The sequence below is a fragment of the Lepisma saccharinum genome, chromosome 8 (genome assembly GCF_977018435.1).
Source record: "Lepisma saccharinum chromosome 8, izLepSacc3.1, whole genome shotgun sequence".
NCBI lineage: Eukaryota > Metazoa > Arthropoda > Insecta > Zygentoma > Lepismatidae > Lepisma > Lepisma saccharinum.
Genome location: NC_139236.1, coordinates 90955495 through 91027583, shown reverse-complemented (window position 1 = coordinate 91027583; position 72089 = coordinate 90955495). Strand labels below are relative to the sequence as shown.

Sequence of the window (72089 nt, the reverse complement as noted above, 5' to 3'; positions counted from 1 at the left end):
CGCCATGGTTGCCGGCAAAGTGTGGGTGGGCAACACAGTAAACAAATTATATATTGGAATCAAATTTCGCCTGTCCGGCAAATAAAATCCACTAGACATGCACAGCCTAGTTCCAGGAGGTACATTGTATGGAAAGACCGTGGTCCAATATTGCATGGCTAGGGACATTGAATTTTCGCGATGAGCGAAATCGCGAAAAGTGAAAAAAAAAGATGCAATTTTGAACATTTTGCACGTAACTACACCCCGAATGATGAAATATGCACGAGTTTTATTCGCGAAGTGATGCGAAATGTGTGCTTTTCCACGAAATGAACGCTTTTTCGCGAAATAACCGTGGAATATCATCAAATTAAGTAGAAAACACGCAAAAACCGGCAATCGAGGTTGTGCGCGCAAACTGTCGATTTGTAACGAAACGTTTGCCTCAAGTTTCCTACCACTTGCAGCTGAAGAACGTTTTATCTTCGATCACATCAGGAAGACGCTGCAAATTGGGATTTCCCATGCACATAATCTCAGTTCGAAAACTTCGCTCCCTATCAAGCTGCATTCCGTTCTTCCCCCGAATGTGTACTCAATGAACTTTCATGCTTTCTTTGCCCCTGCACTATGGCCTCTAAATATTAAGCCTTGTCTAGCAAGAAAAGTAAACTATCCTTGCCCCACCCAATCCCCGGTACTGGCAATTACAGTTGAAATCTAAGTACTTGTGTATGTGTACAGTATATAAGAATGAAGTAGGTTATCAATTTATAGGTCTCTTGTATGTTGTTTCCTCTCATAATGAAAAAGTGTGTGCCAATTTTTTTTTCCACCGCTGGTATATACCGCTGATCTAACATTTTATTTACCGCTCTCTTCAGTTTTTATTTACCATAAATTTGTCTCCCTATGCATGGCTATACACTCACCTCACGGCAGTTTGTTTCATTATACAGCATATTTGCAGAAGATACAATTCAATTTACAGGCGCATCAATATACGCTGTATAAAACACACCTTATTACTAACTTCGTTGACCTTGTACAAAGCGTCTTCCAAAAGCGAGATCGGAGAACGACAGAAACCCAAGATAATAAGGACGGATGAGAAGACAAACTACGAAATGGAAACTTGAAGAGAGTGAAAGGGGGCGCAGAGAGGAGACGAAAAAGAGAAAGAAAATTCGCGCATGCTCAGTCACGGATTGGTATAAACAGGTGGAAAATGCCATTTTGTCCTCGTGATTTGATTTCAGCGTTGCCATGGCTACAGAAAGCGGGGCTTCTATCAACAATTCTGCATTCGGAGAGTCTACGGCTCCATCCACCAGGGGACCCATTTCAAGCTATTAATTTTCAAAGCGGGCGCACGCCCTCTCAAATTCCTTTTAACTTTTTCCCGTAACCGTACCCCCAGCTCTCAAACCCCCTCCTCCCCTCAACACCCCCCAGAACCTATCTGAACCCACCCCCCTCTCTCTTTCACTTTATCAGAAACTTGTTGAACGTTTTATTTATTTTCTTTGTGATGCCGCCGAGTCAAAGCTGTAGTCATTAAAGATGTGGAACGAGCCCTCCCCTGCCCCTCCCCTCACCCCCACCCCTCGCATTTTTTTACTTCCTTTCTGATAGGCAAAAAAAAAGTTCCTGAAAAAAATTTCTCTGAGGCCAACGTAAGTTTCCCATTCACTTTCCTTTATCAACTGGGAAACGCGATCCTCTTGCCCACTTTGAACCAGTGACGTATGATGCCTTATCAAATTTCACCTCTTCACTTTCACCCTAATGAAAACTTCATAATGAACAAAGAACAAGGATAATAACTTTTACTCCCTGCCGCCAGAACTATAATTTAGCCAAAAGTCAATGTCGCGATACTAACGAGATTCACAGTCTTGGTAAGTTCTATCCAAGATGTATATATACCGACTGGTCCATCAAGGATATTCAACGAATACGATTATATGACGTCACACAGAAGGCTTTGGGTATGGTTTGCATTATTTTGACAATTTTATACAATTGGTTTCCCTCTATCGAATTACCGTTGTATAGTTAATTCGACAAATAAACACGTCATGGTTGTCATTTTGTGAACTCCTCCAACTTACGCTATACGTAAATTCCTCATGGACTCACATGATTTGACGTTTCACGTACAAGTCAAATAACTTGACTTCAATTGGAGTCTGTATTTATTCTGTACTTGAAGGATAATGTTATTGTTCATGAATATAGTAGACGAATGCAAACAAGAGTCGAAATGTTTCAGTGCTTGAATTTAACAATTGACTTACAGCAAGAAAATATTAAAGCAACATTTTTTATGTTTGTGTTATCTTTTGAAGTAAATATTTGTTTAGAAACTGCATCAAAGCATTATTTATGCTCTTAACCTTTCAGAAGCGTGAAATTTATTTATTTTACCTCGTTCTTCTTAACCAGAAATGGATGTATTAGTTACACATTGCAAGGAGAAAGAAAATATCCTTACGGTAGAGACATCTTTAGTGGCGCCGACGAACTACTAGAACCTTACGTTCTTTGAAGGGTCTTGTTGGAAGGTCTTGCTCTTCAAGATAAGCAGAATTGGGTATTCAAGTTCATTGGTATTTAGACTATCAAACCGAGGTCTGCTGATAAGTGCACTATGCTTTGTACTTTTTTTTTACTTTATCTGGAATGCCTGCCGGTCGTTTAAGCACCTGTAACACAAATACAGGGTGAGGATAAAGTCATACCCCGTTTTCAACATTTACTGCACAAAGAGTAGAGACATACGTATAGCGTTTTGAAATGACGCCAAAACTAAAAACGTTTTGTTATGTTAGGCACAGACACGCAATGTTTCCGAAATGTCACAAGTTGCTCACTTATTTATAAACTTTCAACACATGCTCTATTTGTTGCACGCAGAATATCTAAACAATACTCAATTTCTCACCTTGAGTTAGATATCTCCTCAGTCACGATCGCTAACAGTTTGTTAAAATAATCCGCAATCATTTAAGTATTGATTAGTCTGTTTCCGATTCGTGTCCCTGCATCCAATCACCCTTTCTAAGAAGTTGAACTAAGAGCTCTGTGAAATCTTAAAAGCACCCGCAGAGACCTAAGCTTGTTGTCACGACCGATGCCCCTCCGAAACCACTTAACCAATCCTGATGCTTGAAAGATTCCACACTCTCCCCCCTTTTTACATCTCACACGTCAACTCTTATTTCTTGATCACCTGACGCCTCCCCAATGCAATTCTTCCATCAAGAACTCCCCCCCACTCCATATTCGGCAGAGAAAACTTTCCACTCACCTAATTAGACCATCACAAATCGCATTGCAAGGGCTTTCAGGTCAATTACGCCCGCCTGCCGCCATTTTTCAGCCCCATAATGCACTTCGATTGGGTCTTTTTTTGCGACAAGGGAAGACACTTTTGAGGAAAGATGGGGGAAGATTGTGTTTGCAGTGGCAGCAGATCGACATCGAGTGAAGATATGTAGTCGACGTAATTCGCCAAGCAGCTCTTATGAGGCTAATAAGTTGAAGTTGGTTGTTTGGGACAGTTCTGCCACACCGTCTGATTAGATCACAAATATTTCGAAACATTTAGGCTTAAAGTACGTCAGTTAGCATTTACAAACTCAAGAAAGCTTATAAATGTAGGATCTGGTAACATTGTTGCTCAACAAGTCATATTTTCGTCATTTTAGTACGTTCTCAGTTCAGGGTGGGTATGTGAAGGTCAGCCAATCAGTGGCAGTGGACGTTCAATGGTTGACAAGAAGTGCCGTCACCTTGGTATGCAAAATTATGAAGGCAACATGGTAGCCGTAGCACAGCTTTATATTTCTGGTACTTTTAATATGTTAATCGAGTGACTAAGCGCTATGTATACAGCATCTCGCCACCGAAATTCCGGGTTCGAATCCCGGCCTGGGCATGGGTGTTCTTTGTGAGTATCCTTACGTCAATTTAGTCTCATCATCACTCATCCTCATCGTCGCGATTAGCCAAAAGTGGCAGAAAAGCGAAGTAAAATAAACCCAATCAAGCAAGCAACCAGTACACATGGGCGTAGTTTGGTAGGAGCTAGGTGGGCTAAGCTCCCCTAGAAGTAGATAAAAAATGTGCATCTGACCGCAACTCTGATTTCTTGACCAAACGACCACAAAAAGTTGAAAAACTCACTTTCTCTCCCCGTTCCGCGCCTCATTTATTGCGCTGACGATGTTTCACGGGCGCAAAAAGGCAGTGATGAGTGAAAGATGAGCTCTCATCCTCTCATCCTTCTCATCTCTCTCATTTCTCTCATTCTTCTCTCATCTTCTTATCCTCCTCTTATCTTCTTTTTATCCTCCTCTCATTCTCTTATTCTCTTATTCTCTTATTTTTTTATTTTCTTATTCTCTTATTTTTGAAAGATGAGTGTACCTTATCGTAATTTTCCAAGTCTGGGGGCCAAATGTTTATATATCGTGATCTTCGTAAACCTCTCCTCTCATTCTCTTATTCTCTTATTCTCTTATTCTCCTATTTTTGAAGGATGAGTGCATCTTATTGTAATTTTCCAAGTCCGGGACCAAATGTTTATATATCGTGATCTTCGTAAACCTCTTCTCTTATTTTCTCATCTTCTTATTCTCTTATTCTCTTATTTTTTGAAAGATGAGTGCACCTTATCGTAATTTTCCAAGTCCGGGACCAAATGTTTATATATATCGTGATCTTCGTAAACCTCTCTCTCGGGGAGGGAACGATGTACCACACACACACACACACACACACACACACACGCGTGCGTATGCCTCTCATTATTTTCTGTATTGTGACGCAAGCAAACAAATAATAATTGTTGTTTTTTAGGATACCTGGCCCCTATAACCTCGCCAGGGGTGCGTGGTGGCGGCGAAATCATCACGAGTTTAGATTTGTACTGCGAATGTTGTCAAAAATTTAATCAATGTTGTTTATTCTCGATGCTAGAATCTTACATAGATTATTCTCTAAAAACGAAAATCGATAATCCTATGCCAAGCCCCCAAGGCATTCAGGCAATTTCTAATGTTCGCGTGGATAGCGACGCTCGGTAGAATTTTTCCTGTCCCTGTGGAGAAATTGTGTTTCGTCGCTCAATGTAACATTTTCATCACGGACCAAACTATCCACAGTAACCCCTCCCCGAACCCATTCACCTTGCATCCTCTTCCGCCCGAAGAGATTCTATTTTTTTCAGCTTTCCCACGGTCCTGAATAAAGAATCCATCACATCCCCGATAACAATAGAATCAGAAGCGGATGCGGCGGAAGCAAACACAGCAGCATCTTCCGCTTTTTGAGTTTGTGCTGGGGATCGTTTGTTTCACACACCACACCCTGACGGGGCGTGGAATAGAGGCCGAGGGGGGAAATGATCGACAATACATGCATGGGTGGAACTGTCAACGTCCTGTTTATTGTTATTTGTCCCCCACAGGATATTGTGCGTATCACAAAAGTTTTTTGTTGAAAAAAATATAGCATGAATGAATCAGTCGACAAGGGTTTTATTTGCTAGGACATTGACCATAGCCCTCATTGTGTTTTCACCAAAGAGAGTCGCGTGGAGTAGGAAGGAGAGAAGGAGAAAAAGGAGAGGAGTTCCTATATAACCTACCAGTTTTTTTTGTACATCATTATCATAGTGAACGTCAATCGTGGCAGTTCAGTATTTTTTAATTTGTTTATCTGGCAGTATACATATATATCATCGTGGAAGTTTTAGTGAGCTACAAGTTTTTATTTTGAAGTTTTTCTATCTCTCTTGAAAGGTGAACGTCAATCGTGGCAGTTCAGTATTCTTAATTGTTTGTCTGGCAGTATATATATATATATATATATATATCATCGTGGAAGTTTTAGTGAGCTACAAGTTTTTATTTTGAAGTTTCTCTCTATCTCTCTTGAAAGGTAAGTTTTTTTATTTTTTCATGATATATTAATATTTTTTGTTTTACGTCTGACACACACATATTCAGAGGAGTCATAAAAAATTGACACACACTTACATGTCGTATATTTTTAACCTCCTACAACAGTGCACGCACACACACATACATACATACATACTGTTCGCGTCTAATATATATATATGTGGAAGGAAAAAATGTCTAGCATTTTTTTCAATTTTTTTTCCTTCTGTTTCAGTGCGCTTTCCACTACCACCACCACAACCCCCCCCCCAAAAAATTCTCTGTATATAAATATATAAATAACAGAGAGAAAAATGGAACCGCAACCAGGTCCCTCCGGTTTTTGCGGGAAAGTGGCATGTCGCAACTGTGGAAAGTTGATTTCGAAACCTAATATTGCTAGGCATTTGAAAAAATGTCGTCTACCGGATCATGATGTCGTAGCCCCGCCGGCAAAAAAATCTCGCATGAATGATGCGCATGAAGAGGGTGCTTTGAATAAAAGTGCACGCATCATGACGTATAAATCTGGAAGCGATGAAAAGTGTGACTCGAGCATCTTCCTCAACAATGTGAAATCTCTGGTAGTCGATAAATTACGTGATTGCATTGTTAATGTTGCAATTAAAATTCATCTCGCCTTGACCCTGCTGTATGAGAAAGTTGTCTCGTCCGAGTCAAGCACTTTTAGTTTTTACGTAGGGTGTGAAAGCTTACACAATGACAATAACGAGGATCTTGACAAGATAGTGACACGGCTATTTGATCACCTGACACAAAAACAAGAAGAGTTTGAAGGTAGAGGAAGTGGATGGAGTCTTTGCGGTCGCAGCCACATGTTAGAACTTAGAGTCTGCAATTTCAAACCATTACGCAGCGCTCAAAAAAAACAAAAAACAAAAAAAAAAGCAAAATGCAGTGTTGAACATACAAAGTAATGATCAGAAGAGTTTCCTATGGTCTGTCATCGCTGCATTACACCCAGCTAATAATAATGACCCCCAACGTCTGTCCAATTACAGAGGATATGAGGGGAGATACGAGAATATGATGAGAGGAATTTCCTATCCTGTGCCCCTGAATAAGATCAATCAAATTTTAAAAAACTATAGAGAGGAAAAAGGAGAAGATATCGATATTTCTGTTTTTGGGGTTGACGATTCCGCCAATATTCGTGTCTTAAGACCTGCGAGAAGGCAGAATAATGTAATTCGACTCTTGCTTGTAGATGGCCGTTACAGTTTGATACGGAATTTCTCAGGATTAGTAGGAAGACAGATCAGCAAGAATCACGATAAGATCGAAATTTGTGATCGGTGTTTGAGAATTTTTCGCGAGGGTAAGAAGATGAGAGAACAGCACAAGTGTTTTGGCTCTGTGAATGCAGAACCCGAAGATGTCATGCCGGAACCCGGAACCAAGATGAAATTTCAGAAACACCAGGCTCTTCTCCACCATCCCGTCGTCCTTTATGCCGACTTTGAAAGCTTCCAAGTTCCCATGACGTCTTGCGACCCTGATCCCTCTACCTCAAGCACGATCCAAATTTTTCACCACGAGCCTTGCAGTTTCTCCATCTACGGAGAAAAATTAAATGATGTCATCTTGTATTGCGGACCCGATGCGGCAAAACATTTTGTTACGAAGATAGCGGAATGCGCGAGAGAACTTGCACCCAGCCTGAAAGGCTCTTACGTTTCTCCACCTGCTCTCACGACGGAACAACAACGGAGACATGACGCGGCGACAAGATGCGAGGAGTGTAACCAGGCTTTCACCCCCGAAAATTACAAGGTCGTCCACCATGACCACCAGAATGGATTATTTCTGAGCACCATCTGTAATTCGTGCAATCTTAAAATTAAGGAGTCGCATTTCGTTGCCGTGTTTCTGCACTACACGGAGAAGTACGACACGCATCTCTTCGTCAAAGAGCTCTACAACATAACTTCTCGAATCAGCATCATTCCGAGAACGAGTGAGAAGTATATTGCGGTAAGAATTTGGATCCCTCTCCAAGAAGGAGGAAGTGTGGAAGTGCGAATCCTGGACTCTTACAATTTCCTGTCCTCCAGCCTCGCAAGCCTTGCATCTCAACTTGGCGACGAAGATCTTGTGGCCACCAAGCAAATGTGTTTTTCGGGGAGAGATGAGAATTTGAATCTGTTGCGTCGCAAGGGCGTCTACCCCTACGAGTACGTCAACGATTTCGAGAAATTTGACGGGGCGGAACTTCCACCCCGGGAGGTATTTTATTCTCATCTCACGGAGGACGTCTGTTCCGAAGAGGACTACGAACACGCTCGTAGTGTGTGGACGGCATTCAATTGCCAAACTTTTCGCGATTATCACGATCTTTATCTAAAATTGGACGTGACACTTCTGATGGACATTTTCGAATCGTTTCGTAAGAGATGCATCGCGATATACAAGTTGGATCCTGCGTATTTCTTCACCACGCCGGGATTGACTTGGGAATCGATGATGAAATACACCAACGTGGAACTGGACCTCATCGCAGAGAAGGAACAGTATGCTTTCATGGAGAGTGCGATACGCGGTGGCATCGTCCAATGTCCCCGACGCCATGCTCAGGCAAACAATCCTCATACGCCTGGTTACGATGCATCGAAGCCCAACACCTACATCGTCTACTGGGATGTCAACAACCTGTACGGCCACTCCATGTCCCAGTGTCTTCCCATCAGCGACTACGCGTGGATGACCGAAGAGGAACTCTCCTGCGAAGATTTTCTCAACTGGAGCGAAGATAATGAATGGGGCTGTTTCTTGGAAGTGGATTTCGATTATCCCGAAACGCTTCACGAGAAACATCACGGATTGGCCCTGGCCCCCACCAAAAAGAAGCCACCTGGAGGATCGGAGCCAAAACTCATACTAAGCATGGAGAACAAGCGGAATTACGTTCTGCACTACCGACTCCTCCAATTTTACATAAGTCACGGCTTGCAGTTGAAGAAAGTTCATAGAGGATTGAAGTTCCGACAGAGCAGGTGGCTGGAACCCTACATAACCGAGAACACGCGACGCAGAGCGCAATCGACATCGCCTGCAGACAAGGATCTGTACAAACTGTTCAATAACGCCGTCTACGGCAAGACGATGGAGAACGTGCGTAATTACATCGACGCAACGTTGGTCACGGACGAAAAGAAATTTGAAAAGATCGTCGCGTCCCCCTACTTCAAAAACTTCACCATTTTCGACGAGAATCTAGTATTCGTCGAGAGGAACAAGAAGCAAGTGATGCTCAACAAGCCGATTGCCATAGGTGCCACCGTCCTTGAACTATCAAAATTGCACATGTACCAATCGTACTACGATCAGTTTCAACCCTTTTATCGAGATAACATCCAAATATGTTACATTGATACGGATAGCTTCATTTTTCTAATCCAAACACCAAGCCTCGAACATGATCTGACTAAGATGAAGCATCTGTTTGATTTTAGCAACTTACCATCAGACCATCACTTGCATTCAACAGAAAATAAAATGATCATAGGAAAGTTCAAATATGAAGTTGGCGGGGAGTACAGCAGGGAATTTGCGGGGCTTCGTGCCAAAATGTACTGTGTAAAGATTGCAGAAGAAAAAGAGATCAAGAAAGCGAAGGGGGTGGGAAAAATAAGTACCAGCAAATTTAGCATGCAAGACTACAAGGAATGCCTGTTTCAAGGTAAAAGACAACTCAGCACAGATCATCGCATTGCAAGTAAATTGCATGATTTGTACACGACGCGCGTAACCAAGGTCGCATTGGATAACAGAGACAACAAGTTACGTGTTCTCGATTGTAAAATCCACACGAGAGAGTGGGGCCACTACAATAAAAGCGATAAATGTGACGTGTGTTAACCGTAACCCCATAGCAATGAAGTCCGCGGTGTCTTTGTTATTCTTCAAAAAACAGACGGAGGAAAAGAGGGGCCCTCGGGCGATGAAAACTTGCAAGCTGTTATTATGTTATTATGTTGTTAAGCCCCGCTCCAAACCGAGGCTCATTAAATTCAACTCTTATTTTTCATCGCCCGAGGGCCCCTCTTTTCCTCCGTCTGTTTTGAAGAATGGCAAAGACACAACGTGTTAAATAACTAACAAGGACAATGAATCTCTTTGGTTTCCGCAAACAGATTATTATGGAAACCATACCAGATCATGAAGTCTTACCTTCCGTGTTACCTAAACTCAACGGTCTGTTGATCATTCACCTCAACAGCATTTGGACGAAACTGAATGACGATGTGGGCAAGATGTTTTATGTTTTTAATAACAATTTACATTTCTACGAAATTCCGATCGACGGGAAACTTCAAATCACCGTGAATCCGGAAAACGCAGGCGAAATCAAAATTTCTACCGGCAAAAACATTTTTCGAATGAAGCACGACAAGGTACTTTCTAACATTCGTACGATGTGTCTGCAGGAGATTATCTTTACGTGGAACTCCTAGGAGATTACGACAAACTCGTTCCTCTCTTCGTAGAATTACGAATCGTCTATTCTATTATAAATAACCATTAACCAAAAATGCCTAACGACATTTTCGGCAACACCAAGCGTGTAGACCATGCAGAAGAGATTCTCATGCTGGACGTTCGAGTTAAGAAGTTGAGGACCGATTTGATCGCTTTGCAGGAGACCTTAAACAAAAGTTTAGAGTCTGAGATCGCTACGCTCCAAACGCAATGTCTCGATCCCATTCTGAAAATCGATTCCGAACTGAAAACACTGATAAAAAATTATGTTGACGTACCTTCTTACGACAACATTCAAAATATACAGTTGAGCATGGATTCGCTTCAAAATGATTTGGCCAAATTACAGCAATTTCAATCGAAAAATGAAGATTTGGAAAAATTGAAACTCGAAATCGAAGAGCGAACTTCCGCAATAGAAAAGAATTTCTCTGAACTTCAAACCGTCGTGAATGATATTGATGTAGAACGCTTGCAGGTTGTTGTTTCCAAATTACAAGAAGAATTCACCGGCACGTTGGAAGAAATCAAATCCAAGTTGCAGATTTTGGAAGATACAATGACGAACCTACCATCGTCGGACGAACTGCAGGTCATCGGTAAAAGCGTCGCGAACATAAAAATTCAACTGGAGGCTTATCAAGATTTTGAACACATTCAAACCACCATCGCTACGCTTCAGGCGTCTCTGGAGTTGATCAACGAAGAAATTAAAAATATTCACGCTGAAGCAAGTGTGTTGACGAGTATTCAGGACACGTTAAGCACGGTTCAGCAGAAGATCCAATATTTGGAAAATTTGAACGTCGAATCCAATCTTACTCATTTTCATCACGTACTGGACAACATACAGGGTGACTTGGAATCGTTACGAACGAGCGTGCCTTCGAGCGAAGATTTGGAAAAATTGAAAACGGCGGTGACAGCACTATCAGATTCGAGTGACATCAAAAGTTCGTTGAGCGATCTCGAGAGTAGGGTGGCCAATCTCCCCACCTCCAAAGAATTACACGCTTTGAAAAGGAACATATCACGTATGCTGAAACGACTGGAAACAGAAACGGCGAACGTGGAACAGATTCGAGACGAACTTGCTTCGCTGGTGTCGACGCTGCCCACTTCGCAGAGCGTCGTCGACCTTCACACGCAGTTTACAGAGATGCGAATCATCGTGAATGATCTTACCGAGAAGAGCTCGAAATTGAATCAAATCGAGAACCTTCAGAACATTGTGGTCAACATCAGAGATCAAGTTGGAGTGCTGGAATCAACGCAGGAATCGACGCTGGCCTCTTTCGGTGCCAAGTTGCAAGAACTCAACGAAAGCTACAAGCAGTTGAACGTGGAAGTAAAAATCAAACCCTCATTTTCTACCGTAACAGATACCATAGTCGAGCATTTGGTGCCCGTACAAAACACACTGGGTCAGCTTCACAGCAACCTCGTTAGCATCGATACTAAATTCGCTAAACTGCATTCTCTGCAAGCCATCGAAATCAACAGCGTACCCAATCAACAGAGAATCTCCACGTTCGTCGAAGGTAACAAACTGTACATGCTGCATCCTTATCATCCGTACTACAAGTTTCTCCTCGATGGCACGATTCAGGTAAATGAATTTTCGTACTGGTCTCACGGCAGAAAAGCTAGCGTTCCCACCATGACTTTGATATCGAATCGTGGTGTCCAGAAAGCAGGAAACATTCCTCTGGCGCGTTGGAACGAAACGCGCAACATATATGAAATACAGGAAGACGAAGACCTTACCGTTTTCGACGTGAGTGCCGGCGATAAGCTGATCGTTCAAAACACGAGCGAGGTGCCACCCTCTTTGAATCCCATCACGCTGGTGCTTCTCTTCAAACGTAATCTCTAAAAAAAAATGTCAAGGCAAGCCATCGTCCAAGAATTGCATAAACCTGCACGCCGCAACTACAAACGTTTGGCTGTGGTAACCAAGGGAATCGACGACCTCTGGGAAAGCGACCTCGTCGAAATGAGTAGCGGCAAGTTAAAAAACGTACATAAATTGAACAAGGGCAACAAGTACCTCCTCACCGTCATAGACACATTTTCGAAATTCGCATGGGCTCTACCTTTGAAGGCGAAAACAGGAACGTGCGTTACGGAAGCATTCAAGACAATTTTTCGCGAAAGCGGCGGCAGACGACCTCGGTTTCTGCACACGGACAAAGGGAAGGAATTTTACAATGCCGTATTCCAAAAGTTTATTCGGAAACACAGCGTTCAACATTACTCGACCTTCAGTGACGTCAAGGCCAGCATCGTGGAAAGATTCAATCGCACTCTGAAATCGCGTATGTGGTCACGCTTCACGCTTCAGGGAAGCTACAAGTGGGTCACCATTCTTCCGGAACTTGTTAACGACTATAATCACACACGGCACGGAACGATAGGCATGAAGCCAGCTGACGTTACCAAGTCTGACGAGCAACGTTTAATTTCTAGCGTTTACTGTCCAAAGTACACGCCCACGACAAAAAAAGCTAAATACAAAATTGGAGAACAGGTGAGGGTCAGTAAATTGAAGCGAACGTTCGACAGGGGTTTCACACGAAACTGGAGCACTGAACTTTTTACCGTGGTTCGAGTTCTACCCGGGAACCGTCACACGTATATAATAAAAGACAGTGGCGGTGAAATTTTATTGGGGCGCTTCTACGAGGAGGAACTCTCTAAAACTAAATACCCCGACACGTACCTTATCGAAAAAGTTTTGCGCAAGAGAGGCAACAAACTTTTGGTGAAATGGCTGGGACTTCCGGAAACAAGTTGGATCGATTCAAACGAAGTGATTCTATGAGTACGTGGAATGTTGTGAAACGTTTACCTAATTCGGAAAATGGAACGAAGAAAAAGAACGGCAAGTTGCTCCCCGACAGCATCCGCTGTCTGATTGTAGGACCTTCGGGGTGTGGAAAAACGACACTGCTCGTGGACAATTTTCTCCTCGCACCGAATTGGTTAGATTGGAAGAACAGGCACCTGTACGTGTTCTCGAAAAGTTTAGAGCAATCCAAATACCAGCAACTGATGAAACTGTACGATGGTCTGGACATTGCAACGTTCGCCTCGGAAATAAAACCACTCGACGATTGTCGTGAAAATTCAGTTGTTGTGTTCGACGACGCCATCCTGGAAAATCAAAATGAAATTCGCAATTTTTTCACGCAAGGTCGTCACAAAGAAATGGATTGCTTTTACCTAGCTCAAACGTTTTCCAAAATTCCAAAACAGTTACTACGCGACAACGCTAATTTGATATGTTTGTTTCGTCAAGATCACACCAACCTCAAGCACGCGTACGATGACTACGTAGGCGGAGACATGAACTACAATCAATTTTCGGAACGCTGCTCTTCTTGCTGGAACGGTGACGATTTCGGATTCGCTACGATCGACATGACGAGGAAACCCAACGACGGAAAATACAGAAACAAAATCAACAACTTTCTAAACGTTGCAACGTTGTGAGAAACAACGTGTATAAATAACGTCATGACGAAACGAAAAATCGAAGACGAAAATCTCAAGCTTCGCGATTACCTCGCGAAACGCTTCAAAGGTTGGAAATCCGAGAATCGTGGATTCTACGAAGAGAAAAAACGTCAGGATCAACCTGTGATCGATGCCATCAGTGGTCTAGGTAAAGAAATTAAAAGTGTCACGGAACAAAATAAAAATTTGATCAACGAACTAGTGCCGCTCGCAGCTAAAAGTTACGCCGTACCCACGCCTATTTCGAGCATTCCTTCGACACCGTTCGAACTGAAGGATGCACCGGCACGACGTCGAGCCATAGGCAGCACGTCTTCGGATAAAATCGAGTTGGGACCTTTGGCACGAGACTACCTGAGTACGGGGAAATTCGACAAGGATGAAGTGTTCGGATTGTATCCCAGCATGGAAACCAGCGAAGGCGGCGGTGTGGTGTGGAAGATTGGGAAATCGAAGGTGACCTTCGAAGGCAACGACATTAAAGTCAATTTAGGCGACAAGGATAGTTGGAACAGGTATCCGGGTACGGTGGGACTGTGGGAACTCGTCGCCAAAAAGCAGCCGAAAGATTACACCGACGAAGATTACCAAAGTTACAAGGAAATTCTGATCATGACGGATGCCTTGTACCAGAACAACGACGCCTCGCAGAATAGGGTGAAATCGAGCAGCGGCGAGAAGTACAAGAATCTCATCAAACCGATTTGGAACCAGGTCAAAACAGGCAGCGGCGTCAAACGCTACAACACGTTACCCAAAGAATTTGTTTGGGTGGACGACGTGAGGAAGCTCGTGGACCGATTGTTGGTGATAGCCGGCGAAGAGAATGCAGGCAACCGTAATTTCTACAACGAGAAGGTTGGCATCGTGGACATGATCAGCACGAAACTTTCCAACTTCATCGTGAACGACGACAAGGGCATAGGTTACCTCATCAAAATCATCAACACGCTGCCTCCTAAATTTTGGAACGTGGCCGAAGGAAAGGGCCTTGTGAACGACATCATCAACAAGTTACCTTTCGAGATGCATCTACCTGGCTACCAGTACTGCGGACCGGGTACCAAACTCGAGAAAAGATTGGAGAGAGGAGACAAGGGTGTGAATCTGTTGGACGCGGCATGCAAAGATCACGACATTGCTTACAACACCACGCAGACGGATCTGGATGCACGTCACGAAGCAGACAGAAAGTTAGAGCACGCAGCTTTCGAAAGGTTCGTGAGCAGAGACGCATCGTTGGGTGAACGGGTCGCCGCACTGGGTACCACCATTGCCATGAACACAAAACAAAAATTGGGGTGGGGTATATAAATAACATCCAGTAAAAAAAACAACATGGCTTGCATAACTGATTTGCCGCACGAACTACTATCTAAAATATTCAAAAAGGTAGTTAACGGAGATGTTAATAAACTTGTGATCGTAGCTAAAACGACGCCGGCATTTCACATGGGATGCGAAATAGTTCTCAAGAACCGTCTTCGGGAGATCAGTGGAATGAGGTGCGGTGATCTCGACACTCTTCTGTCGGCCGCGGGGGAGAAATTGAACGAAAGGTTGGACGAACTGCACGAGGCGAGGCAGGGAAGAAGACGATATACTGATGATTGGCGTAAGTCCAAACAGGAAACTGAGGAAATCATCACGCAAATCATCGCGTTCTCCGAAGCACGAACTTTCTTCCTCTGTTAAAAAAATCTTCGATACAAATCATGAAAAAAAATATATAAATAACACACATCGTGAAAAAAAATAATCTTCGGTATATATAAGTAACACACATCGTGAAAAAAAATTAAATTTCTCTAACACACACACTGAAAATTTCTCTTCTTCGATATGACAACTGAAAAAATGAGTGAGCTCCAAGCATTAAAACAAATGCTAAATTTGTCAGTCGAGTATGTAAAAATTCGGGAATTGGAAGTCGACAAATCTTACACGATAACTTCCGGTTCAATCGTTTCTACCCAGTATGGTCCCAAGGTACGCCTGTTGCTCAACGCACAATACAGTCTATTTTTACCAGATCGATACGCTAACATGTTATCGGACGAGAAGCTATCTATTTTAATCGAGAACAAAACTCGAATCGTGTACAAGGGGACAAAAGAACTTTTTGGCAAGAAAACAAAGCACGTAATAGAATTTGTGTAGCGACTGCGGGGCCGTGAAAAAAAAATCTCAGAATATTTATATATAAATAACATACCGTAAAAAAACTACACAAGAAAAAATATCAAAATATATATAAATAACATACCGCAAAAATAACCCATAGAGCATCAACATGAAGCCCAAGGGTGTCGTGTACCAGATACCATACTCCAATCTGAAAAATCTAGGTGCCCTTGATGGGTTACTCACCAAGAAACAACGCGAGAAGAAACGTTCTTGCTTGTCGAAAGGACATGGAATGAAATTGCTGCTCAGCACACCTCAATTGAGACGGTTGCAGCGTTCGCGGAAACAGCAAAAGATCGGAGGTTTCATATTCAGCATCCCGGCCATCCTAGCAGCATTGGGGGCCGTTGGAAGTTTGGCTGGCGGAAGTGCCGCCATCGCGAAAACCGTCATCGACTCGAAGAAGAACAAAGCGGAATTGGAAGAACAGAAACGTCACAACCTGGCCATGGAGAAGAAAGGAGGAAAAGGCGTAATGAGAAAGTTTAAAAAAAAGAAACAGAAGCACTCACCAACCGAGACATTGAATCTCTGATCGAACCGTTACGAATCAAATACTTCAGAGGAGTTTTTATGTCCGACTCGTTACCTTCAAGCGTTAAAAGAAGAGAATGTGGAGTAGTTAACTTGGACAATCAAAAAAATCCAGGCACGCATTGGATATGTTACCACAAAAATGATGACAATAACAAAGCATTTGTTTTCGATTCTTTCGGAGGTGTTCTACCTACAAATTTAATTCATTATCTGAAAACGAACAAAACCTCTATATACTACAACGACGAACGCATTCAAAATTTCGGAGACGTAAACTGCGGCCATCTCTGCCTCTCCGTGCTCGCATTTCTCTCTAAAATAAATAACCCTACGATCGAGGATTTCCAGAAAGCATTGTGGAACCTCAAACAGCATCACTAGGATGGGCGTGTTCCATCTCACGAGCGAATCTTCAATCTTGAAACTCACGCTGCACGACGACATCGTCTATCCTAAATCCGTGGCTCTGCGTGCATTCTACAGCATGTACCTCATACCTAACGTCACGCAGCACAACAACAAAATTAGCGTCGGAAGCGAACACATCGTCGTCACGCCAGGCCAATACAATCTTTCCACTTTGCAAGCTCAGTTACCCAAAGGCACATACCTTTCTCAAAATTCGGTCACGCACAGAGTGGAAATCCTATCCGCGACGGAGACCGTGGACCTGGGCACCATGGGAGAACTTTTAGGTTTCGAGAATGACACAAAACTCGAAGCTGGCATCAAGCACACAGCAACCAACATTCCTAAATTCTTGGCCATAGAGACTCTGAACGTACACTGCAACGTGGCGGAAGGTATGATCACGAAATCCTCGGACGGATTATTAGGAAGTCACAAGCAGACGGGAATCATAGCCACTTTCAAACCAAGTTCCGAGTTCATGGAACCGATCATCTACACGCCCTCTTCGCCGATCTATTTTCCAGTATGTCGCAACCGCATAGACGACATAGAGTTGGTGGTGACGAACGAGAAAGGAGACGTGGTGGATTTCGCAGGTGCCACTACGACGGCCATCGTGGAGATCAACGTATAATAAATAACCATACATGTAAAATGGAGCAAATCGAAAGTTACGAATTGCAATCTTTCCCTCCCAACCGTCGCACGTTCGCCAATCTGAACGAGGCGAACAGGGAGATCGAATACGACGTGGACGTAGGCGACGGGTTCATTCATCCTCACAGAGCGGACCTCTACCTTCAATTCGACGTGGTGAAGAAGGAAAGCGGAGACGCGTTTCCCGCAGCAGCAAATTTGATACTCGTGGACAACTTCGTGCCTCACCTGTTCTCGCAGGTGGAGGTGAGGAAACATAACACCGTCATCGACAGAATAGATTATCCAGGCATCACGTCGACGGCAGTGGGAACGTTGAAATTATCCAAAACAGACGCAGCATACTACCAGGCCGGGGGATTCGAAGCGGGGACCAAAATATCGACGAGAAGTCACACGGTGCTCTTTCCCATGCGTCTGCTTCCGGGATTCTTCTCGGACTACAAGGAGATCATGTGGAAGGGAGGACTGAGAGTCACGTTTCGAAGAGCGGCCAACGACAACGACGCACTCATGCGATACGCTACTTTGGGTCCGGACGGCACCACGCCGATAGCCAACACTTTACCCGAAGCAGCCAAGTGCGTCATCCGGAGCATGGAATTGAGAATGCCGGTGGTGGAATACGAAACAAATTACGCCCTCAAGTACAAAGCGGAGATCTTGAAAAGTCCACAGGTACCGATTCACTTTCACGGTTACCAGTGCGTGCAGAAGATGGCGTCGGGAAGTCACATGGAATTCGACGTGACGACACAGTTCAACAACATACAGTTCGACATGCCAGATTTCGTCGTAGTGCTTTTTCAGACCGGGAGGGACAAGAATCAGGAAAAAGATTCCAGCAAGTTCGACGACTGCAAGATCAAGAACGTTTATCTGAAGAATGGACGCAACGAAGTGTTCCCGCGCGAGAATTACAACCTCGACGTGACCAAAAACGATTACCTCAAACTTTACGAAGCGTTTTCGGCTTACAAACGCGTGACCGAGGGAAGCGTGGACATGTACTACACGCCCAGCGAGTTCAAAGCACGGAGACCCATGACCGTCATCAACACATCTAAGAGAAAGAAGGTTGTGGTCAACGATCGAACCAACATCAAGGTCGTCTGCGAGTTCCACGATGCCTTGCCCGAGGATACCCTATGCAGTGTCATCCTGATTGCAGAGAAGTCCTTCGCCTACGACGTGAAGAACGAGAGGGTCACAGAGCAGTTTTAACAAGTTTTTAACATCTTTTCTTGCACAAATAAGAAATTTTTTGTACTAGCACAATCAGTTACAATAGCACAATACGAATTTCACTAGTTCAGATCAGTTACAAATGTCAATTTCATTAGTTATCAGTTACAATATCTTTTTTGCACTATAGCACGAGACAATCAGAAAATTTGCACAAAAAATTTGTTGTTGTTTTTACACGTGAAAATTAACAATAAAATTTCTTTTTTTATCGTTTCAGATGCTGTCGAAACATCAAAAACACATACACACACTAGAAAAAAAGCATGCAACTTTATTTGTAACACACACATATTCTCCATCTTCATCAAGAAAATATTATAATAAACATAATTATTTTTATCTATATCTCACAATAAAACTCTATATCCAAAAATATCACAACATCAAATAACACTAGAGTCGTTAGTACACGTTGCATGCATTACGGAGGTCCTCTGTAGGGTTTCATGGAAGTTTGGGGGGAAAAAAAACACGTGAAACCCTACAGAGGTGCGGTAATCTATAACCGCAGCCATTAGAAAACCTTTACTTTTTTGGCTGGGCACCACGCACCCTGGCGAGGTTATAGGGGCCAGGTATCCTAAAAAACAACAATTATTATTTGTTTGCTTGCGTCACAATACAGAAAATAATGAGAGGCATACGCACGCGTGTGTGTGTGTGTGTGTGTGTGTGTGTGTGGTACATCGTTCCCTCCCCGAGAGAGAGGTTTACGAAGATCACGATATATATAAACATTTGGTCCCGGACTTGGAAAATTACGATAAGGTGCACTCATCTTTCAAAAAATAAGAGAATAAGAGAATAAGAGAATAAGAAGATGAGAAAATAAGAGAAGAGGTTTACGAAGATCACGATATATAAACATTTGGTCCCGGACTTGGAAAATTACAATAAGATGCACTCATCCTTCAAAAATAGGAGAATAAGAGAATAAGAGAATAAGAGAATGAGAGGAGAGGTTTACGAAGATCACGATATATAAACATTTGGCCCCCAGACTTGGAAAATTACGATAAGGTACACTCATCTTTCAAAAATAAGAGAATAAGAAAATAAAAAAATAAGAGAATAAGAGAATAAGAGAATGAGAGGAGGATAAAAAGAAGATAAGAGGAGGATAAGAAGATGAGAGAAGAATGAGAGAAATGAGAGAGATGAGAAGGATGAGAGGATGAGAGCTCATCTTTCACTCATCACTGCCTTTTTGCGCCCGTGAAACATCGTCAGCGCAATAAATGAGGCGCGGAACGGGGAGAGAAAGTGAGTTTTTCAACTTTTTGTGGTCGTTTGGTCAAGAAATCAGAGTTGCGGTCAGATGCACATTTTTTATCTACTCCTAGACCCTTACATTGTCCCTTCAAACAGAAAAAAGTGACGCTAGACAACAAAAAATACAAATTGCATTTTTTTTTTAGAAAAACTAATTGCAAAATTTTGGGCTAAAGTACTTGAACTAGCCAAACTAGTTACGGTACTTCAAGTAAAGCTCTGAAGAAATCTCAATGAACAGGGAATGAACCAGGAACCTCCCAAAGCTGGTTTGTATCAGTACATCGAGGCTACGGGAAAAGGGACCACTACATGCACGTTGACAACTTTATTATCAGTATTCCGTTACTGGAAATATTCGCTGATGGGGACGAAGTATTTGCAATTAAAACTTTCGCAAACAGTTAACTATGAAGTTTTGAAAGCTTCTGACGTTAATTAAGCAGTTAGTCTTCTCAACGGAGGAATTGGAACATGACAAAGAAGCTCTGCAAATGGAAGGGAGCGTGTTCGAACTTGCATTTCCTGGCAGTGGAGTTCTCTAACTGATTTATAAATACATACAGAAGGTCACAAGGTGAAATTATGTTCTCGTTACTTCCAAACGAGGTGCGTGTTGACCAAGTTTGGTCTCCCCCCCCCCCAAGATAATATAATTGCTTGTAATTAAAGTTCAACTGCAACACTTGATACTGACGGTAGAGTATAATGTATCTAGATTTGGGGGGGGCGGTTTTTTTTTAGAGGGTGTGCACATGTATTTTCACAACAAATGTTTGTAAAGTGTATTTTCTTATAGAATTTTACTGAAGTGTTTAGTGAAAACTTGAACGTACTGTGGAGGTGAGGAAGAGTTGAGTCTGTTCAAAAGGACTGAGGATGATTTTAGATGTTTTAGAGGCTGTTGAGTAAAATTGTGGGATTTTGAAGGAGGGTAGACAAGGATTTTATGTGTTTTAGAAGGGGATGAGTAAAATATGGGATTGTGTTAAAGACTGTTGAAAAAAAATATTGTGAATGTTAGAATGTGGTGAGGAAAAGATGTGTTAAGAGGTGTTAAGGAAAATTTTAGGTGTGTTTAGGAAACGTTTGACGGTTAAGCTTAGGAATATTTTGCTGAGTCTGTTGCAGGTATTAATGAAAATGTATTTATTTATTTATTGAAAATATACCAGATACAGCACAGATGGCCATTTTATACAGAAATTGTGAACAATGAAAAAGGAAAAAACATATCAATAAAAAATAAAAATAAGAAATTACAAAATAACAGAAAAATGAACAAATATTAACAAAAGTAAGTACAAGATGTCACTCTTTGATATTATTTCTGGTGTGTTTAAGGGGTGACGAATAAATTATCACTTTTGGTTTGAATTAGATTCTTCCATGATTCGAATTCTGGTTCCAATATCCTTCTGATCCGAATCCTGGCTCCGATATCCAAATCTCGAATCTAGGATTCAATATCTGAATCTCAGGACATGGATATCCGATTGTTGAATCCCGGATACAGTATCCAAAACCTGGATATCTGAATCTAGAATATTAGATCCAATATTCGAGTACTGGATCCAATATTCGAATCCCAGTAAAGGAAATAGGAAGCTCAAATCTAGGATTAAGCCTTGTTTCCATGTCTAAGGGAACACTTAAACGCTGACCAAGGCAAAATTTATTGTATAAAAGAAAATACACCATGTATAAACGTAACGTTTCCACCCTCTAACAGAGTCTTCTTCAGACAAAGCTTCACAATAGATTCTGTTAGAGGGTGGAAACGTTACGTTCATACATAGTGTATTTTTTTATACAATAAATTTTGTCTTGGTCAGCGTTTAATCAGGATTTAATATCCGAATCTTAGTAAGGGATATCCGAATCGCGAATCATGGATCCTGCAACGTCCCCCGATTGTACACCAGTCGTCAGAAAGTTAGTCCGCTACTCCTTTAGTCGGGAACATGAGAATCTTCGCAAATCATCAGGGCTTGCTGGGTAGAAAAGAAAGACAACACAGTATTCAAAGTTAAACGCAGTTTTATAATCACTCATATTTCCTATCGTATGTGGACTTACAAGCAAGGTACAGATTTGCTTACGTTTCTGACTGAAGAGAAACGATTCAATAGCATATTAAATCACATCACAATCACTAAACACACTTGCGTATAGAATTAACGTTGGACAAGACAAACGTAAATACACGAAAGTTTCTGTACTTAATTATTATTTCCTAGTATAGCCAGAATGAAACGAAAATAATTACCAATTTCACTATTCGGGCATTCCATTAACAGTTACCACGTTTTTGTTGATTTCTCACCTTCACCTGTTTTCTAACTGAGTCTGTCGTCAGGTGAAAAACATTCAGGTGGGTTCACTTCCTCTGCTGAGATGAGAAAGTAACGTCAACACGAACAGATTATGACGTATTTCTAAACATATACACAAGTTCCAACCACAACTGTATCATTCTAACTATAGTTGTCTGTGACAACTTGCACATTATTTGAAGTAACAAACATTTTAAAAATCTTAACTTCTTACAAATATAAAACCTTAAACTCTTAGGTAGGGATATCCGAATCTCGAATCATGGATACAATATAAAAATCCTGGATCCGATATCCCAATATTGATCATGGATATCCGAGTGTGATCCGCCCATGTCTAATACATATATAAAAATGTCCAACACTCTCACATCGTTCTATAAGACATGGTCCGGCCTCATATCCCATGATTAGTATCCTCGCAATAGGAAAATGGCGTGAGAGTACCAACTCGAGCACTTAAACTTCCATACATAGACCGTCAAAACGCCATATTCGAAGCAATATCCTCCCCCACGTTCCCCCTTTTCTTTTCTTATCCTTCGTACAAGAAATTTAAGAAGGGGGCAACCACGTTAGAAGGATGAAGGAGCGGAAGTGAGGGGAGGGGGAGGGATTCATCCGAAAATCTATCGAACAAGGATAAATGCAGGCTTTATAAGGCTCTAATAGCGGGATGCTCCCCATTGAGATGTTCCCTCGGGAGAGGACGGGAATATAGAAGCATCATCCCCAGGGGGAGGGGCTAAGGAGGGAATCAAAGAAGGGGGACGGGAAAAGAAAATGATTTTCAGGAGTGGGTGGAAAGAAAATTGTCTGATATGATAAAAGGAGGGACGCAATGAAAGCATTCTGTACATCAAAGAGCTTACTTTCCGAAGAATTGCACAGCACTATAACATGGTTACTAGTAATTCCTGAGAGTAAGTTACAGGAAGACTTTTTAACTTCAATAAATATTATATTAGCATTTATAATAATAACGGTTAAAGCATTAAAAATATAGATAACCGGAGTTTTGAAACTATTCTAAAAGTTTATCAAAAATACATGCATATAGAATCTACAGGACAATTGCAGTATTGCAGTTATAACTTTATGTGTGTTGTTCTTTAAAGTCTGGTGTATTTGTATCTATATCCAGTATAATGTTATAAGCGGTTTAAATCCGGGTAATAATTTTGGGACACCCTGTGTATAAAATTTTAAAATACAAAATATACTCGTAGATTCTAAAATAAATTAAATGAAAACTTTCAACGAATTTCTCAGTCACATGAAATGATCCGCCTTACTTGTCTGTGGAGCGTCTCTTACTGCATATCGATCATAGTCTGTGGGGAGACTCTTCTAGCCATACATTTTCATGCCTTCTGTGTTTCGAGCACCTATACACAAAGAGTACGATGAAAGTGCTTCGTAAAAATTAAGAAAATTGACAAAACTGAATCGTACAAAATGTGCTAATAATAATAATATAGAGAAAACACTTTATACATATACCAATTCAGTAGATCGAGAAGTCCTATTTCTTGACTAACCCTCGTATATTTAAAAGAAGAAAACCATGACGACTTCGTTGTAAATTGTACCAAAAATCCAACTTTAATGTAAAAATAACGAACAGACATTCTATAAATATGTTGTTCACAATTTTGCGGCCAAATTACCATATCAGGAAGTGTTGCCACACGCACGATTCTTTCACCAGTATTATTCATTTCTGTAGTTCGTATTTTGAAACCAACACTCCCCTGAATAGAGTCACGTGATAGCGCTTATACTTGGGACACGTGACCGCTATTCTCGTCGTTGCCTTGTTTAGTCGCTTCGATAAAGAATCGTTCGCAAAGAGAAAGAAAGTCGAGAAATTCTGCTTTTAAAAACTGCTTCCTGGAAGACGGACGGAAAAAGATAATGGAGGAAGCTTGGGGGGGGGGGGGTCTGTAATCGAACCGGACAAGCAAAACCGGAAGTTGACAGCGGCAATCGATTTTCATTTGTTTCATGAACTCGACGGCGTCTGCCGGGGAACAGGAGAAGCTTCCAACCTTTTCATTTTCGCTTTATTTTTTTAGCCCCCTGAATGGCCCCGGGAGGGGGTTAAGGAAAGTGAAGAACTGAGAATCGGCTTAAGCGATTTGTCAATATTTGTGACGTCATACGGGCCTGTGGCGAGACGGTGACGAAGATTTCTGGAGAATGGAACATGCATCCTCCATTTGTGACATAAATCTTCTTCAAACTTTAGCGAGATGGGGGCAAGATCCCTCCCTCCCCCTTTCGTTCTTTTCTCCATTATAGGATACGATTAGTGCGGGCATTAGGTGGCCATAAGTCATAAAACGCAACTCCATTATACGAGGTACGTTCTAAAAGTGCGCGTTCCTGTCTAGCTGCAGCTTCTGGAGCATGACGTAGTCTTTTCTGCGCATGCGCGGGACCTTAACTGGAAGTGGCGCGTTATTCGAATGGTCTTCTCAATATATATCAGGAGCTGCTACAGCTTCATAGTTAAAGACTAGGTGCATTGATCAATCGGTTTCATGTGGTTTGTTGAGCATTTTAGAGAGTTTTGAAAAAAAGATTGTTCGTTTTTGTGATAGAAACACGGGGTTGTGTATTAATAGGTTGTGTAAAGGAGTGGAACATGGAGAGACAGAGATTTGAAGCATGGGTACCGGCAGAAGGGGGGGGGGCAACCGGTAATAGTAAAAACAACCGACAGAGGCGCCACTGCCATAGGTGCAGTCGTGGCGACGAAGCAGGAGAAGAAAACGTTTTGTGTGCTTAAGTTTTCCACCAAGATCACCTGACTTAACTCTCTTCTTGTGGAGTTACGTGGAGGATGAAGGATCATCCCCCCATACTTCTGGTACTTCTTATGACTAAGCAATCTAGGTGAGTTTGTCTTTCAACACTGTTAGTAATCTTGTGACAATATACGTCATTCATATCGCATGTTCTTTTTGTTTAACGTCGCTTTACTACCTTACTAGGTTAATCGCGACGATGAGGATGAATGGTGAACTCATGAAGAAACAAGCACTTCGGAATTCAAACCGAGGACCATTCGCTCATGTAGCTCCAAGATTTAGAATAGAGAATACTGACAGATCAAGGGGACTGGTTAAAAACTTTATACAGTCATATAATTTGCCTCATTATCCTGAGTTGTTTAGTCGTAAAGTCGATGGAAATTCTATACTGTTTTGCTCATGACTGTACAATAAAATGCTTAAGCGGGTAATGCTATTTTACGGTACACTGAGAGCAAGGCACCCTATTTCAAGCCTTGATTGAAATTGGGGAAAATCTTAATAAAGCATCCGCTGGGTAAATAAAGAAAGGGACGGGGGAACGGGTGGAAACATGAGGGGGATGATAATTACCCTCCAAAGCAATGAACGCTTAGCGAGATGCAAGATGAGCATGGATACAGTTCCATCACCGCAAGCGACGGGAGGCCTAAAGGGATGGACCTTTCCCCCGCTGACGTCATTTCCCGTACGTCAACCTCCCGCTGCGATTTCTCCCCGCCAGATGCCACCACCAGTCAGCTCATCTTTTTTCCCCACACTGCAATCTCGGCAGCTGAGCTATGACGATGCCATTAAACAATTAGATGTTGAATTAACGTACAGCCATGAATGTAATGCTCGTTTCTGTAATGAAAACATTTTGTACGCTCTTTTTAAGGTGTTGATAGGAGAATCCGCAGTTGCACAAGGTACATTTTTATTTAAATACGTCAATATTGTAATATACATGGAATTCCGGATTTTCATGTTGTCCAGGAGAATAGTAGGCATAAAAAGTACGATTGGTATTCGATAAAAATTCCAACAAGCTAGCAACTTTTCGCGGATGTAGTACTCGTGTTACTAATAACGTATGAAAAGTCCCTAGAAGTTTAAGGTAGTGTTCGAATCTACAAACGCGCTGTTGTGTTCCCAGTCTCTTGTCCTTGTCGTTGAAGAGGTCCGAATTGAAAAATCCTTAGATGAGCGGATAGTGATATCAACTTGGATCAAACCCGATCTGCCTCAACTACTTAGGCATGCATGCTATTAAGCAGAATACACGTGCTAATAAGTTAGGCGGGTTAGGTTTAACGTTGTGGGCGTGGCTTGCACAGCAGACACTAAGCGTATCTTCAACTTGCTGAAGCTATCGCTAGCTATTCTTGTTCCTTAGTTGTAAAGTTGCCGCTTTTCTCTCTAAAGAATTGGAAAACACTAGAGGGGGCGATATGGGGGTAGGTTCCCACACAGTCACAATCTTGGCCATTTTGTGAAGGTGGTGTCATGAGCACCACGCTCCGGCTGTCTGGGGGTTGTAAGCAAATATCAATTTATTACAAGCTGGATAAACCCCCCGATCTAATCAATATAGGGATATTGCTGAAAGAATTTCCCACTTGAAATTGTCCTTCCAGAGAATCGAACCCGAGTCATCCGAAAGGCAGTCAGACACCCTACCGACGGGACCTCTCCCCCTCCTTCTCACATATTCTTTAACTTTCTTCTTCTCTCCTGTCTCTCTTCGTGAGTGTGAGTTGTTTTAAGTACACTTTATGCACAGATAGGTCAATCGAGACTGGGTCTTCAGTTTAAAGTGGGGTCCGAACAACTATGTGCCTCCACAGGATAACAAACCCAGGAACCCTTGATTACAAGGCGATGACGTTACCACTACGCTATCGGGGAGATCTCCCCCCTCTCTCTCTGTCTTTTTGTATGTAATTCTAGCTCTCCTGTAAATACCTCATGTAAGCCTCAAGTGGACAGAATTTCATGTATATTTGAAGCTTACCCTTGTCCCCCTAGTGGCAACGCCTCTGCAGTCAACCCGAACATGCATCCATGAAGGATAAACATGTCTACCCCGAAGGGACTTGTGAGGGAGAAACATCCCTTTACCTGTATCTCTGTAAGGGGAAGCAACACCAGTGTTGCCACTCGAAATGTTAAAAGCGTTGGTCTTCAGTTTAAAATAATATACATATTTTAGAACTGGGATATGTCTATCGTGGACTTTTTTGATAATTATCAGCAGGATCATTCCTAATAGCCGAAAGCATGGAGTGTTCTACTCAAAGAGCCAAAAAAGGGTTTATGGTTGATTGTTTCTAGTTCATATAATTCTCAGATGGAATAATCGGGTATGGACCTACAGTTTAAAGTGGAATCCGAACCAGTGTGCAATGTGCCTCCACCGCGGATAGATCCCGATGATTGAAAAGCCACAGCGTTACTCCTACGGACGGTGAAGCACTCACATTCGAAGATTCTTGGTACGAGTCCCGAAGTAGCATTCTTTCATTTCTCTCATCTAACAAGCATCCATCCTCGTCGTTTGTAAGGGTTAATGTGCACGTGCATGGGACCAATGCCAACTCGTCATCGTGAGTAAATTGGGGAGCTACGAATGAGCAGAGTAACTCAGTCATGGAAACCTACAACAAAGACTGGGGGTTCGTCGTGCTTACCACACGTCACTAACTGGTTGGATGATCTCCCAATACTGGTGGGAGTGAGACAGTCGGTACGTAGGCCCTGGCCCTCACGGGCTGCTGCGTCACGGGTTGTTATTGAGGGTTAATTTGAATCCAAAATGACCATTAATTGGTTTTGTGAAAATATTGGGGGGAGGAGTTGAGGATGTGTTAGGGGATGTTTGGGGTAAGTGGATAAAACACTGCTCCGGGGAAATAAACAGCAACTCTCCCCACCTCGCTCGAAGACCTTACAGCAAGTGATGCCACTTACAGGGTTGCCTCGTCGAGGGAAATGAAGGTAAAATTCTACTGTAAGTGGAAAAAATATGAAAAAGAAGGTATCCACCTCAGTTATTAAATTCATAATGTTAGCGGTTGTGAAAATTGTCCTTTGTAACAATTTAATATTATTTATCTTCATTATTTGTAATTCTTCTCACCATTCCGAAACCAATCAATCCTAGTTTTTCTTTTAAATTAATGTTTCAATGAAAACAATTAATGAACTTGCATAGCCAGCAATTTTCTGAGAAGAAGGGGAAAATTGTTTGTAGGAGGGAAATTTTCTACCTAGGAAAGGGAATTTTTACTGGTTCTGGCAACACTGGTAACTTGCCCTGAAAGCAAGGACATTGGACATATGCAACTCCGGTGCTATCAGTGCAAAACAATATGGAAGGAAGTGGTTTACGCAGACCGGAAACTAGAATTGATAAGAGTCTTGTTTTTCCCCCCCTTTGCTTCATTAGTTTATGTTTTCGGGACTGGAAAAACCTCTGCCAGATGATCTCATTACAGGACCATTGCGTTGGATATTCTGTGCTACTATTACTGTGTTCTGGGTAAGTACGTATTTATTGTTGTTATTATTATAGCCCATTGAATTGCTGAGAGAATTGCTACAAGAAAAACCTATGGTGCATCTCCAATGTTTGAAAAATCATGAGGGATTTACAGCTAACTCCATCTTCTGGAAGAATCTAGGCGTAAAGTATCGCCAGTGTTTCAAAAGCAACAAATCTCGATGTGTTTACACTAAGGGAGATTTCACACCAAAGCGACAAAGTATCGCTTGACGATTTCGCGAATCGATAACGCAGACTTGTGCAGCCTGACAGACCACTGCGGTGCGAAACGTTGCTGTTGATTGGCTCGCTCCCAAGCGGCACGTGTCGCGTGTCGCTTCGATTTGAAATCGCTCTAATGGAGCGTCAGACCGAAGCGACAAGCGACACGTATCTCTTGGAAACAAACCTTCAGAAGGAATTTGAACTTTTCGAACCGAAGCGACACGACAGACTGTACGTGGGGGCCTTACCGATGGCGTAATGATAACGTCGCCGCCTTGTAATCAAGGAATCCCGGGTTCGATACCCTGTGGAGGCACATAGTGGTTAGGATCCCTCTTTTAACTGTAAATCCACTCTCGATTAGGCTATCTGTGCATAAAGTGAACTTTAAACAAATGCTACTAGAAAAACATAGTCGCTCGAACTGGGCTGTTTTCTGAATACCGTGCGTGCATCATGTCACCTCGCTCTTTTGTTCGGGCATGCGCGGTGAATGTTTTGCTTTAAGCAGATTTCAGTCCGAAGCGACAAGCGAGACGTGACAAGCTACACGGGCCCTTTCAGTCTACAATGATTGATTGATTTCGTTTAGTATACTTAGCTTTTCAGTCACTTCAGAAATAAAGGCGACATTTAGGTCCATTTAGCGAAACTAAAATGAGGATGAGTGATGATAATTATGATGAAAGTAATGAAGGGACACCCAGAGAACTCTCATGTCCAGGCCGGCATTCGATCCCGGGACTCATAGCGACGTAGCGCGCTGTGCCAACATTCAATCGACAGGCAAGCATGCACCGCGCATTTCACACAGGTAAAGCAGCGTAGCGACCAACCAGACGAAGCCAGGACTGGCTCGGTAGTTCAGATTTCCCCGTAGTACACATCTCCTGTGTGCGCTAAACCATAAGGTAATGTTCTTTAGCGTTTTCTAATTGTTTAGCTGTAGACGGTGTTAATGGCGGAGCTACTGCTGAGCATGCGCACTCATCTGGTTCCCCTCGAACATCCGGTTACGCTGACGGTTCTATATGAAACGGTGAAGTAAAGATTCTTCTACAAGGAAAAAGGGTGCCAGCTGTGCAGTATATGGTTGCATAGTTGAATAAGGAACAAATTAATTGAGTCAAGTATCACTTCATAGGTTTCTGAAGGACATAGAGAGAATAAATACATGAGAACTTGTATGTCTGAATACACGTGAACAAATAATTCTACAACATACCTTTAAATATTAATTGATCAAGTCTAGGAACACCTTCCCGTCACAAAACAAATATGTGTGGTTCAGTCTTAATTAAATCACCATTTTATTGTGAAGCAATCAGAACAACGAATTATTATATTTCGTTTGTAGCCTACTTCCGTATGATCAAGTGTATGAGATTATGTAAGGTTGTAGAAAAGATAGACGTGTAATTAGACTAGAATTAGTGCTGCCATCTACCCTCGGGTTTGAAGATATACAATGCAAGTCGAACCATCGTTGGACACTTTAAACGTTTGTTATTTTTAAAGAAGAAACGTTGTTTTTTAATAATCTGCACTGCAGTTGTTCATCCAAAGGATTGAACAAGTTCCTATTTCAATGTAGTGGCCGCGGTGGATCAGACAGTTCAGCGGAAGTGCCCACGCGAGCAACATCGCCGTGCCTCTGCTCGTGAACCGGTGAGTCATCGGGACTCTGGCGTGCTAGACGACGCGAAATGCGTAAATTTTCAAGTTACGTAAAGTTGTTGAATTGAAAGGAAAATGGAAATTCGTCGCTTAAATACGCTAAAGTTATGGTTTTCAAGTGTGAAGAAGTGCCCAACATCGCTGATGCTTCATCGTTGGATACGGGATACTCTTGCATTGACTGAAGACCAGGTATTAAGTATTGAACTGGACCAATACCGTAAGTGTGTATATATTAAGTTAGTGACGCGTCTATTAGGCGAACAGTTAATTAATAAATTTGAAGGGAAGTTAGTGTATTGTGATGAGGATGAGGAACATGAAATTAGATTAGACTGGACTGATAGGACAACTACACTAGTGCGACTACATGTTATACCAATGGAAATAACCGATAGCCATATCCGTACAGTGCTTGCGCAGTATGCTGAAATTAAGACCCCTCCGGTGGACGAGCGATATTCGGATGAGCATATTTATAAAACTCGTACAGGCATTAAGTTGGTGAGAATGGTTCTGAATAAGCCAATCCCGTCCTATGTATCAATACAGGGTATGCAATATTGGGTAACATATTATGGACAGAAACCTACCTGTAAAATATGTGAAGACACTCAACACACAGCACGGTTTTGTCCACAACGACGTGGTGCTATGGGGGAGCGAGTGATACAAGACAATATTGGAGCATGTGCTACTCCTGTAGAAATCCAGCCTAAGCAGTCATATGCAGCAAAGGTACATAGACCACCTAGCCAACGTTCAGCGCATGAGACGGAGATAAAGGCTGACACACAATTTACAGTGTTGCCAATTCCAATGCAGTTGCAAGAAAAAGCTGTGAACAATGAAGGCGATAAAAATCTGCAAATAGAGCCGAAAAATGATGATGTTTCAACTAGACCCTACCAAGGAAACACCTCTACCTGCGTCTATCCACAGCACATCGTGGGCGGAAGATGTGGCATCTTTAGACAACCTCCACAGTGACGTACGGGATAACGGGTTGGTGACTGACAGTCTGGAAACAACTGATCAAGCTATGCGCGAGTCTGACACTACGAGTAATCTTCAAATGGAGACTGACATGTACGAAGCAGGAGGATCCCATACACTGGAAGATCAACAAAACAAGGTTCAGCTTGGTGAAACCACAACAGGAACTAAGGACAATGCCAAAAGAAAATCAAATGTGAAGAGACTCCAGGAACAGAAGCAGTTGAAGAAGAAAAAAGTACAACAAAATGTGACACCTAACCCCCACCACAAGAAGAACGTGAAGCAGCAGGCAATAGCCCCCCTCCCCAGTGCGTATAACCAGATCCCAAAGTGTGACAAATTTGGCCCCGAGTGTTGATTTTCAACCTGTGATCGGATCCAAATTCAGTGTTTCCCCTAGTGTGTCTAGTGAATGTGTGGGTGCAAGTAAAAATGAAAGTCAGAAATAGCATGTGTAAAATGAGTAAAGGTATATGTGGCTTGGTCACGTGTTTGCACGAGGTACCGTGCACATATGCAAGGTTTACGTTTCGTGGCATGGAAGGGAGTGGAAAAACAGTGTACGAATATTAGTGTCCACTGGGCAAAATGTATAATTCGAAGTGTTGGGTAACCCTAGTTCTTAAATTTCTGTTAATTGTATATATGATGACTACTCTCCGTTTAGCTACGATCAATGTTAACAAAATGCGATCTTTTACTAAACAGGAGGCGCTAGGAGATTTTTTCCTACAATCATCTTTAGATATAGCACTTCTTCAAGAATGTGGAATAACAGCATTTAACCTCCCCCCAAACATATTAGTCTATAATAATGCGACCTTTCAAGCGACAGGAACAGCCCTGTTAGTACGTAACACCGTACCGATTACAAATGTGATGTGCCATCCCAATGGTAGAATTATCTCAGCAAAAATAGCTAATGTTTGGGTATATAATTTATATGCACCTTCAGGGACACAATTTAGGAAACAGAGGGATGCGTTTTTTGCGACGGATGTCGCTACTGAAATGCAGGGTACAAGAGAACATATAATTTGCGCGGGCGATTTCAATTGTGTCCTGCATCCGCAGGACCAAAGACCTGGCTTTAATACCTCCAATACTTTGCAAAAATTAGTAAATGGGTTTAATTTTACAGATGTATGGAATGACAAATATTTTGGACAGAAAGGGTACACGTATATTCGTAATAATTGTGCTTCCCGATTAGATCGATTTTATGTAACACCACATTTACGCCAACAAATCAAGTCACTTAGTATAACACCCACCTGTTTTTCAGACCACAGTGCCGTAATCATGGCGATAAATATGGATATACCAATAGTACCTAGAGGGTATGGCTACTGGAAATTAAATGCTTCTATCCTTACAGATGCAAATTTCCAAGGAGCCTTTTAGGACCAATGGAATGTGTGGGAAGCACACCGTACCAGACAAAGTGATATAATTCGCTGGTGGGATGAAATTCTTAAACCGGGCATAAAACGGTTTTGTCTTAGTTATTGTAAGGAACGTTCTAGTGACTGGAATAATAAATATAATTTTTATTACCGTGTGCTGCGTGAACTTATTGAAGAAGCCACTGAAGGGAAACAAGTGCAAACAGAGGTAAAACGTGTACAAGCTGTACTGCTGAGGATGACAGCTGAAAGACGACAAGGTGTAAAAATTCGCAGCAGACTCCCCCACTTTGATAAAGAAGAGGTTGCATCGATAAGCCATGTACTGCAAGAAAGACACAATGCAAAAAGACAATTTATTAGCGAAATAAACGATAATTCTGGAATTAAAATAAAAACAGCCCCGGAAATACGTAACAGATTTTACAACTATTTTGAGAATGAATTTTCCCAACCAAAAACACAAAATGTAGATTTGACGTATACCTTGGAATCCTTGTCCGAGGTCCTTGACGATGAGGAAAGTGAGCAATTAAATAACGACTACACAAGCGAAGAAGTATTCCGTGCGGTTAAGTCGGGGCAGCCGTTTTCTGCACCTGGTCTGGATGGGATACCAAACAAACTCTACCAAACATTTTGGACGTTGATGGGAAAAACACTAACTGAATGGATAAATGCAGTGTTCCGAAGGTATAAAATGGGAAAATCCTCAAATACTGGGATTATAGTTTTAATACCAAAATGTGTGAAGCCCACTGAAGTTGGTCAATATAGACCCATTACCCTCTTATGTACTGATTATAAAATATTCTCTCGCTGTATGCTAGGCAGACTTATGCCCTATGTAGAAAAACTAGTTGGAGATACACAATATGTTTTTGGTATGAACAAGAAAATTACAAATGTCTTACAAACGCTTCGTGAAGTGCTTACCTGTTATAGAGTCAATAGAAATAACCATGATAATGCTATATTAACAATAGATTTTGAACGAGCATTTGACTCGGTACACCATGATTACATATTTAATGTGCTTCAAAAGTACGGCATACGTGGACATTTTTTGTCAGCATTTAAAAGCCTTTATAGTAACGCAACATCCAAAATACAAATAAATGGATTTATGACAAGAGAACTTCCTATTCACAAGGGAGTAAGACAAGGTGACCCATTATCGATGATAGCTTTCTGTATCTCATTGAGACCTCTTCTTTCTGCATTAGAAAAGCAAGTACAATGCATCACCATACAATCTATAAACACAAAGGTGTTGGCCTATGCTGATGATGTTAATGTATTAATAAATACGCAGACTGATGTTGCTGCAACGTCTAAAGTATTACAGGAATTTGGTCCCCTTTCAGGGCTCACAGTAAATCAGAAGAAAATCAACTCTTATGCATTTAAACCCGGATATAACTTACCCTCAGAGCGGAGAATTTCATGTTGGTCCATCGATAAAAATACTTGGAATCATTTTCGCTTGCTCCCTTCAACGAATGATCCAGTTAAACTATGACAGAGTGATAAATGGTGTTAAAGCAGTTCTGCAAATGAATAAATTTCGAATACTTAGTATACAGTCAAGAGTGACGTTTGTACAGGTGTACGCTCTCTCCAAGGTGTGGTATGTAGCAAAAATCCTCCCGTTGAGGCAACTGGATATTTTTAAGCTCAAGAGTGCTGTGAGCTGGTTTGTCTGGAACGGTCAAATCTTGCGTGTAAATCACGCAACGCTTTGTTTACCCTATGAAGAAGGGGGAATGAACCTTGTAAACGTGGAATATAAAAGCCAGGCTCTACGTATTCAAGCTGATGTAACGACACTGATTCAACCAGGGAGTCGTAACGTAACGAAATGGAACGGTATTTTCAATTACGGTTTCCGTTAAGTTACAACCAGAAACAGAATAACTTTTCTCGTGAACAGAAACGTTACCTCAGGTATATGAACATTACGTTACAGGTGTGCATAACGGTACCGAAGCATAACTGATCTCTAAAGGAGTAGCTCTTCACGTGACACTTTAACGTTACATCCATTGCCGGCAACCAGTAACGTTACAGGGTAAGAAAAAGGTTCGTCACGTATTGACTAGTAACTTTAGTGTGTGTGGAAAGTGATAGTAACGTTACATTTAACCAGTAACTTAATTGAGGTCACGGCTGTAAAAACGTTACACTCCTTTTTTCAAAGCAACAACGTTATTTATAGCTGGTATGATACAGACGTTCCGATGTGCAATACCGTGTCCGATGCCGTGTTCCGGAGAGAATAACATAGGTCTCTCGTATAATTGTGCTCGTTACTTTTGTAACGTTACAGTTCTTTTCCTCCACAAAAGTCTGTTTCGAAAAAGTGATACACATATCCGTTACGAATAGCAAATACCGTTATCGAAGGCGTTTTCGAAGAAGCCTCATAATTATGATCGGCAGCATACTAACATTACAGTACTTTGACCCCTCGAAAGTCACTAAGTTATAATACGTATTTTCGTTTTGGATGTCAGTGAAAAAATTAAATTGTAAAACAGAACGTTTGAAAACATCCGTAAACAAGATTCGGCGTGACAAAAGTTCTGGTTATTGGAATTTACTTATTAACTATGTATTTATCACAAATATATTTCTTTTCTGCATACTTAATCGCTTTATGTGAATTTGTTCTAATTTGATTATTTATGCTAGATGAATTTTAACATGTACGTTCACTTTATACGATAGCAAAGCAAACGTTTGTTGAGGGAAAACGTTTATATCTATCTATCTATCTCTCTCTCTCTCTGTTTACATGTATTACATCATTTTTTATAAAAAAATTACAGTTGTTTGGCGATGAGAATGATTCGTGCTTAGATTAAGTTGCTGAAGGACGAAACATAAAGGACCAACCATGGTAGTAGTGCATATTGGGCGTTTCAAAGTCATACTTGGTACGAGTGTTTTTGTAGCCTCTTTTTTATCAATTGAAAATCAGTTTTTGACATATTTTGACAAATTTTTGTCGATGTTTTAGCGTTTAGCGATGTTTTTGTAAAATTTCCTATTTTTCTTTTTTTTTCCCACTCATACTTGGTACGAGCACACACAAGCATAGGTTCTATTCATACTTTTTCTTACGTATAGATGTACATGATGAATCTGCAAACAGATTTTTCCTAAGTTTTACCGTTTCCAAGATAACCCCAATTCCGGTCGCTATTTTGGATTTCCGAGCATAGGTTCTATCCATACTTTTTCTCACGTATAGGCGTACATGACGAATCCGCAAACAGATTTTTTCTAAGTCTTGCCGTTTCCAAGATAACCCCACTTCCGGTCGCCATTTTGGATTTCCGAGAATAGGTTCTATTCATATTTTACTTACATATAGGCGTACATGACGAATCCGCAAACAGATTTTTCCTAAGTCTCACCGTTTCCAAGATAACCCCACTTCCGGTCGCCATTTTGGATTTCCGAGAATAGGTTCTATTCATATTTTACTTACATATAGGCGTACATGACGAATCCGCAAACAGATTTTTCCTAAGTCTCACCGTTTCCAAGATAACTAGTAGTACAATCAACCCGGTTCACGGACCGAAAATGAGGCTCGGTGAGGCTCGGTGAGGCTCGCCAAACCTCAAAAACTCACTTTCTCTCCACGTTCCGCGCCTCATTTATTGCGCTGACGATGTTTCACAGCGTAGAAAACAGCACCAAAACATCAAAAACTCATTTTGATTATTTGGAGCTCACCAAAACCTCAAAAACTTATTTTTATTAATTGAGGTTTACTAAACTTCAAAAACTCTTATTTTCTCTCTATGTTCAGCGCCTTTATTTGTTGCGCTGACACAACGTGATGAGTAAATAATACAGTTTTTTATTTTTGAAGGATGAATGTACCTTATCGTAATTTTCCAAGTCTTGGTCAAATGTTTGTATATCGTGACCTTTGTAAACCTCTCGGAACGATGTGATCTCTCTGCCACACACACACGCCTCTTATTATTTCTGTATTGTGACGTGTTTATTTTGGTATGGGAGGACAGAGGACACCGAGACTCGATCGACACACTAAACCCAACCTCTCTACGCGTACTCTACGTCACCAAAAAAAGGTTAAAGGTTCCAAATAACAATAGTTAAGAGTTTCGCCAATCTAGTAAAGTGGATTGGTTGAAATCTCCAAGGCGTATTTTTGCATTTTTTTCAAATATGAACACGTTAAAACTGAACTGTCTTGGATTTTTGAGTTTTGTATTCGCCCCTGAGAAAATTCTATATAAAATAACATACCTGAAAATTATATTCGCAGTAGATTGATTTTTTTTTAGTTTTGTAATCACCTCAAGAAATTCTATATAAAATAACATACCTGAAAATTGTATTTACAGTAGATTGAATTCTTGAGTTTTTGTATTCCCACACAAGAAATTATATATAAATAACATACCCGAAATTCTATTTACAGTAGATTGAATTTTTGAGTTTTGTAATCACTCCAAGAAATTCTATATAAAATAACATACCTGAAAATTGTATCGCTAGATATTTTTTGATTTCTGTGATTTTTTGGAGAAAGCATAATGGCATCCACCACCAGTTTCAATCGAAAAAATGATAAAACTGAATGTGTTACTTGCGAAAAATTAATATCTAAAACTAATATTAGCAAGCACAGGGCAAGATGTAGCGAAACAGGCTCGAGAATTAATCGTTTGTTACCTTCTAAGTCTTGTGCTCGATGTGGAAAGATGATCAGCATTGCAAATTTAAGTAAACACCTCAAAATTTGCAAACCATTGATCGAACAAGGAACATTGAAAAGGAAAATCGATAATCCAGAAACGGAAGCTTCCACTTCCAAACAAGTTAAATTATTGGATGAACGCAAACTGATTAGATCTGCATTCAACGACCAACTCCAGGATTTCTCTTTTACTTCGGAACCAGGCCGTGACATCCTTAGTTTCTTGCATGAAACGAAAACATCTGTACTAAATATTCTAAAAAATAAACTTGAAAATAATTCCATAAAAGTATATGTTGTTCTGTTTTCTGAATACGAGAAAGTTGATGGCACAACGAGTATTTTTTATCATCGTACAAAAAACCAGACACTTTATTTTGCTGACGTCGAAAATTTGGACAACTTTTATTATAAAGTTTCCAAAGAGCTGGTTAAGAAACACGACGATTTCGAGGCTAAAGGGTCGGGATGGGCTCTGTGTGGAAGTCCTCACACGTTAACCGTTTACGTGAACCGATTCTCGCCTCTTCGTGCATCCAGCTACGTTCCTCTTCCACCGAACATTCAACACAAGAGGGCTGTGTTAAATATACAGAACAGCGATAACAAGTGTTTCCTTTGGTGTATATTGGCTGCACTGCATTCTGTTTATTGGTCAAATAATCCAGAACGGGTTTCTCATTACAAGCAATACGAGTCCGAGTTTGAAAGTGTAATGTCTGGCATCGAATACCCGGTGACATTGTCGGATATAACAAAGTTCGAAAATCGTGCCGGAAAACGCATCGCTATTAATGTATATTCCTTCACGTCAGATAAATATCTCGTGCATCCCGTCAGGATAAGCGATATCGACGATGACGATGCTCGTGTGATTAATCTCCTTCTTATTTCAAACGAGGATGTTCATCACTACACGCTAATTCGTTCTCTATCACGTTTGGTCAAAAGTCAAACAACCAAGCATGAACATTGCATCGAAGTTTGCCCGAGATGCCTAACCACGTTCGACGATCGAAAACAACTCAATTATCGAAATTACACCGGACGTCAAATTGCTATCGAGAAACTTGCCGAACATAAAATTTATTGCGGCAACAACAAACCGGCTAGAATGTTGATGCCTGAAACGAACGAAGTTGAAGAATTCAAAATGCACAAAGCATTGTTGGAACATCCGGCCATCATCGTTGCTGATTTCGAGGCGTTCCTCAAACCACTCTCCTACTGCGAACCGGATCCTGAAATTTCCTCCACAACGCCGTACCAGCTTCATCAACCTAATAGTTTCGGCTATGTTGTTGTGCGACGTGATAAAATAAATGAAGCATATATATACCGCGGGCCAAATGTAATCGAACACTTCCTGGAAAAAATGGTGGAGGAGGTTGAGGTAATTGGTAGCGTACTGCTTACATCAAAACCGATGGCACCTTTAACTGAAAATGAACTTCAAGATTACAATTCCACTGAGGTGTGTCCGGTATGTGATCAAAGTTTCACTGATGAGAACAAAAAAATATTCCACCACGATCATTTCAGCGGAAACTACATAGGTGGAATTTGCAATACGTGCAATCTTAAAATCCAGAAACCTAAATTTATCCCCATATTCTTTCACAACGGAAGCGGATATGATTTTCACCACCTGGTGAGGCATCTTGGCTACGATCCGAAACGTATAGGTGTCTTGGCCGAGAATGAAGAACGCTATATTAGTCTCAGCAAGCAAGTGTCGATTCCGGGAACGAAAAATACAATCGAGATGCGCTTCCTGGATTCGTATAGATTTCTCTCTGCAAGTCTGGATGCTTTAGCGAACAAACTCACCGACGATCAATTTAAAATAACTGGAGCTAGTTTTCCTAACGTAGACGTAGAACTCGTTAGACGTAAAGGGATTTATCCTTACGAATACGTTAGTGATAATTCTAAATTTAACGACGACGCTCTTCCACTTCCAAGAGAATTTTACAGCAGACTCAGAGAGAAAGGAATCACGGACGAAGAATACCAACATGCGCAACTCATGTGGGAGAAATTAGGATGTAGGACACTCGGAGACTACCACGATGCCTATTTAAAATTAGACGTGACGATACTCGCGGATGTTTTTCAAGCGTTCAGGAAAACGGCAACGAATATTTATAAATTAGATCCAGCGTATTTCTACAGTCTACCGGGATTAGCGTGGTCGGCAATGTTATTCCAGACAAAGGTCAAGCTGGAACTGATATCGGACGTTGACATGTTGCTATTTATCGAAAGAGGGATACGAGGTGGAATGGTGCAATGCGTACAGAGACATGCAAAAGCTAATAACGTACACATGAAAGAAGATTACGATTCAAATCGAGCATCGAATTACATCTTCTACTCTGACGTTAATAATCTCTACGGACATGCCATGGTACAGAAACTTCCTTACGGGGGATTCGAATGGTTAGATCCCACTTCGATAGACATTATTCATTTCGACGATAGCGAGTGTGGTTTCTTCGCAGAGGTAGATCTCCAATTCTCCGACCACCTGCACGACACGTTTTCGGATTTGCCTCCGACTCCCGAAATCAAATGTCCACCCGACTCGGTTCAAGACAAGCTTTTGTTAACATTGGACCCTAAACAGAGATACGTCGTCCACTACAAGAATCTCCGATTTTTGATTGCGAAGGGTGTTCAGATAGTGAATGTTAGACGAATACTAAAGTTTAAACATTCCACGTGGTTAAGACCTTACATAGAAATTAACACACAACATAGAACAGCTGCCACTTCTGATTTAGACAAGGACTTCTTTAAATTAATGAACAATGCGGTGTACGGAAAGACCATGGAGAATGTTAGAAAGCACGTAGACGTGAAATTAATTTCCGATAAGAATAAATGTCGGAAGTGGATAGCCGATCCTAGATTCAAGTCGAGAAAAATTTACAACGAGAATTTGGTACTTTTCAACCTAGATATAAAATTGATGAAATTTAGAAAACCAATTTACGTTGGTGCAACGGTTCTCGACTTGTCGAAACTTTACATGTTCGAATTTCATTACGACGTGATGAAACCCTTCTACAATGATAAGATATCACTTTTGTACACGGACACCGACAGCTTCATTTACAGCATACAAACACCTAACCTATACGAAGACATAAAAAATCCTTCCATGCTCGAGTATTTCGATACTTCTGCGTATCCTCAACCCAACAGATTTGGAATTCCATCTCGTAACAAAAAAGTCCTAGGTAAACTGAAAGATGAATGTAACGGTGATATTATTGTCGAGTTCGCGGGTTTGCGTTCGAAGATGTATGCCATGAGAACAGAGAGTAGCGTCACGAAGAAAGCAAAAGGTGTGGGCAAGAATACGGTGGAGAACAAACTCACCTTCTACGATTACATCGATTGCCTTTACTCACAATCGACGATACTAAGTATAGAACAAAGAATCCAAAGTGTAGACCATGTGATTACAACAAACGAAGTTAGGAAAGTAGCATTAGATCCGCATGACGATAAAAGATGTATTTTGTCTTGTGGAATCCACACGTTGCCTTGGGGACACTATTGTTTAGAAATCAGTAAAAATTGTAGGCAATGCAAATGAAAAAAAAACTTTAACTGTCTCACATACACAATAAATAACTAGCAAGGACAATGAATTTCTTTGGTTTCCGAAAGCAAACAATGGAGACTGTACACCGCACGGCAGATCATGAATTTCTACCTTCCATGTTATCTAAACTCAACGGCCTGTTGATCAATCAATTTTCGGAACGCTGCTCTTCTTGCTGGAACAGTGACGATTTCGGATTCGCGACGATCGACATGACGAGGAAACCCAACGACGGAAAATACAGAAACAAAATCAACGACTTTCTAAACGTTGCAACGTTGTGAGAAAACGTTTTCTCACAACGTTGCAACGTTTAGAAAGTCGTTGATTTTGTTTCTGTATTTTCCGTCGTTGGGTTTCCTCGTCATGTCGATCGTCGCGAATCCGAAATCGTCACTGTTCCAGCAAGAAGAGCAGCGTTCCGAAAATTGATTGATCAACAGGCCGTTGAGTTTAGATAACATGGAAGGTAGAAATTCATGATCTGCCGTGCGGTGTACAGTCTCCATTGTTTGCTTTCGGAAACCAAAGAAATTCATTGTCCTTGCTAGTTATTTATTGTGTATGTGAGACAGTTAAAGTTTTTTTTTCATTTGCATTGCCTACAATTTTTACTGATTTCTAAACAATAGTGTCCCCAAGGCAACGTGTGGATTCCACAAGACAAAATACATCTTTTATCGTCATGCGGATCTAATGCTACTTTCCTAACTTCGTTTGTTGTAATCACATGGTCTACACTTTGGATTCTTTGTTCTATACTTAGTATCGTCGATTGTGAGTAAAGGCAATCGATGTAATCGTAGAAGGTGAGTTTGTTCTCCACCGTATTCTTGCCCACACCTTTTGCTTTCTTCGTGACGCTACTCTCTGTTCTCATGGCATACATCTTCGAACGCAAACCCGCGAACTCGACAATAATATCACCGTTACATTCATCTTTCAGTTTACCTAGGACTTTTTTGTTACGAGATGGAATTCCAAATCTGTTGGGTTGAGGATACGCAGAAGTATCGAAATACTCGAGCATGGAAGGATTTTTTATGTCTTCGTATAGGTTAGGTGTTTGTATGCTGTAAATGAAGCTGTCGGTGTCCGTGTACAAAAGTGATATCTTATCATTGTAGAAGGGTTTCATCACGTCGTAATGAAATTCGAACATGTAAAGTTTCGACAAGTCGAGAACCGTTGCACCAACGTAAATTGGTTTTCTAAATTTCATCAATTTTATATCTAGGTTGAAAAGTACCAAATTCTCGTTGTAAATTTTTCTCGACTTGAATCTAGGATCGGCTATCCACTTCCGACATTTATTCTTATCGGAAATTAATTTCACGTCTACGTGCTTTCTAACATTCTCCATGGTCTTTCCGTACACCGCATTGTTCATTAATTTAAAGAAGTCCTTGTCTAAATCAGAAGTGGCAGCTGTTCTATGTTGTGTGTTAATTTCTATGTAAGGTCTTAACCACGTGGAATGTTTAAACTTTAGTATTCGTCTAACATTCACTATCTGAACACCCTTCGCAATCAAAAATCGGAGATTCTTGTAGTGGACGACGTATCTCTGTTTAGGGTCCAATGTTAACAAAAGCTTGTCTTGAACCGAGTCGGGTGGACATTTGATTTCGGGAGTCGGAGGCAAATCCGAAAACGTGTCGTGCAGGTGGTCGGAGAATTGGAGATCTACCTCTGCGAAGAAACCACACTCGCTATCGTCGAAATGAATAATGTCTATCGAAGTGGGATCTAACCATTCGAATCCCCCGTAAGGAAGTTTCTGTACCATGGCATGTCCGTAGAGATTATTAACGTCAGAGTAGAAGATGTAATTCGATGCTCGATTTGAATCGTAATCTTCTTTCATGTGTACGTTATTAGCTTTTGCATGTCTCTGTACGCATTGCACCATTCCACCTCGTATCCCTCTTTCGATAAATAGCAACATGTCAACGTCCGATATCAGTTCCAGCTTGACCTTTGTCTGGAATAACATTGCCGACCACGCTAATCCCGGTAGACTGTAGAAATACGCTGGATCTAATTTATAAATATTCGTTGCCGTTTTCCTGAACGCTTGAAAAACATCCGCGAGTATCGTCACGTCTAATTTTAAATAGGCATCGTGGTAGTCTCCGAGTGTCCTACATCCTAATTTCTCCCACATGAGTTGCGCATGTTGGTATTCTTCGTCCGTGATTCCTTTCTCTCTGAGTCTGCTGTAAAATTCTCTTGGAAGTGGAAGAGCGTCGTCGTTAAATTTAGAATTATCACTAACGTATTCGTAAGGATAAATCCCTTTACGTCTAACGAGTTCTACGTCTACGTTAGGAAAACTAGCTCCAGTTATTTTAAATTGATCGTCGGTGAGTTTGTTCGCTAAAGCATCCAGACTTGCAGAGAGAAATCTATACGAATCCAGGAAGCGCATCTCGATTGTATTTTTCGTTCCCGGAATCGACACTTGCTTGCTGAGACTAATATAGCGTTCTTCATTCTCGGCCAAGACACCTATACGTTTCGGATCGTAGCCAAGATGCCTCACCAGGTGGTGAAAATCATATCCGCTTCCGTTGTGAAAGAATATGGGGATAAATTTAGGTTTCTGGATTTTAAGATTGCACGTATTGCAAATTCCACCTATGTAGTTTCCGCTGAAATGATCGTGGTGGAATATTTTTTTGTTCTCATCAGTGAAACTTTGATCACATACCGGACACACCTCAGTGGAATTGTAATCTTGAAGTTCATTTTCAGTTAAAGGTGCCATCGGTTTTGATGTAAGCAGTACGCTACCAATTACCTCAACCTCCTCCACCATTTTTTCCAGGAAGTGTTCGATTACATTTGGCCCGCGGTATATATATGCTTCATTTATTTTATCACGTCGCACAACAACATAGCCGAAACTATTAGGTTGATGAAGCTGGTACGGCGTTGTGGAGGAAATTTCAGGATCCGGTTCGCAGTAGGAGAGTGGTTTGAGGAACGCCTCGAAATCAGCAACGATGATGGCCGGATGTTCCAACAATGCTTTGTGCATTTTGAATTCTTCAACTTCGTTCGTTTCAGGCATCAACATTCTAGCCGGTTTGTTGTTGCCGCAATAAATTTTATGTTCGGCAAGTTTCTCGATAGCAATTTGACGTCCGGTGTAATTTCGATAATTGAGTTGTTTTCGATCGTCGAACGTGGTTAGGCATCTCGGGCAAACTTCGATGCAATGTTCATGCTTGGTTGTTTGACTTTTGACCAAACGTGATAGAGAACGAATTAGCGTGTAGTGATGAACATCCTCGTTTGAAATAAGAAGGAGATTAATCACACGAGCATCGTCATCGTCGATATCGCTTATCCTGACGGGATGCACGAGATATTTATCTGACGTGAAGGAATATACATTAATAGCGATGCGTTTTCCGGCACGATTTTCGAACTTTGTTATATCCGACAATGTCACCGGGTATTCGATGCCAGACATTACACTTTCAAACTCGGACTCGTATTGCTTGTAATGAGAAACCCGTTCTGGATTATTTGACCAATAAACAGAATGCAGTGCAGCCAATATACACCAAAGGAAACACTTGTTATCGCTGTTCTGTATATTTAACACAGCCCTCTTGTGTTGAATGTTCGGTGGAAGAGGAACGTAGCTGGATGCACGAAGAGGCGAGAATCGGTTCACGTAAACGGTTAACGTGTGAGGACTTCCACACAGAGCCCATCCCGACCCTTTAGCCTCGAAATCGTCGTGTTTCTTAACCAGCTCTTTGGAAACTTTATAATAAAAGTTGTCCAAATTTTCGACGTCAGCAAAATAAAGTGTCTGGTTTTTTGTACGATGATAAAAAATACTCGTTGTGCCATCAACTTTCTCGTATTCAGAAAACAGAACAACATATACTTTTATGGAATTATTTTCAAGTTTATTTTTTAGAATATTTAGTACAGATGTTTTCGTTTCATGCAAGAAACTAAGGATGTCACGGCCTGGTTCCGAAGTAAAAGAGAAATCCTGGAGTTGGTCGTTGAATGCAGATCTAATCAGTTTGCGTTCATCCAATAATTTAACTTGTTTGGAAGTGGAAGCTTCCGTTTCTGGATTATCGATTTTCCTTTTCAATGTTCCTTGTTCGATCAATGGTTTGCAAATTTTGAGGTGTTTACTTAAATTTGCAATGCTGATCATCTTTCCACATCGAGCACAAGACTTAGAAGGTAACAAACGATTAATTCTCGAGCCTGTTTCGCTACATCTTGCCCTGTGCTTGCTAATATTAGTTTTAGATATTAATTTTTCGCAAGTAACACATTCAGTTTTATCATTTTTTCGATTGAAACTGGTGGTGGATGCCATTATGCTTTCTCCAAAAAATCACAGAAATCAAAAAATATCTAGCGATACAATTTTCAGGTATGTTATTTTATATAGAATTTCTTGGAGTGATTACAAAACTCAAAAATTCAATCTACTGTAAATAGAATTTCGGGTATGTTATTTATATATAATTTCTTGTGTGGGAATACAAAAACTCAAGAATTCAATCTACTGTAAATACAATTTTCAGGTATGTTATTTTATATAGAATTTCTTGAGGTGATTACAAAACTAAAAAAAATCAATCTACTGCGAATATAATTTTCAGGTATGTTATTTTATATAGAATTTTCTCAGGGGCGAATACAAAACTCAAAAATCCAAGACAGTTCAGTTTTAACGTGTTCATATTTGAAAAAAATGCAAAAATACGCCTTGGAGATTTCAACCAATCCACTTTACTAGATTGGCGAAACTCTTAACTATTGTTATTTGGAACCTTTAACCTTTTTTTGGTGACGTAGAGTACGCGTAGAGAGGTTGGGTTTAGTGTGTCGATCGAGTCTCGGTGTCCTCTGTCCTCCCATACCAAAATAAACACGTCACAATACAGAAATAATAAGAGGCGTGTGTGTGTGGCAGAGAGATCACATCGTTCCGAGAGGTTTACAAAGGTCACGATATACAAACATTTGACCAAGACTTGGAAAATTACGATAAGGTACATTCATCCTTCAAAAATAAAAAACTGTATTATTTACTCATCACGTTGTGTCAGCGCAACAAATAAAGGCGCTGAACATAGAGAGAAAATAAGAGTTTTTGAAGTTTAGTAAACCTCAATTAATAAAAATAAGTTTTTGAGGTTTTGGTGAGCTCCAAATAATCAAAATGAGTTTTTGATGTTTTGGTGCTGTTTTCTACGCTGTGAAACATCGTCAGCGCAATAAATGAGGCGCGGAACGTGGAGAGAAAGTGAGTTTTTGAGGTTTGGCGAGCCTCACCGAGCCTCATTTTCGGTCCGTGAACCGGGTTGATTGTACTACTAGTTATCTTGGAAACGGTGAGACTTAGGAAAAATCTGTTTGCGGATTCGTCATGTACGCCTATATGTAAGTAAAATATGAATAGAACCTATTCTCGGAAATCCAAAATGGCGACCGGAAGTGGGGTTATCTTGGAAACGGTGAGACTTAGGAAAAATCTGTTTGCGGATTCGTCATGTACGCCTATATGTAAGTAAAATATGAATAGAACCTATTCTCGGAAATCCAAAATAGCGACCGGAAGTGGGGTTATCTTGGAAACAGCAAGACTTAGAAAAAATCTGTTTGCGGATTCGTCATGTACGCCTATACGTGAGAAAAAGTATGGATAGAACCTATGCTCGGAAATCCAAAATAGCGACCGGAATTGGGGTTATCTTGGAAACGGTAAAACTTAGGAAAAATCTGTTTGCAGATTCATCATGTACATCTATACGTAAGAAAAAGTATGAATAGAACCTATGCTTGTGTGTGCTCGTACCAAGTATGAGTGGGAAAAAAAAAGAAAAATAGGAAATTTTACAAAAACATCGCTAAACGCTAAAACATCGACAAAAATTTGTCAAAATATGTCAAAAACTGATTTTCAATTGATAAAAAAGAGGCTACAAAAACACTCGTACCAAGTATGACTTTGAAACGCCCAATATGCACTACTCATGGTCGAGCCAAAAAATCATCCGTGCCACGTGTTCGTCCACCTAAGCGAGAGACAAGCTTTCTCCTATCGGAAGACGAAAAATAATTGCTTGTTGCGCGACCTTGAGAAGGCGAACCGAACTGATAGCAGCAGCACCATGCAAAATCGGAAAATCTGAATCCTGAAACTTTGTACACGTGACCTTCGATCACGAAGCATCCGAGTAGACAACGCCTTGGGGCTATATGAAAGGCACTTTTGGCAAGTAGAAAATGCGTAGAAACGAAATGTTAGATGGAATTGTTGTACGAAACAAACGAAACCGCGTTTGTGCAACTGGTCTGTAGCTAGACAGGGCCATTGGACTCTCAAGAAGGCAAGAATTGTATGGAAAGTGATTCTCAAAACCAAGCGAATAAAAGGACAGTATATTTTATCATTTACAAGGGCCCTCATCCGCTTACAATTTTGAAAATTACTTTCAGTAATTCTTGTCTTCTTGGACAGGAGGTGCATTAAACTTTTTGGTGTAGAAACAGACAGAACGCCCGCCTACCTACCACGTTTGAAAGAAGGGCATAGACAGACAAGAAAGTAATTGTCAAGAACGCAAGAACGGCAGTCGACATGGACATTGAGCAACGTGTGACTGAGAAATACAATCGGAACAAAGGACAAGATTATTCAAGAAACAGTAATTTTATAAAACTTCCTATCATTAACTCAAACTCAGTTCATCCTTTGATCCTCTTTTGTTTGTTATACTTTTGTATTATTCATGTTTTATATCGCTTTTCTGCCACTTGTAGATAATCGTGACAATGAAGATGAATGATGATCATATTAAATCTATGAAGGGATGCTTACAAAAAAAAACCCAGCCATGCCCAGATGTCTACTCGAACTTGAAATGTTTGGTACCGAGTGTATGAGTGCATCACTAAACGACTTCGGCCTTCGAGGCTACGGTTTCAGTTACAACATGCAGTATAATAACGTTTCTACTACTCTGAATTGACCAAAGCATGTAGTATGTATCCTTCATTTTACTTAAAAAGCCCCCTTGATACATGAGATACTACAAATAATTTCAGGCATACCCTCGAATTCTGATTGCCTGGCACTTTTTTTTTTTTAACTAAGTAATGAAGTGACGTTTATATTCATATTAGGCCTGCGACTAGCTCGAACTAAAAACTCTTGTGAAATACTGTGTATATGTTATCCTTGTGAAGTGAGGAACTTCATATTTTGCTAAGAAAATATGTATGAAAAATTATATTTGTAGCTACTACTTGAAGAATTCAAATTATTATTATGATGGAATTTCAACTTACGTATACTCTGCATATAATGTGTTATCGGAGAGGAGTTTTTGTCTCGCAGTCAATTTATTTTTAGTTGAGGAACTCGAGAGTAAGTTCGAACTAGATAATGACCCACGTTGTGGTGTGCTGTTCGATTAATCAGAATTGGAGTGAGAGAAATTTGTAGTTTACTTCATTCAACATGTCAATTTGTAACTGTGAATGCAAGTTTTCTTTGATTTAGCAGGAAATCAGTCTGCTATTGTTGTAAGTAATAAATGGAAATATATATATTTTCTGCTCGAGTAGGAACCCGCAGCCGTTATCCAATCAATCAGTTTCTGTGTGTGAAACTTCTGTCTAGGAAAGCTACATACAATTTGCTTTTAATAACAGCAGCTTCAAAATAACCTATCCATTCTTGTCATGCCAAGTAATGTTTGATTTTGATTTGTTATATTTAACTTTGGTATTATGCCACTTTTGACTAATCGCGAAGACGAGGATGGGTGATGAAATGACAAATTTGATGAAAGGACATCACAAAAAAAATAATGCACAGGCTGTGATCCGAACTCGGAACCTGTGGCGTCGTATTGCACTGTGCTAACCACTCCGCCACGGAGCTCTGCAAAGTAATGTTTGACCATACATTGTTCATGAAATAAAAACATAACATATACAGTGGCTCACATTAATAATCAAATACGTAGCATCTTGCTGCATTTCTTCACAATATTTGAAAATTAACAACATGTACATAAATATAAACGATGGTGAAATATTTATACGCATTTCTTAAAGTTATATGTAACTTTTTTTTAATTTTGGGTGCGTCAGCACTTAGGCTATTTTGCACCCGCCACGTTATACGGGGTGCAGCCCCTTACCATAACAAATAACATAACTGTAATGTCGCATAACTGAAATATTAAAATATTCTGACAGGTTAAAAGCTGAGGCTGTAAAGAGGCACTCAGCGCATATGACAGAAAGCAGGAGAACACACAGAATGATACTAGCCATAGGGCCTGTCGCCAGAGTCTCGTTAGTCTGCAAAGAGCAGTCCAGGGTGTACTACGTGGAATGAAGTTGAGGATTGGGTGTACTACGTGGAAGGTCACCCCTTACACCCCTGTTACGGTTTCAAATCTGAGAATAGTTATTTATGTTTTGGTGTGAAAGAAGAGATCACTTTAATATTCAGACAAATCGTGAAAGCCTTCTGTTTCTGTTAAGCTACGTTTCCATTCAGACAAGTTCCAGACTCATGACGTGCAACATGTGCCGGCGCATGTTGCGCGTCATTTAGTGTACTCGTACTGCTTCCAATTCAAAACTACTTCTTCAAAATACGTCCGCAACAACACTGGAGTGCAGGATCGCAGTGTAGCGTTGTGCAGTGCTTTAGAGTAGTCAGTGTTCCTTCTCTTGTATTGTAATAATTTGGTGGTGATTTAACTTGGGTAAAGATGAACAATAAAGCTATGGCGGGTTTGTTGGTTATGGCAGGCGCGTATCATGAATTTCTAAAAAAAGAGGCGAAAACAACCTAGATGGTGGATTAGAAGTTTTCTAGCAAAAAATTAACTCGTTGATGAGAGACTTACGTCTTCAAAGTGGATACGAAAACTTTGTAAGAATGACTGCAAGTGATTTTGCATTGTTATTAAATCTTGTTGGACCACAGATTGTAGTCGCGTCGTCTGTTTCTACTCTAGTTCGTATGCCCCAGGAACTTGCTGCAGGCTGTTTCCATTGTCCGCCGCGCACGTTGTGCGTCTTAATCGTTTGGGGCAATTTTGTCCCCGGCACTTGCGCCGCGGCATGTTGCAGACAGTTTCCATTTCAACAAATGCTTGGCACATGCAGCGTCGCATGCCGCGTGTCATGTTGCGCGGTAAAAATTGTGGTAATAGAAACGAGACTTTACATAGTTCTTTTATCGGTCAACTACAGTGCGGGGAAGAAACAATTCATGCTATTTCCTAACTACGTCTGTTACCAGTAGCTCCATTGCCCTTGACTGAAGTACGAGAAAAATGGGTAACAAAAACAAAAATACAACATTTGACGAACTGCAGCTATTTATTTTTACCTAACCAAAGGGTGCAGGTACAGGGAAATTAAAAATGTTAAGTACATGTAAGAGTACCGTGGGTGACGCAATAAAACAAAATGAAAAGGAAAATGAGGTAGATTCCGTATCTCAGAAAATTCAACCAAGAGAAATAGGAGAACGAAATGAACGAGCTTCAGTATGAAAAATAAAGACCCTTTCCTCACCCCCATCCCCTTCCCAAACCAAGGGCTCCGAAAGCAGCAGTGCAACTTGGAGCAGGCACTGGGACTGCTGTACGTTCAGTAGCGTTTGGTCCGAAAGCGAAATTCCTAGAAAAATGCCACAGTTCGTCCGCGACGGTTTAATGAGTTGCATTTCGCCCGAGCCTGGCTGATGATGAGTCATACCTTGACTAACTGGTGGCAGCGGTGGAATTAGTGACTAGGATACCTCAGTTAACAACTTTTAAAACTACATTGCATAGACAGCGGAGTGTAGCGCAGGAGTGCAGACTCAGTCAAATCGTCGAGAGAGGGGTCCCGGGTTCGATACCCGGTGGAGGCACAAGTGGTTCGGATCCCACTTTAAATTGTAGGTCCAGTCCCGATTAGCCTTACTGTGCATAAAGGGGACTTAAAACAACAAATAAAATCGTTGAGAGGAAGTGAACTTGGATCCAGAAATTTTAGTCATGGCAGTCAACACTACTACTTCTAAGCAGCTCCCATAAGTGACTGAGGTTAGAATGAAAGTTTGTCTTGTTTTAAGTTCACTTGTATGCACAGATAGGCTAATTGGGAGTGGGCCTACAGTTCAAAGTGGAATTCGAATCACAGGAATCGAACCCGGCTAGAATGCAAGTGTTTTCTCATACTCACATGGGAAGTTGTTTATGTTATTGTTTCACATAATTTGTAGGTAGTCACACGTGGTCTGAGAAACAGAAAAGTCACACATAGCCTACGCATAATTCTCTCGAGGCAGTTTGTTGCAAGAACTTTGCTTGCAGGCCACGGACAATAACTTTCATGGGTAAAAAAGTGTCCCATCATAAGGTAGAGAGCATCCTGCTTAGAGCAATGTATGCGCTCCAAACGTTGGACGCTGACGCCGATATAACCTGGCTCGCAAGCCGAGAACACTGTTCGAATCTCCACAGGCATATAACAAAAATGCATCATACCCAAATGACACATCTGGCGTAATACCTAACGTGCCAAATGTTGGAAAATAGGGGCTGATAGCGTGTGTGAGAACCAGAGCGACTTAACTCTAATTTATCAAATTAATAGGAGAGGAAATAATGTATTCTTAGGAATATGACTCTTAAACGTGACTCCGCCTTACAGATAAGAATTAGAAGTGGAAAATGTCGATTTTCTCCAAATACTCTTCAGAGGATTTTTTTTTAACGAAACTGAAAACAGAATTTTTGTAGTTACGTTCCTCTGATTCCCGTAGGACGATAGGTGAAATACATTTCATGAGCGATGTTTCAAAGAAGTTGTGTTAAGATGTCAAACATGTAGCCGACAGCCATGTTGTATGAAGAAAGCATATAGGATAAGCTCCAATCACACTTAATCTAGGCTCACAACAAAGATAGCGGCTGAGTGACCTAGCGTAATGAAAGGCAAAGAAAACAGTCAATCATTGGAAAAAACAATTAGTTTCATGTTTAAGATCATTCTATCAATTAATGCAGTTGCTTATAAAAATAAAAAATGGTCCAAAATGCTTCAAAGTAATTGAAAATATGAGGCATTGCGGATACGAAGGGCGAACTCAACAAAGTACATTGTGATGGAAATGCGTTTCAAGTTGCCAGGCACAGTGCAAACTCCATAAAATCTTTGAAAATCACGCATGAAACATTCCGATCTACAGTTACCAAGTTTTTGTGGAGCTCGAATTGTGCCTGACAACTTGAAACGCATTTCCCTCACAATGCACTTTGTTGAGTTCGCCCTTCGTATCCGCAGTGCTTCATATCGTCTCTGGAAAAACCCAGAAAATTAATACGCCCATTCAAATTTAAAACCTTTATTTGCATACTAAATAGAAAGAATTTTCACCAGATACTTGAAATTAGTTTGAGAAAATCTAAAATAAGAGGAATTCCTATCCCTGTTCTCGTGTTGATATTTCCTGGCAAATACTCTGTAAGAGGCTGTCGCGGTATATTGCCGCTCTATACATTGAAGAATCAATGCTTTATAGTCCGAAGTCGATACTAAAGGTTCATGGACGTCTGCAGGATTTTTTCCAAAGAGGGGCAAGCAAGGTAGTTTTTCCGGGGGGAGGGAGGCAAACAAGGTGCATAACAGTGTTGTCTCCTCAAAAAACATTGCTTTAATTTGAAGTTATCATATTCATCTTATTTGAAAATAAGATCCTTAGGAAAATATTTGGACCTAAAAGGGATGAGGAGATAATTAGAATAAATAAATCAAGAAGACTTAGGTGGGCAGGCCATGTGGCACGGATGGGAGAGGAAAGAGGAGTTTATAGGATTCTTGTTGGGAAACCTGATGGTAAGAGACCTTTAGGAAGGTTAAGACGAAGATGGAGGGACAACGTTGAGATAGACCTAAAGGAAATCGGTAGGGATGGAAAAGAGTATATAGATCTTGCTCAGGATAGGGACAGATGGAAGGCCTGTGTTCTGCAGCCATGAACCTTCGGGTTTAAGAAGGCTAGAGAGTTAGTTAGTTAGCTAGTTATGTTCATGCAATAATTAACACATATTATTGCAGCTGAAATGGAATTGTGTGAGATATATATATAATTTTTGGTTGACTTTCATTTTCCAGGTGGGTCGTGCACCCCCCCCCCCCTTGCCTCTCTTTCGGACTTCCATGCAAAGGTTCTATTTTTATTTCGCGTCTACCACTTTCGGTTAATCGCGATGATAAAGGATGTGATAGGTGATGGAAGTGGTATAAAGACAATGACCCAACCCATCCATATTTTCTAGTCCAGGCTCTAATCCGACATCTCCCGGGTTCGAATCCCGGTCGGGCTTGGTTGTTTGTGAATGTCCATTCATCAATTTCATCATTTCATCACTCATCCCCATCTTCGCAAATTAGCCTAGAGGCACAAAACGCGAAGTAAAATAAACTAAATCAATCAATCTAATCCGACATTAGACTTCGCAGTTTATTACGCTAACCAATTTGCCACGGGATCGGCTTCTTCGTGTTTGTCTGCTTATGACATGATTAATTAGTTATTCAAACTATATAGGTAGGAAAGCTATATAAAATAACGAAACAGAAAAATAAATCCACTTGACGTCTTGTAGTACTATCATTAACCTACAATTTCATGCTCACAAATCCACACAGAAAACTTCTTGTGGCATTAGTTTTACAGAATGGCCTTGGGGAATAAACATCGCCCATTTCCTGCTTCAGCTCGAAACAATTCAGGTGCCTTATCGAAGCTGCTCTTGAGCACGCAGGGTTTCTAACCTACTTCGCCGTAATTCAGTTGTTGTATCTTGATTAATATGCTGTATTGTAGAGTCAACCGCAGATTAAATAGGAGAAAAAAGATTTTCCCGACGGAAAATAAGTTAGTAATGCTGCAAACACCGAGGCATTCTTGATAAGACGCTTGAGGAGCGTCGAGCAAACTTTCCTGAAAAAGCACAACCCCAGTATCGAAGGTCATGCTACACGTGGATTGGCAACTTTCGGGAGCATGCTGTCTGTCTACACAATTCTACCCAAATACCTGTTTGAAAATGAATCTCCTGTCCGCATTTTATTTTTCAAATGTACTTCTGACATTGTAATCATTTTGCAATTATTTTTATTTGTTCTTATTTTGCTTCGCTTTTATGTGACTTTTATAATTAATCGAAACTATGAAGATGGATGATAATTAGATTAAATTAATGAAGAGACACCTAAAAAAGATATTTACAGACCAGGACTCGAACCCGGAACCTAAAGCGGATAGGTTGTGGGGAAAACCGTCAATAACTCCCGCCACGAACTTACTTATAATTTTTGTAATTTCTCACGAGTATATTTTGTTCTGTTCATGCATAATACCTGCTTTCGGAAACTTAATTTATAAGTGACACACTTATAGGGACAAGCCACGTATTGTTTGAATGGAGGGACACATCTCGTTCATATACTACTAGATACAATCATGGACTATACTTGAAATGGCCTCCCCGATGGCGCAGTGGTAGCGTCATCGCCTTGTAATGAAGGGGTCCCGGGTTAGATACCCGGTGGAGGCACAAGTGATTGGGATTTCACTTTAAACTGTAGGTCCAGTCCTGATTAGCCTAACTGTGCATAAAGTGGACTCAAATCAATCAATCATATATGATGGAAGTTAAGAAAAAGATAAAAATTTTAGAAGAGATACTGTGAACAAGTCGAATTGGAGAGAGATTGTATTTTGTCTTTTGTCTTTGTTAAATGTATTTCATGTAGTTTATATAACATGAAGTTATAAGTTAAATAAATGTTGTTTTGTTCGTTAACGTTTGGCCTAATTGAAGATTATTACAATATACTTGAAATGTGACGTGCTAAACACTACTTTCGGAGATCAGTTGGACATGGCAATTTTGATATACAAGTTGGATTTTTCTCTACTTAGATTCATTATGTCCAAATTTTATCCTAATAGATAATCTCCCAACAACGCAAAATGTTTTAATTGACTCGAATTCACAATGACTCATATACAGTGTGTTTATAAATGAACGGTGGGGTTTCAAAAATTAATAATACATCTATATATTACCTTACACGGGCAAAACGTACACCGTAAGCAGCAGCAACTGTCCAAGTTTATATAACTTTATTTATATTTGTATAAAGATAGAAATCAAGAGGGGGCAATTGCTCCTCTGTGCCTCCTTGCAGGTGCTCTTGACCGTCTGGAAGAAATAGTGCACGACAGACGTGAAAACTAAATCCATCTTCAGTACCCTTTTGTCTTGCTACTCTTAGATTCTGTAACCTTTCTTTCTATAGTTCAATGTTTGCCCCCTAACCCCCTAGAATTGATTTCCGTACAAGTTTGAGAGCTAATCTCCCCTGCACCCTGTGGTTGCGCCACTGCACCTTCTTCCGCCGTTGTTGCTTTGTGAACTTTCATCTGCTTGAAAATACTTAATTTTCTTCAAGAGCATAATATCGTTTAATAACCGGTGATAAGATTCCTCAACCCTAAATTTCTGGATTAAAGTATAATAATATAGGAGCATGGAAATCTGAAAGGGGGCGAGGATGGCCACATCTCCCCTTTAGAAAACGAATGTCAGCTAAAAGTATATATTTCACGCGTATAATTTGATCCCAGTCATAGTAATGTACATTAATTATTATAATGGGAATGCAGGAATGCGATAATTTCGAATTCAAGTGGTGTTTCTTGAGGGGGCAACACTATTATCTGGTTAATATGCCCCATGGAAAAATACCTTGCTTGTCCCTGCGTCGAAAATATCGGCAGACGTCAATGATTAGGGGGTGGGGCATGTGCCCCCCCCCCTTTGCACCCCGTGCGCACGTCTATGACTACTCATTTCTACACTAGTTGGAAGCTGTATTCAATTTCGAGCCAAAAATGTAATTTTCAAATCAGGATTGTTAAACGTCCACGAACCCATAAATTCTAATGGGTTCTATTGGGTTCCGCAACAACACCGGAACCTTCTTTATCGCACAGTTTTAATTCGGTCCAAGTTGCGTATTCTTTCATTTCAATATGGAACTTAGACAGTCTTTAAATTGATCCGGAAAGAAGGTCCCTGTGCCGTATTTCAATTGATCCGGAGAAAAGGTTCCTGGAACGAATTGAAATATTTTAAACATAAAAAGGCTCTTTACGGTCCAGATCCATTTATGCTTGCTAATATTCCCTGCTGAACCGGAATTGAATTGATTTAAAATTCCTGACCCTTTATCAACCCTGGTTGAAATTCATTTTTTTACAAACAACCATATTTTTAACGGCTATTACACATTAATCCCATACGATATACTGAAAGGTAAGAGACTTGGGCTATTCCTTTTTCTTCCTTGATGTTAAATAGATTATATTCGTCACGCGCCTATAACGTTACTACCTAACATTTGTGAATTGTTCTTTCCTTGTAACGTTAACATCTACCATACTGAATTTATTTACGTTCCTTATGCAGATGGTATGTACCCAACTGCATTTTGTTCCGTTCCGCTACAGTGGTTTACATTTTGTTACATTCCTATGTAACGTTAATTAACCATATTGCCTTTCACTTCGTTCCGTTACGGAGGATTGCATTCATTACGTTCCTATGTACCGTTATTTACTACCATGTTGCATTTCGTTACGTTTTTTTGTAACGCTAGTATATACCACAATGCATTTCGTTACTACGTTCCTTGTATCCTTGTAACGGTAGTATATACCATATTGCATATTACGTTATGTTCCAATGTGCTCATTTCGTTCCGTTCCTTTATAACGTTAATATCTACCATAATACATTTTGTTACGTTCCTTGTAACGTCACTCTATAAGATATTGCATTTCGTTACGTTACATGGGTACCAGCAGTTGAACCATACTCTTCCTCCTACAAAATGGAACGTACCGTGTAACGCAAATTGGGTACGTTACGACTCCCTGGATTCAACACCCTAACAGCCTCACTAGTAAAGTTCTGAGACACGCCTTGGACAACATTCAATTGGAGGCCCCCATTGATGTTACAAGACTTCCAGACAGATTATGGTATTTTAAGAATACAATAGTGGATATCAGTTACGCTTTAATACAATCTCCTATCCTTCCAACGCAAGAGACATCAAAAATATATAGAAGAATGTGTTCACTATCACAAAAACAGTGTAAAATTGTAGATCGGAATCCAAGAGTCAATTGGCGGGAAGTATGGAATAATATACAGGCCCGCCACCTTACGTTAAGAGTCAGATCAGCGTGGTATATAATTGTACACCAAATATTCATTACTGGAGCTAAACTTTATGATATAAAATTAGTAAATACTCCAATATGTGCTACATGTAATGTACAAGATAATTTAGTGCATAAGCTTAGTGAATGTCAAATAATCCAAAAATCATGGTTATACAGGGTGTTTCTAAAGGTCGTTTACAACGCTTGGGAGGTGATTCCTCAAACGAAAACAAGCAAAAAGTCTAAGTTCCATTTTTACGACTGAGGCTTCGTTTCCGAGATAGGAGCCTCGCAAAAGGTGACAAAGTGAACGTCACACCTAACTGGGACGAATACTATCACAGATAGAGAGGCGGTTCCAAGGGAATCATAAAGGAATCGTATGTGCTCAGTCCGGAAGTCACTATGAAAAGTTCACTGCACGCATGCGCAATGGAGTCCTCAAAGGAATTGGGAATTTCCAGCAACAACAATGCATGGAAAAGGTATGTAACGCAGCAAGAAGGACCGTGACAATGAGAAATGCGTTCAAGACAACACATCCCGACCTCAAACATCAAAACATGACCACCGAACACAAAATCCGAAACGTTGAGCACGGTTGCATACCCCAGTTACACGCGAGGAATGAACGAATCATGTCATGTGGCATACGAGAGACAGGAGGAGGGAAAGAAAAACACAATATCAGATGATTGCGACAACGTGTATTTTTACACGCGACAACTACGTAATATCCCCCCCCCCACACACACACACAACAAACAACAAATGCTACAATATCTTACGCACAGACAGTCCGTGTCACTGTACACCAACTGAAGATGTCACTTTTACCACACAAAGGGGGTGGGGAGCAATACCAAAAGTGTTCGCACGCGATCATTGTGACGTAAAAGAGACCAGTTTTGGAAGCGCTGCACAGGCAAGTCTGGCTCTCGTAGTCTACGTTTGACCTTCATGACTGCTGTTCCCGCGAGAGGAGCTCGAAGGGTTGGTTCTCTCCGGCAGTCGTCCCAATCGTGTTGCAGGTGCTGGGATATGATCAGCAGTTCGCTCTAGGTTGTCATACGCATTGAAGAGTACTAGTATGTTGCATTGAAAGAAGTTGACGTGGTGGAGTGGGCAAGTCAAGTATCGCAACAATTGGTCTGTGGTGTTCGTACGGTGATACGGCCAATTTGTGCAGTGTGCCAGTGTTAAACAAAAACAATACTTTGCAGTTCCAGCTCCCTATTACACAGATGGCTGCGTATACGACCCAGCAGCTAGCAGACATGCATCTCATGTATGGGGAGGCACGTGGTAATAGCCGTGAGGCAAGGCGTCTTTATGGAGAACGCTTTCCACATAGACGTTTACCGTCTCACACCTTCTTTCAGGTAGTGGACAGTCGACTGCGTGAAACAGGGTCAGTGTTACCACCGCGACAAGAAGTTGGAAGACCCCGAAGTGTACGCACACATCAGTTTGCAGAAGATGTGTTAACAGCGGTCGCAGAACATCCTGGCACCAGTACGCGAGTGCTCGCTCGGGCACGAAACACGTCTCATGTGAATGTTTGGCGAGTGTTGTCAGATGAAGGAATGCACCCTTTTAAACTGCAGAAAGTACAAGAACTGTTACCTCGTGACTTTCGCCCTCGTATGGAGTTTTGCCAATGGTCGTTGCATCCGCTGGACACAAACCCTCACTTCGGGGCAAACGTATTGTGGACAGATGAAGCCATTTTCACCAGGATGGATGTCTTCAATAGTAGAAACAGTCATGTATGGGACTTTGACAACCCACATGCACTTTTTGTGGCCCATCACCAGCACAGGTTTTCAGTGAATGTGTGGTGCGGGATAGTACATGATCATTTAATTGGACCATACATTCTCCCTGTTCGCCTGAACGGTCGCACGTATCATGCATTTCTTAGTGAGGTTCTGCCTGAATTGTTGGAGACCGTACCTTTGGCACTGCGGCAAGAAATGTGGTACCAACACGATGGTGCACCAGCTCATTTCGATCGTAATGTACGACATTTCCTGCATGACGTGTTTCGCAATAGGTTCATTGGTAGGGATGAGCCTGTGCCTTGGCCACCGAGGTCGCCAGATCTCAACCCTCTCGATTTTTTCTTCTGGGGAGAAATGAAAACCCTCGTATACGACACACCTGTCACATCAGCTGAGGACCTCGTTGCTCGCATCAACGTCGCCGCCGCGACGGTAGCAGATACACCTGGCTTGTTTGCTGGTACTCGACAATCCTTGATTCGTCGCTGTCATCTCTGCGTAGAAGTAAACGGCAGACATTTTGAAAACCGTCTGTGATTATTGCCCTCGGCAAATACCAGTGAGAACACTTTTGGTATTGCTCCCCACCCCCTTTGTGTGGTGAAAGTGACATCTTCAGTTGGTGTACAGTGACACGGACTGTCTGTGCGTAAGATATTGTAGCATTTGTTGTTTGTTGTGTGTGTGTGGGGGGGGGGGATATTACGCAGTTGTCGCGTGTAAAAATACACGTTGTCGCAATCATCTGATATTGTGTTTTTCTTTCCCTCCTCCTGTCTCTCGTATGCCACATGACATGATTCGTTCATTCCTCGCGTGTAACTGGGGTATGCAACCGTGCTCAACTTTTCGGATTTTGTGTTCGGTGGTCATGTTTTGATGTTTGAGGTCGGGATGTGTTGTCTTGAACGCATTTCTCATTGTCACGGTCCTTCTTGCTGCGTTACATACCTTTTCCATGCATTGTTGTTGCTGGAAATCCCCAATTCCTTTGAGGACTCCATTGCGCATGCGTGCAGTGAACTTTTCATAGTGACTTCCGGACTGAGCACATACGATTCCTTTATGATTCCCTTGGAACCGCCTCTCTATCTGTGATAGTATTCGTCCCAGTTAAGTGTGACGTTCACTTTGTCACCTTTTGCGAGGCTCCTATCTCGGAAACGAAGCCTCAGTCGTAAAAATGGAACTTAGACTTTTTGCTTGTTTTCGTGTGAGGAATCACCTCCCAAGCGTTGTAAACGACCTTTAGAAACACCCTGTATATCAAAACACTTGTGAGTACAATTTGTCGTACATCAGAACGTAACATTTCAGTAGATATTCTTTTGTATCCTTCCTTTGCATATTATCCAAGAACAAAACGCCACAGTGTACAATGGCTCTTAGGCCAATATGCCCTTTCTGTATCCATATATAGGCAACAAGATTTTCACACCCAATTTATCAATCACCTGCAACAGGAATACCAAATGATCCCTCGTTGTAAAAGAGATATGTTATATGCAAATTTCCTAAATGTAATGTTAACTTTATAATGACCTAAAATGTATAACATGCACAATAATATGTAATAGTTTCAAATAAAAAAAAAAGTCGGTAACGCATCTGACTACCATGCTCAAGGTCCCGGGTTCGATCCCCGGCCGGTTCAAATCCGGGAACTTTTCTAACGGTGGAAGCGGCCCCGGCGCCCACCCAGCGTCGAATAACATGGGTACCTGGGGGTTAAAGGCGGTCAGGGGCTGATCACATCACCCCCACTCACGACCGGATCAAGAAAGTGTGGGGCGTTACCCCCACACCCCCTATACGCCTTCATGGCGTGGTGCTATGCACAGGGGAACACTTTACCTTTTTTTTTTTACCTATTTCATGTTAAAACTTGAACAAATACTTTTCTTGACTGTCGTCGGTCTGTGGCGCTATCGTCGCACAACTGATGAAAACAAATGCTCATTTCTTACTTCGTTTACTTGAGAACTGTACTGGAAACAACGGGCACTGACCTAAACCGGAAGTTCCGTGGGAACCCATTTTTATGTTTACATTTTTAACACGGTGTAGGCTATACGCTCCAACTCGTATCAATGGCCAAGTTTTCTGATCTGCGATAATGTCAGTGAGGATGGGATGGAAATTTCCAGGGGTAGATTTAGGGGAAGGGGCTTGTACAGCTTCAACCACAGTTGCCACTAATGTAAGGAGATATCTCCGTAGTGGGGATAGCCTATCTGAATTGAAGTTGCATAGTAAAGTAATATCGGTTATTTAGCGTCGCTTTTGTGATACTTTTGTCAATTTTTTTTTTCAGTTCAAATGTGCGGTTCAAGGACATCCACCCTGTACCGCGCTTCCCTCTTCCTCAGTCCCAATCCTATGCATTCCCCGTGCAGCACCCAATGAAAAAGCAGAAGCCGTGTGTTGGTTGTGTTTGGAGGGGAGCGGGCGATTGCGTGGGGAGACGATGAGCAAGCGTTGTAATATGATGAAATTGAAGGGACACTCAAGGAACACCCATGCTTAGGCCGGGATTCGAACCCGGAACCCATGGTGTCTTAGCACTCTGTGCTAACCACTCCGCCACGGAGGCAGTTCTACTTATGTTAGTAACGTAGCCTTAAAAGGTAAAGCCGTCCTTGCGAATTACCACACGTCGTGATAGCACACACACACACACACACACACACACACACACACACACACACACACACACACACACACACACACGCACACACACAAACTGTTACGAACTTCTTATATCCAAGATACGATAGACCTGGCCTGGGTATGGTGCGGGGCACACCCAGCTTCCTCCAGACAACAAAACTAGATGCTAAAAGCTCTAAACCTGACCCTCCTAACCTAACTATTCCTAACTTACTATTCCGCTTAGGTCTAATAATGTATATATTTACGGATAGGAGAGTCAGTTTTAAAAGCTTTTAGCATTTAGGTTTGGCGTTTGTTGCAAGCTGGGCGTGTCCCGCACCAAACCCACCAGATAATAGTTCAACATAATATTAGTAAAATAATTTTTTGGACGTGTTTGTCACAATATTTCCAGGTACCTCCGAACGTAGGAACTGTGAATATCTAATTTTCTAAAATTAAAAGTCGTGCTGTTAGAAGTTTGACACAACACAAATTACCCTTATTGCCCGGCCGTCAATGTATTGCAAATCATATGTTTCTTCCCATCTTTAAACTTTATTCAAGAAACTGTCATAAATTCAAGCAAAGTTTCTTAACGTACCATGTATTTTTAATAGTAAGAAATAGTTTCATTTCAACTCCATCTGTCGGGAAGTTTGGCAACTACTAATTAATGACCTGGGGAATTCTAATCCTCCACCCCCCTCAAACCTTCGCAACCTATCAGATGTGGGGTGGCACCATTGAAGTGAAAGAGATTCATTGTCTTATTTTTAGGTTTGAAGTTTTTAAATTGTGTTTCACGACGTAAATTACTTGAAATAATACATTATTTACTTCAATACATACAGAAGCCGTCTCGGTAGCATGATATAATCACTGAACATTCTGGGTTCGAGTCCAGGCAGTATCTATCATTTTATCACTTTCCTTTAATCACTGTTCATCATCGTCGTCACGATTAGCCTAAAAAGATAGAAAATAACGTAAAATAGGAAAAATGCCAATACATTGTAACGTTTCACAACTACATTTGGTAAAACAAAATAAAATGTTGACCCAGATTTGAAACGTAACCTGAGCATGTCTCGAATGGGGGAGACTGTCGGACACAGAATTTGGGTTTAGTGACGAGTTTAGAAACGTGTCTTCCTCTCCGTCTCATCCTGATGCATTTCGAAATATTTTATGTCTTTCTCGACTCAGTTTGTAAACAGTGGTCTCGTATCGTCTTGGCTTGTAAACGTGGTCTCGTTTTCGACTCGGTTTGTAAACAGTCGTCTCGTTTTCGTCTCCATTTGTAAACATGGCTTCGTTTTCGACTCGGTTAGTAAACAGTGGTCTCGTTTCCGTCTCGTCTTGTAAACATGGCTTCGTTTTCGACTCGGTTTGCAAACAGTCGTCTCGTTTTCGATTCGGTTTGTAAACAGTCGTCTCGTTTTCGTCTGCATTTGTAAACAGTGGTCTCGTTTCCGTCTCGTCTAGTAAACATGGCTTCGTTTTCGACTCGGTTTGTAAACAGTCGTCTCGTTTTCGTCTGTATTTGTAAACAGTGGTCTCGTTTCCGTCTCGTCTTGTAAACATGACTTCGTTTTCGACTCGGTTTGTAAACAGTCGTCTCGTTTTCGTCTGTATTTGTAAATGGTGGTCTCGTTTCCGTCTCGTCTTGTAAACATGACTTCGTTTTCGACTCGGTTTGTAAAGAGTCGTCTCGTTTTCGTCTGCATTTGTAAACAGTGGTCTCGTTTACGTCTAGTTTTGTAAACAGTACTCTCGTTCTCGTCTCTATGTAAACATCAGTCTCGTTTTCGTCTGCACTTGAAAACAGTGTTCTGGTTTTCATCTTGGTTTGTAAACATAGACCTCGTTCTCATGCCTGTTTGTAAAAAGGGATCTCGCTTCCTTCTCGGTAGATAAACAGCTGTTTCAGTCTCGGTAACATCCTTCCATGTTGCTATTTATTGTTTTCACTTTTATGCTATATAGTATTCGGCTAAGAGAGACGACAAGAATGGAAGATGAAATGGCTGAAGGGTTTCTCACAAAGCAACACATGACCAGACCAGGACTCGAACCTGAGATCTTTTGTGGCGAAATTGCGATTTCATCACTCAATACATTCGGTGATCAAAGCAACTACTTGAAAAAAATAATAAAGAAAGCATTACTGATCCCATACATATCTCTTAATACTGATTTTAGACCTGAGTTGGCTACCTGAGATAATGTCTTGCATAGTCCAAACAACTTGAACGTGGAACAATCCTTGGCTCAACTTCAAACAAGATGATGTTTGTAAATAGTGATAAGTAATCATTATATGATGGACGATAATAGGACATTGCCCCCTCCCTACATAAAACTAGTGGTAGCAATTTGTTTAATGTTAGAGAGGAGATTGATTGATTGATTTGATGTCTTAAGTACCACTTTATGCACAGTAAGGCTAATCGGGACTGGACCTACAGTTTAACCACTATGTGCCTCCAATGGGTATCGAACTCGAGGAGTTGAGATTTGAACACGTGGTATAATTAAAGGTAAAGTTCCCGCGCATACAGCACCGTGCCCTGAAGGCACATTGAGGGGATGTGGGTATAGGGCCACACTCATTCTTGATCTCTGCCATTTTGGAGGTGAGGTGATCAGTACCACGCTACTTCCGCCTTCACCCCAAGGTACCCTTTGATTTGAGGCTGGGTGACTCCCAGAGCCGCGGGTACAAGGTCCACCAACCCGGGAATCGAACCCGGTTCTCCCACGCGGCAGTCAGACGACCTACCGAGTAGACCATTGCGCCTCTCATTGTAACACATGATAATTGAAAACAGAATTCAACATTTTGCTTTCCTAGGGCTACTTCTTCACTGTACGCAGCCCACTGTCTCTAAATATAGTACACATTCACATTTACAGAACAGCTTTCTGGAGAATAGCAAATAATGTGAAAATGACACATGGCAACCAATCCTTCAGTATAAAATTCTCAAATTTCAAAATTTGTATTTCTGTTTTTGTTATCTTATGTTGCTTTTCGCAACTTTTTGGCTAATCGCGACGATGAATGACAATTAGGTGACAGGGATGAAGGAACCCTCACAATGGACACCTATGAGCACGCCGGGACTCGAACCCGGACACTTACGTGACCGAGATCGAACCGAGTAAGTTCCAAACTTCCTAACAATAGAACTACCGTATGTGTTTCACGTAGAGGTGTGCGGAGCGGAACGTTTCTGGTCGTGACTTGATTATGACAAGAAAGTAAAAGAACCAATTCTCTTCCTCTCTCTTTCTCTTATTCTCTCTCTCTCTCTCTCTCTCTTTCTCTCTCTCTCTCTCTCTCACTCACTCTCACTCTTTATTTCCTTTCTCTCGCTGCGATGCCAGGGGTCCCGGGTTCGAATCTTGGCTTGGGCATGGGCGTTTGTGATGTATATTCATCAATTTCATCATATCATCACTCATCCCCATGTTCGCAAATTAGCCAAAAGTGGAACAAGAAGCGAAGTAAAATAAATCAAATCAAAACAAATCAAATATATTTCCTTTCTTTCGTTTCCTTTCCTTAATTTCCTCTTTTCTCCAACCTCTCCTTCTTGCCTATCTTCCACTATCTCTCTCCCTCCTTCTCTCTCTCTCTTTTTCTCTTTTCCCTATCTTCCAATCTTTCATCTTCTCTCTCTCATATTCTCTACACACACACACACACACACACACAACTTCCTCTGTATCCCATTCTGATTATCTCTCTCTCTCTCTCTCTCTATCTCTCTCTGTGTCTCCTTGTCTGTGTGTCTGTCTGTCTGACATGCTAACTCTAACTGAAGCCATGCAAGGAGAAAGAAAAACTAGAATATTTTCCCTTTGTATCTTGCAAATATTGATGCAAAATATGAACAGCCTGAAGAACTACATTTCACATCTATGAACACAAGTGATATACGTCAGCGTTTTCGTTATACTCACAATTGATCTCTTTTGCTTTCATTGCAGAGACGAAAACTGGCCTACAACTCAATAAGTCCACTAGGGGCAGATGGCAGTGAGCTGAGATGACGAGATGACCTTCCACCTCGCGGTCACCGCCTGGATGCTAGTAGTGTCGGCGATGGCCTTCAACACCTGCCCGGAGGAATGCTCCTGTTACTATAGCAACAAGGACCAACTGACAACAGACTGTCGGTGGAGACATCTACGCAAGATCCCCAGAAACGTGGACAATCAGACTCAAGTGTTGGACGTGTCTTACAACAGGATTGTCGCAAGTGCCAGCGCTTTGGACACACTGCGACGTCTTGCAAACTTGGCCATTGTTGATTTCTCTGGTAACAACATTATGAATCTTTCTCTGGGTACCTTCAGGAGGAACAAGCTCCTGCAGGTTCTTATCCTGAGGGAGAACCCGCTGGTGATTCAACCGGGAAGGCCATTCCTCGACGCATCGTTCATGACCCGGTTGGACCTCAGCTACTGCAACGTCACCAGAATACCTGCAGAGGCTTTCACGCTCATGCCGTTCCTCTGGGAGTTGGATCTGAGAGGCAACAAGCTTCAGACATTAAACCCGAAGGTCCTGGGCCACGCTAAATCCCTCCTGAAGCTCCACCTCGCCCACAATCCTTGGAAATGCGGATGCGGCCTGGAAGAACTCAGAAACTGGACTCTTGAAAAGTCAGTGAGCATACCTGAAATTCCAGACGGCTGCTGGAATGTGACGTCCGGAGACAACTGGAGTTGTAAATATGGTGCGGAATTCGAGGACGGTTTGTTAGAGGAGGATGATGGTCCTCTGCGCGAGATGAGGCTCACCGAGATGGCGCTGTTGTATTGCTTCCTCGGCGTGGTTCTTGTGATGGCCGTCATAGGGATAGGCATTGCCGGGAACTGCCTCAGGGGCGGCAGCAAAGGGGTCAGAGTTCGAAGCCGCAGGACGAGAAAGGAGAGCACCAAGAGTTTAATAAGCGTGTCCTCGAACAAGAGAACTTCAAATCTTCTTTAAAGAGACAAGTCAATAAAATTCACAATGAATTGCAATGGTTTCTGTTGAAGGTCTATCGCACATCCTATTTCAAAATGATACATCCGATTTCAAATAACTGTAATTTTTGTGCTTATGAAGATACAGCGATTACATGCTCATTCCAGAATTATATTTACACATCTTATAAATGTTCTATTTGGCCACGTTCATGCGGATAAGTGTCAAGGATCATACTTTAAACCGTAGGTCCAGTCCCGATTAGCCTATCTGAGAACAAAATTCATTTCGATTTGAACTTTTGTTTTGATTCCACTTTTATGCACAGATATGCTAATCGGCACTGGATCTACAATTTCAAGTGGGATCCGAACCACTTTGTGCCTCCACCGGGTATCGAACCCAGGGTCCTTTGATTACAAGGCGGCGACGACGTTAACACTACGCAACAGTGAGGCACAAAAATTACTTAAAACAAATGTAGTAATCAAGGGTTCACGGGTTCAATGCCAGGAGAAAGCATGTTGTGGCTCGAATTCCAGTTTAGACCGTAGGTCCAGTCCCGATTAGCCCATTTGTGCATAAAATAGACTCAAAACATACTTCAACTCAACGCACTCGGCCACCGGGGTGATAGAAACGCACGCACACGAAGAAAAATCTGAATACCAAGAACTTCCCCCGAGACTAAGCGAAAAGACACTCCCTTACAGCGTCATCGAAAATATAAATACCCGCGTAAACGTTTATTTATTCCTTTTTCCTGCTTTTTCCTCCCGATTTCCAATTTATCGTTAGTCAAAGGCTTTGAACAAAACAGGGAAAAGAGCAACTGATTTCCCTTAGGAACTGTACCTACGATTTCTGAAAAACAGGGATTGAGTTCCTTTGACATGGTTGCGAGAACTCTTTTTCCATAATTTATTTCTTCCGTGCGGAAATTGCTTTTTGTTCATTGTGGAAAGTGTGGTCTTGTGCTAGAAATATAAAACGTAATTTCGTTTATTTTGCACTAATATATCTACGACAGTGGTCAACGAGGATGATTGTTTTTTTTCTATTTTCGTCTAGTTGCGCTTATAAACCTACATTAATCACGGTGATGAGGATGAGTTGTAATTAATGAGGTAAATGATGAGACGCATACAATGACATTACAAGCAATGTCGGCAAAGGATGAATTGAGGACTATGGGAGCTTTCACACCAAAGCGACACATGACAGGCGACACTGGCAGCCAGCAGACCAAGGGTACAAGTTTCTAACAAAACGAGGGCCTCCCCAATGGCGCAGTGGTAGCGTCGTCGCCTTGTAATCAAGGGGTTTCGGGTTCGATACCCGGTGGAAGCACATAGTGTTCGAGATCCCACTTTAAACTGTAGATCCAGTCCCGATTAGTCTTACTGTGCATAAAGTGGACTCAAAACACCAACTCATTATGAGAAGACGAGTCAGAGCGACAGGCAATGTCCAGTCAGTCAATTCACTGCGGTACGAAAGGTGGAATTTATGTGTGAAGGTATGTTTACAAGGGTCACGTTGATTTAATAGTTTTGGTTTATTTTACGTTGCTTTTCTGCAAATTTTGGCTAGTCTCGACGATGATGATGAATGGTGATAGGGTGAGATGGTTGAAGGAACAATCACAAACACACATAAGCACCACATCACTCAAGCAGCACAGAGCTTGATACTGGTTGTGATACAAGACGCCAGAGCCTCATTAGTCTGCAACAATCTCGGTTGTATTATTTATTTATTTATTTCCTTTCAACAGAGACAAGTCTCCAATTACAGAAAGGTAATATCAAAATAATACATTTTCATTTACAATTTGTATGTACGCACATACACATTCTCCCTCCTTCCTCCTTTACACACACACAGATTCACAAACATAGACAGATAATACATAATATATATATATACAGGCATCTTGGTGACAGAACAGGTTTACTGCTTAACTGTGACAACAAATGTTCAGATATTTACACATTTCATCTGAATTCCACAAAACAAGTATCACAAACGCTGGTACAATATATCATTACAACAAACTTCAATATGACAAATCCAATTATCATAATAAATACATTATTAAGAGAGATACCCCTTTAACATATTTATAAATTTGGTTCGTGTCATGCCGAAATCCAAGTCCACCAAATGATTTGAGATCTTGTTATATTGAAGTGTCATTTTTTGTAGTGGGGAACCTTTATACATTTCTGTTCTTGGGATTTTGTATCAGAGTAAACGTCTATTACGTAAATGACCCTGTCTCACATTAAACCAGATTCTCTCTAGTATAGAACTGAATGGAAGTGATGCGATGAGCACCGCCTTTACCTCCAGGTCCCCATTTATATTAGAGGCTCGGTGAACATGAGAGCCGTTTCATGCAGAAAATATTCCTACATGAAATCACCCACCCCCGGGAATCGAACCCGGATCTCCCGCGCGGCATAGAAGTCCTGCCGACTGTAAGACCGCGGCTATCACGTTGCCGAATGGTTAGCGCTCTCTCATTTCGTGCTATCGTTCCAGGGCCCGATTCCTTATGGGGAGAGGAAAAAAAATAGGTGTTGACCCATTATCGTCAGGACAATTTGGGACCTACTTGAAAGGAAGTAGAAATGTAGAAAAGATCGGCGATGGGACTTTCAAAAAGCAGATTGGAAAAGCCCTGGTCCATATAGAGCTGTTGCGAAACGGAATTTCTTTTATACTCTCCCTCTCTCTCTCTCTCTCTCTCTCTCTCTCTCTGTGTGTGTGTGTGTGTACGTACATACACACATACATAGTTACATGTATGTATGTATGTATATATATATATATATATATATATTATATATATTTATTTATTGATGAGGGAAAATGGGTGAACCTCGAAAATCATGAAATACATCAATCTCTTTCTGTACAGTACGCTGACCCATTCAAACAAACAACATCATGCATGCCGCTGGCTAAATAAGAAAATTCCTTCGATTTCTTCCTGATAGAGGAGTGCAATCCGGTAGGAACGAAGTAGACAAAAACTGCAAGAATGACACGTAAGTGTCGTTTGTAATTGTGAATAAAAGACCCAGTCTTTGAGGAAACGAACAGTCTTATTCCAGCCACATTGTCAAGCACGCCGGGTGTCGTTCGGACTCACGGTCAACAACACGCCAAGGAGCCATCGACGAACCAGTCAATCAGCGGCAGTTTGGACCAGGTAAGTAGTACGACAGAGTGCTCACCCAGTTTACCTCATACTTCCTCCCGCCGGCGAGACCGACGGAGCCTTTCAGTTTCCAAACAAATCGCTGTACCTTTGAGCTACATTCCTAGATCCCATTTCGCATCTTAGGTCACGCTACAATATATATATATATATATATATATATATATATATATATATATATATATATATATATATAAGTTGATGAGGTATAATGAGTGAAGTTAGAGAAGAGGCTCGTTTAATGTTCTCTTTACTCTGTTCATTAACCTGTCGCCTTCATCGATTGCCTCCAAGTTATCCCAGGAATGCGCTGCATTTCATATTTTCATATTGCTTCAATACTGAAGTTATACGGGGGGTTACGAAATTAGCCGCGCAGATAGAGGACTGGAGGAGTAACAACCTCTAGTCCCGCAGGAGTATAAATGCGAAGTCCGGAAGGACATCGCTCTCATTCGTTGTGGAAAAAAACTGGAAGGTATGACCAGTGAGTAGTTAGTTCATTGAACTCTCCAGCCTAATTATTGCCTATTTTTGTGGGAGCAGGAAAAGATTTATTATCCATTTTGCCTTGACTCATCTCACCCAACAGGTCGCTAGGTGCCGGGGCTTGCCCCGAGTTGATAGCTTCCTGGAGATGAGGCCTTGCTCGAAGAGTTTTACTCAGACACTTCCTCCATACACTCGGCGCGGGATAACGGAGGACTCAGAGTCGAAGCACGGACTCCGACACGTTATGGACACAGCATGCATCTTTATCTAGGACAGGACTCTACAGGAACTTCGGGCAGGTATGATAAGTGTGGAGAGAGCATTCTCACTCAGTTATAACTCATCTATTCCTTCATTGACCGGGGCGGGACCTTTTTGCAATTGTTATAAACCGTAAACCTCTCGCATTATAATTTGGTACAACCCACCGATTTCGATCTTCAGCTGAGAGATCTGGAGAAGCGTGGCGGTCGGCGCTGACGGAGATGCCGACATTTGCGGCCTGTAATGCCCGCTTATTTTTATAGACATATGCAGACATTTATATAAATATTGCAAAACGATCACTAACCTGTGTTCTAACACGCAAAAGTTCTTCTGTAATTCATCCAAGTTCTGCTCTTATATACACAAAAAATACGCTTTAGAAACGATGTTAAGAGCCACTGATAATAAAACATTTTAATCATAGTTTTGACCAGTAACGTCCTGCTTAAGTTTATATCCTTGAAAGAGTTTTGTGCCGATGGGGATCGTTTGGAGGTTTTGAATGTGCAACACTGTATCAAGATTACGCTGTAGAAGAAACCGTTAAAAGTCAATAGTGTTCGTGAGCTTCCTTGCAATCCGAAATCTCCGAGCTCGAGTTTTTTGTTCCTTCGCGACTAGATGAAGACAGAGTTGTAAATATAGTGGCGAGCAATGTAAACCAAGAGCGTGTTAATTTCGTACTGTGCGCAAGAGTGTTATTCTTGGTTACTTGCAGTTACTTGTTTGTGTTATTGTAGTGTGTATGTGT

General features: G+C 41.3%; 1 protein-coding gene across 1 annotated transcript; it reads left to right on the top strand.

The window, feature by feature from the left end:
• Positions 1 to 28861: 28861 nt before the first annotated feature.
• Positions 28862 to 67511, top strand: LOC145991296 (leucine-rich repeat-containing protein 19-like). Its single transcript, XM_083127286.1, has 2 exons — positions 28862 to 28942; positions 66366 to 67511. The coding sequence occupies exon 2, from the start codon at positions 66433 to 66435 to the stop codon at positions 67369 to 67371; it is 939 nt and encodes a 312-aa protein (XP_082983412.1). The 5' UTR covers positions 28862 to 28942; positions 66366 to 66432; the 3' UTR covers positions 67372 to 67511.
• The last annotated feature ends 4578 nt before the right edge of the window (positions 67512 to 72089 follow it).

Coding starts and splice junctions, on each gene's coding strand:
- LOC145991296 (XM_083127286.1), top strand. CDS start 66,433: ATGACCTTCCACCTCGCGGTCACCGCCTGGATGCTAGTAGTGTCGGCG.